This window comes from Eutrigla gurnardus, assembly GCF_963514095.1.
Source record: "Eutrigla gurnardus genome assembly, chromosome: 8".
NCBI lineage: Eukaryota > Metazoa > Chordata > Actinopteri > Perciformes > Triglidae > Eutrigla > Eutrigla gurnardus.
The window spans coordinates 24,156,996-24,226,333 of record NC_139922.1 but is presented as its reverse complement, the minus strand read 5'-3'; the positions used below and the strand labels follow the sequence as shown (position 1 = coordinate 24,226,333).

At 44.6% G+C, this 69,338-nt stretch overlaps 7 protein-coding genes across 18 annotated transcripts in view; all 7 read left to right on the top strand.

The window, feature by feature from the left end:
* Positions 1–6,866, top strand: part of plxnb3 (plexin B3) — a 46,511-nt gene extending 39,645 nt beyond the window's left edge. Inside the window, exons 35-41 of the mRNA XM_084014899.1 lie at positions 5–165; positions 247–394; positions 507–571; positions 1,540–1,615; positions 1,768–1,842; positions 2,312–2,510; positions 2,581–6,866. Of these exons, the coding sequence (XP_083871025.1) occupies positions 5–165; positions 247–394; positions 507–571; positions 1,540–1,615; positions 1,768–1,842; positions 2,312–2,416 (630 nt within the window). The 3' untranslated portion in view covers positions 2,417–2,510; positions 2,581–6,866. The remainder of the gene's footprint in view (positions 1–4; positions 166–246; positions 395–506; positions 572–1,539; positions 1,616–1,767; positions 1,843–2,311; positions 2,511–2,580) is intronic.
* A 1,962-nt stretch (positions 6,867–8,828) lies between these two features.
* Positions 8,829–21,036, top strand: srpk3 (SRSF protein kinase 3). Of its 6 annotated transcripts, none has more exons than XR_014597563.1 (18): positions 8,829–9,381; positions 9,945–10,038; positions 10,550–11,676; positions 12,150–12,258; positions 12,340–12,427; positions 12,567–12,654; positions 12,823–12,929; positions 13,174–13,339; positions 16,259–16,287; positions 16,670–16,762; positions 16,931–16,976; positions 17,143–17,361; positions 17,487–17,584; positions 17,696–17,803; positions 17,913–17,982; positions 18,933–19,025; positions 19,266–20,409; positions 20,458–21,036. XR_014597563.1 is itself a non-coding variant. In XM_084014913.1 (17 exons), exons 1-17 carry the CDS (start codon positions 9,372–9,374, stop codon positions 19,448–19,450), a joined length of 2,730 nt encoding a protein of 909 aa, XP_083871039.1. In that variant the 5' UTR covers positions 8,829–9,371; the 3' UTR covers positions 19,451–21,031. The 6 variants fall into 6 exon arrangements, 4 of the variants coding, with proteins under 4 accessions (XP_083871039.1, XP_083871041.1, XP_083871042.1 ...); XR_014597564.1 differs by having other exon boundaries at positions 19,266–20,026; positions 20,088–21,030; XM_084014913.1 differs by having other exon boundaries at positions 19,266–21,031.
* Positions 21,037–22,264: 1,228 nt separating this feature from the next.
* Positions 22,265–25,010, top strand: abt1 (activator of basal transcription 1). 2 transcript variants are annotated; one of them, XM_084014962.1, is made up of 5 exons: positions 22,265–22,708; positions 23,289–23,464; positions 23,719–23,904; positions 24,271–24,488; positions 24,534–25,010. In XM_084014962.1, exons 1-4 carry the CDS (start codon positions 22,276–22,278, stop codon positions 24,445–24,447), a joined length of 972 nt encoding a protein of 323 aa, XP_083871088.1. In that variant the 5' UTR covers positions 22,265–22,275; the 3' UTR covers positions 24,448–24,488; positions 24,534–25,010. The 2 variants fall into 2 exon arrangements, with proteins under 2 accessions (XP_083871088.1, XP_083871087.1); XM_084014961.1 differs by having other exon boundaries at positions 24,271–25,010.
* A 1,387-nt stretch (positions 25,011–26,397) lies between these two features.
* grm6a (glutamate receptor, metabotropic 6a) lies at positions 26,398–46,863 on the top strand. 5 transcript variants are annotated; one of them, XM_084015893.1, is made up of 16 exons: positions 26,398–26,547; positions 29,761–30,393; positions 32,655–32,871; positions 34,185–34,320; positions 34,494–34,648; positions 34,772–34,912; positions 34,978–35,178; positions 36,843–36,982; positions 37,205–37,327; positions 38,198–38,462; positions 39,901–40,136; positions 40,224–40,385; positions 41,166–41,315; positions 43,918–44,058; positions 44,765–44,900; positions 46,474–46,860. In XM_084015893.1, the coding sequence occupies exons 2-15, from the start codon at positions 29,806–29,808 to the stop codon at positions 44,852–44,854; spliced, it is 2,745 nt and encodes a 914-aa protein (XP_083872019.1). In that variant the 5' UTR covers positions 26,398–26,547; positions 29,761–29,805; the 3' UTR covers positions 44,855–44,900; positions 46,474–46,860. The 5 variants fall into 5 exon arrangements, with proteins under 5 accessions (XP_083872019.1, XP_083872018.1, XP_083872020.1 ...); XM_084015892.1 differs by having other exon boundaries at positions 39,901–40,385; positions 46,474–46,863; XM_084015894.1 differs by lacking the exon at positions 37,205–37,327 and having other exon boundaries at positions 46,474–46,861.
* A 1,886-nt stretch (positions 46,864–48,749) lies between these two features.
* Positions 48,750–51,423, top strand: tsr2 (TSR2 ribosome maturation factor). The gene is made up of 5 exons (XM_084015338.1): positions 48,750–48,884; positions 49,421–49,511; positions 49,973–50,064; positions 50,766–50,924; positions 51,150–51,423. Exons 1-5 carry the CDS (start codon positions 48,807–48,809, stop codon positions 51,252–51,254), a joined length of 525 nt encoding a protein of 174 aa, XP_083871464.1. The 5' UTR covers positions 48,750–48,806; the 3' UTR covers positions 51,255–51,423.
* A 753-nt stretch (positions 51,424–52,176) lies between these two features.
* rad51c (RAD51 paralog C) lies at positions 52,177–55,057 on the top strand. The gene is made up of 4 exons (XM_084015197.1): positions 52,177–52,313; positions 53,246–53,510; positions 53,822–54,038; positions 54,111–55,057. Exons 1-4 carry the CDS (start codon positions 52,196–52,198, stop codon positions 54,594–54,596), a joined length of 1,086 nt encoding a protein of 361 aa, XP_083871323.1. The 5' UTR covers positions 52,177–52,195; the 3' UTR covers positions 54,597–55,057.
* Positions 55,058–55,173: 116 nt separating this feature from the next.
* cdk16 (cyclin dependent kinase 16) lies at positions 55,174–67,070 on the top strand. 2 transcript variants are annotated; one of them, XR_014597569.1, is made up of 18 exons: positions 55,174–55,308; positions 56,695–56,884; positions 57,218–57,373; positions 58,071–58,189; positions 58,460–58,588; positions 58,802–58,858; positions 59,168–59,282; positions 59,382–59,476; positions 59,610–59,672; positions 61,173–61,296; positions 61,768–61,888; positions 62,541–62,638; positions 62,719–62,824; positions 64,328–64,370; positions 64,553–64,643; positions 64,734–64,808; positions 64,968–65,064; positions 65,206–67,070. XR_014597569.1 is itself a non-coding variant. In XM_084014941.1 (17 exons), exons 2-17 carry the CDS (start codon positions 56,767–56,769, stop codon positions 65,003–65,005), a joined length of 1,548 nt encoding a protein of 515 aa, XP_083871067.1. In that variant the 5' UTR covers positions 55,174–55,308; positions 56,695–56,766; the 3' UTR covers positions 65,006–67,070. The 2 variants fall into 2 exon arrangements, 1 of the variants encoding a protein (XP_083871067.1); XM_084014941.1 differs by having other exon boundaries at positions 64,968–67,070.
* The last annotated feature ends 2,268 nt before the right edge of the window (positions 67,071–69,338 follow it).

The window sequence follows — 69,338 nt, the reverse complement described above, 5'->3', positions numbered from 1 at the left end:
GTAGGGGACGCTGCAGAAATTTGTGGATGATGTGTTCGTGGCCATCCTCAATACGAAGCGTTCTCCTCCGATCGCAGTAAGATTTTTCTTTGACTTCCTGGACGACATGGCAGAGAAACATGGCATCGACGACCCTGAGACTGTCCACATTTGGAAAACCAACAGGTGAGAGACGCACCTGGACACCTGTCTGTCTGCCTGTCTGTCTGACATGTCTGCCTCTCTGACATGTCTGTCTCTCTGCAGTCTTCCTCTCAGGTTCTGGGTGAACATCCTGAAGAATCCTCAGTTTGTTTTGGACGTTCAGATAACCGACAGCATCGACGCCGTTCTGTCCGTCATTGCACAGACCTTCATCGACTCCTGCACCACCTCGGAGCACAAAGTTGGACGGGTACAACCTGTCTGTCTGTCTATATGTATCTTTACTGTCAGGTATATGGCTGTAGACGCTGTGTTGTTTAGTCATTAGACAGTGACCACATGGTAACTTTCTGTCCAATCAGGACTCTCCTGTCAACAAGCTGTTGTACGCCAGAGAGATCCCCAGATACAAACAGCTAGTGGAAAGGTGAGACAGCTTCCTGCCACAACCATAGAAACACACTCACTGAAGTACAGTCATCATAGAAACACTGATGTACAGTCACCATAGAAACACACTCACTGAAGTACAGTCATCATAGAAACACTGAAGTACAGTCACCATAGAAACACACTCACTGAAGTACAGTCACCATAGAAACACTGAAGTACAGTCACCATAGAAACACACTCACTGAAGTACAGTCACCATAGAAACACACTCACTGAAGTACAGTCATCATAGAAACACTGAAGTACAGTCACCATAGAAACACACTCACTGAAGTACAGTCATCATAGAAACACTGAAGTACAGTCACCATAGAAACACACTCACTGAAGTACAGTCACCATAGAAACACTGAAGTACAGTCACCATAGAAACACACTCACTGAAGTACAGTCACCATAGAAACACACTCACTGAAGTACAGTCACCATAGAAACACACTAACTGATGTACAGTCACCATAGAAACACACTCACTGAAGTACAGTCACCATAGAAACACTCACTGAAGTACAGTCATCATAGAAACACTGAAGTACAGTCACCATAGAAACACACTCACTGAAGTACAGTCACCATAGAAACACAGTCACTGAAGTACAGTCACCATAGAAACACACTCACTGAAGTACAGTCACCATAGAAACACACTCACTGAAGTACAGTCTCCATAGAAACACTGAAGTACAGTCACCATAGAAACTCATTTCACTCCAGACATAAACTTTTCCAACTTTACTATGAATAAAGAAATAATTATTGATTTTGTAAACTAATTACACTGTGTGTGTGTGTGTGTGTGTGTGTGTGTGTGTGTGTGTGTGTGTGTGTGTGTGTGTGTGTGTGTGTATGTGTATGTGTGTGTATGTGTGTGTATGTGTGTGTGTGTGTGTGTGTGTGTGTGTGTGTGTGTGTGTGTGTGTGTGTGTGTGTGTGTGTGTGTAGGTATTACAGTGATATCCACAGCGCTGCATCAGGCTGTTATCAGGAGATGAACTCCACTCTGACTGAACTGTCCGGGGTCAGTAAACATTTTGTGATATATATTGACAATGTTCACTTAAATTTCTTCAAAGGGACCAGAACGTATCGTTTCATATCAATAATAGTATTAAAACACAAAGTGATATATGAGAAGAAGTGAACATCAAGTAACTGTGTATTCTCCTGCAGAGCTTTGCCTCAGAGATGAACAGTCTCGTTGCACTTCATGAACTCTACAAGTACATCAACAAATATTACGACCAGGTAACACACACACACACACACACACACACACACACACACACACACACACACACACACACACACACACACACACACACACACACACAATGTACTTCCTGTTTGTTTCACAATGAAAACAAATATACAGTCTTGATCCTGATTGGTTCACACATACATACATCTCCTGTCTACCTGTCTGTCTCTCTCTCATCCTCTGCCTCTCTCTCTCTCTCTCTCTCTACCTCTACCTGTCTTTCTGTCTTTACCTGTCTGTCTCTCATCTGTCTGTCTTTGTCTGTACCTGTCTGTCTCTCACCTGTCTCTCTCTACCTGTTCGTCTCTCTCTACCTGTCTCTCACTCACCTGTCTGTCTCTCTCTACCTGTCTGTATCTCACCTGTCTGTCTCTCACTTGTCTGTCTCTCACTTGTCTGTCTCTCTACCTATCTGCCCCTGCCTCTGACCTGTCTGTCTCTCTCTATCTGTCTCAGATCATCATGTCTCTGGAGGAGGACAGCTCTGGTCAAAAGATGCAGTTGGCCTATCGGCTGCAGCAGGTCGCCGCCCTGGTGGAGAACAAGGTCACTGACCTCTGATGACCTCTGACCCCCTAAAGAAGACTGAATCTCCTGTGAACACTGTCTTCCTGTGTGTGTGTGTGTGTGTGTGTGTGTGTGTGTGTGTGTGTGTGTGTGTGTGTGTGTGTGTGTGTGGGGAAGGGGGGGGGGGGATAAGTGGTTTTTATAGTCAGACTCAGGAGATCCTGGTTCTTGAGATTCTGGTTCTTTAGATACTTCGGCAGCAGTCAAACCAAACCTGAACCTGACAATCTACCCAATCAGACAACACCATCATCACCTGCTACCTTGCACTACGTTTCCAGAGTTCCCTGTTCTGGAGACAGAAAGCACAATTTTAATGATTGACCTGCTGATCTCAGACCTGCCGTATATTTTTATGGACAGTATTCGTATCTTTTTCTACTGAAACCAGCACAGTTCTGATCTAGGATCTTTAAGAGCCAACATGTAGAGGTTTACTGACAGAACAGAATCAGGGAGAGTTTCAGTGTGACTCCAGTTTCTGGGCTTAATCTCTTCAGGTAACCACTGGACCCGACCCACACTGGTTCCCGGTCTTTCCAGTCTCAGTTCCAGGTTGAGTCCAGATCGAATCTCCAGGGTTCAGGTTTGCCAACAAGCACACAGTTGAGCCGTGACTGGAAACAGGTTGAAGGACCCAGTCAACCTTGATACTATGGAAACTATAGTGTTGCCATAGTGCTGTAGAGATGACCTCCATCTTCTGATAATTAAGAAGAATTAAGAAGTATTAATAAGTGTGGAACCGAAAGGGATCATATCATGTGTCTCCTGGTTTCTAAAACGCAAATAATGCGATAAATAACTACTTACTAGTAGTCATTATATTAAATAATGACTTCTATCTGAGATAGCTGGAAAAGAAACGAGAATCACACTGGAAATAAAGTGGAATTGAAACATTGAAGTTTATAGAAAAACAGTCTAAAATCTGGGGGGAGGAGTTTAAACTGTGCGTGTAGGTGTGTTTGCTTGCTAGTTACTAACTTATTACATGTACATACTGTAAGTCCTATTTATACTTATTTATCCCAGCTGTGCCTTCACTCTTGCAGCTAGGTGGAGTTGCCTGTTCTTACAGCAGCAGGAAGATTCATTCATTTTAATGTTGAAGTCTTATTGAACCAACTGAACCTTCATATTCCCAAACAGTCGTATCACTGGGGAAAGAACTAGCATATCATTATGCTAGGTTGACAAACACAACTCACTCTTTTACTGGAATTAGTTGAGATTGTTTGTTTGTTGTCAAGTTAAGAATACTGCTGTAGCTACGATTATTAAGCTAGCTAGAAACAGCTAGCACTCCAAGAAATAGAATAGTAGCAGAACGGACATTGGTCAGGTGACTAGATGATTGTTGATGATTGATCATCAGGAGGATAAAACTGTGTATTAAGAACAAAAACAACTGTTTGGTGATAACTGACACCTGCAGCCTCTACAAACAGACGGTGAATGTGTTCTGAGGAGCATCAAGATGCTACCAGTGGGTTGCCCTTCATGAAGATGCTGTTTTTAGCTAGCTCATGCTACAGTAGCATTGAGATGCTACCAGGGTGTGTTGCCCTTTATGAAGATGCTGTTTTTAGCTAGCTCATGCTACAGTAGCATCAAACCTTTGGCTACCAACGTTGACCACTTCCCTCAACTACCTTCATTACATGTTCTATTAGATCAATCCCTTGTCCTGTCATACAGGCTGAATCCAGACTCCTGCACCTCTCAGACCCTCAGACTCAGACCCTCGGTCTCTTGGACTCCACATGTTGTGATGTAAAAGAAAGCAATAAAAACACCAGAACTCACCACAACCTTTAAGGTTTCAGGGTCAATAAATGTAGTTTATTGATGTGATGCATCCACAACGACTTTGGCTGCAGGTCCAGAGGATGGTGATCTGGATTCAGCCTTGAGATGTGCAGCTGTGTCTCAACAGCAACATTTTGTTGCTTTAGCTGTTGTTGTGTTTTCTCTGCATGGAATTGGGATGACCAGAGTCCAGAGTCATGTCTGCTGAACTAGATAATTCCTGGACTCTGCTGAACTCTTGACAGGATAGAGTCTGGACTGTCCTGGCCTCTTGGCAGTATACTTCCTTGATTCTCATCAGGATTCTTCCTGCACCCTTTGGGACTCTCCTGACTGGATACTTCCTGGACTGTCCTGAACTCTCATCAGGATACTTCCTGGACTCTCCTCAAAGGAGACGTTCTGGACTCTCCTGCCAGGACACTTCCTGAACTCTGCTGGATTCTTGACAGGGTACTTCTGGGACTTTTTGACCATATACTTCCAATACTCGCCTGGCCTCTCAACTTTATACCTATGGACTCACCTGGCAGGATACTTCTGGATTCACCTGACAGGATACTTCCTGGACTCTCCTAGACTCTTGGCAGGATACTTCTGGACTCACCTGGCAGGATACTTCTGGACTCACCTGACAGGATACTTCCTGGACTCTCCTAGACTCTTGGCAGGATACTTCTGGACTCATCTGACAGGATACTTCAGGACTCTCCTAGACTCTTGGCAGGATACTTCTGGACTCACCTGACAGGATACTTCCTGGACTCTCCTAGACTCTTGGCAGGATACTTCTGGACTCACCTCACAGGATACTTCTGGACTCACCTGACAGGATACTTCCTGGACTCTCCTAGACTCTTGGCAGGATACTTCTGGACTCACCTGACAGGATACTTCCTGGACTCTCCTAGACTCTTGGCAGGATACTTCTGGACTCACCTGACAGGATACTTCCTGGACTCTCATAGACTCTTGGCAGGATTCTTCTGGACTCATCTGACAGAATACTTCAGGACTCTCCTAGACTCTTGACAGGATACCTCTGGACTCATCTGACAGGATACTTCAGGACTCTCCTAGACTCCTGACAGGATACTTTTGGACTTACCTGACAGGATACTTCTCGACCCACCCGACAGGCTACTTCCTGGACGGTCCTAGTCTCTTGACAGGATACTGTCTCGATTATTGATAGGATACTTCTGGACTCACCTGACAGGATACAGGACTCTCTTAGGCCAAATCCCAATCTCCCCTCTCACGGACTCACAGACTTTGATGTGCGTTTATTATTGTTATATTACACACCTGGTTTATTTTTATTATTATATTACACACCTGGTTTTATCATCAACCAGTTATTTTAATTTAGGTTATTGAAGCATTTTTAACTAAAACAAGTAAGTACTTTATTTGACAGGTACGTCTGGTCTGGGATGATATGAGCCTGGATGACATTCAGATCAGGCTGTAGATTGTTTTAAATAAAAACCAACACTTTTAGATAGTATATTTTGTGTCATCAAAGTAAAGTGACATGCTGAGTGCTGTCCCATTTGTATTTCTACCATTTCAAGTGCTCACAGCCCCTCACACTCAACCACTTACAGGTGACGCCAGTTAAGTCCATGAGGGTTCAGGGCTTAGACCTTAGAGAGACATCGGGATTTGGCGTTAGACTCTTGAGAGGATACTTCTGGACTCACCCGACAAGGTACTTCCTGCACTGTCCTAGTCTCTTGACAGTATACCTTCTAGACTATTGAAAGAATACTTCTGGACTCACCTGACAGGTTACTTCGGGACTCACCTACTCTTGACAGGATACCTCCTAGACTATTGACAGACTACTTCCTGGACGTGTTTTTCAGTGTAAATGAACCCATCAGGCAATAACTAAACAGTCTCTTACCGTCTGCGGTTGTTTTCGGCAGCTGAACTAAAATAGCAATCTGACAAATTTTGTTATAAAATTAGACGTTTGTTAAATGATCTTCCTTCTCTACTTTCTTCTCCTAATATTATCTTTGTTTAATCTGAACATCTGTGTTTTTGCCTTGCGCGTTTTTGAGCTTGTGTTTGACCTGTAGTTGTAGTTCTCTGATCAGATTAGAATTATGCATGTGTGTGATGATGATGATGACGATGATGATGATGATAATGATGATTTATAGTGCTTCTTTTAAGCTCATCTCTTTTAAAATAAAGACAGAAATAGAGGCTGAAACTCTGCTGTGTCACTGATGATGTATGTAAATAGAAGAAGTTGGTCACACTTTGACCTTTGACCTCCTGATCTCTGTACAGTTTTTTTAATCTTCTGGGACACAATGAAACAGATCCTCAGCTCTGGTTGGTCGAGCTCTTTGTTACTGAAACATTTTTTTCTACAAGGGACTAAAAGTTTAAAGGGTTTGTATGAACTGAATCAGGATCAGATGTAATGAAGCACAGACTGCTTTTCTACTGACTGTACAGTTTGCTTATATTGTGTAAATGTGCCTGTAAATACCTGTCTAAGGATGAGGATAATGGAAAGTCTTTCTGCAATGGAAATGTGTCTTATTGTGAAGAGGCAGAAGGCCAAACACAATTTGTATCATGTAAAAATAAAGTTATAATTTTAACAGTTTGCTTTGTTGTACCATTTCTTTGTGTTTTAATACTATTATTGATATGAAACGATACATTCTGGTCCCTTTGAAGAAATATAAGTCAACATTGTCAAATGTTGTGATGTCTAAACCTACAGAAAGGATTTTGTAAATAAAGAACAACAAGACTAAATCTGACATCTGATGTCAACTTTTAGTGTTTGATATCCATTAGTCATTATTATCTTCAGTATAAAACAATTACATTTTATTTATAGTGTCATATCACAACAGAAGTTATCTCAGGACACTTTACACATTGAGCAGGACTAGATCATCATTTTCAGAGTCAATACATTTTCAGAGTCCCAACATCACCAGGAGCAAGCATTACAGCGCCACCTAGTGGCAGCGTTGTAATGCCTTAATAGGCTTTTAGGCAGAAATCTTATGCAGACCAGGGGCCTCATTTATAAAGCTTGCGTAAGCACAAAACGGGGCTGGAAACGTGCATATGCCACATTCCACGCAGGTTGTGATCTCTTGAAATCAAACTTGATGGGAAAAAAGTGCGTAGCTGTAAGCAAACTCGGAGCCATGCGTACATTCTGGAGACTGGAGGGGAATCTGTGCTGACCTGAAGTCAGATTGTAGAACGTAAACGTGAGAAGAACTATTATAGTTTTGATGACTCGCACACATTTCATTTCACTCCATATCATACGTAAGATCCCGTTATCATGAAGATGAACTCCAGCAGGGTTATTTGTACGGAGTGATGCTTTTGTTTCAGAAACACAAGCCGACTCGTATCTTAAATCAAAATTATTTCTAGATATTGAATCAGCCCTGTGTCGCCGCAGGAGGAGGAGATGTGCCGAGTTCCTCCACTGTCCACCCATGTTGGTCCACCCATGTTGGTCCACTCATGTTGGTTTATGTTGGTCCACTCATGTTGATCCACGCATTGCTCCATGTTGGTCCCCAGGCCTCATTGAATTTAATTGAATTCTACAAAAGCAGATATTTCAACATAGAAATGTCCTTAAACATTTCAGAAAACTCCCGTTTGCAAAAAAAAATCTAAAGAGCTCTTCAAAGAACCTGGTCAGGGATTATGTTGCAATATGACATGTTGAAAATGTGAGTCAGAGAATATTGTTAAGATGTGTGATCAGTCGAAAAAACGGAAATTAATCTAAATCCTCTCCCGACGTAAAGCTGCTAGAATCACTTTTCATATCGATGTTGATGAGAAAACCACGGCACATTTCTCCAGAGTTGGTTTAGATTCAGGAAAAAGGATGAGACAGACAGACAGACAGACAGACAGACAGACAAGGAGACAGACAGACAGGGAGGAGACAGAGAGACACACAGACAGACAGACAGACAGACAAGGAGGAGACAGACAGACAGGGATGGAGACAGACAGACAGACACAGACAGACACAGACAGACAGACAAGGAGGAGACAGACAGAGACAGACAGACAGGGAGGAGACAGACAGACAGACAGACAGACAGGGAGGAGACAGAGAGACAGTGAGGAGACAGACAGGGAGGAGACAGACAGACAGACACAGACAGACAGACAAGGAGGAGACAGACAGACAGGGAGGAGACAGACAGACACAGACAGACAAGGAGGAGACAGACAGAGACAGACAGACAGGGAGGAGACAGACACAGACAGACAGACAGACAGACAGGGAGGAGACAGACAGACAGGGAGGAGACAGAGAGACAGACAGACAGACAGACAGACTGATCTGGAGAAACTCAGGGTTTGTTGAAGAAAACCTGCCAGCGAGCAGCAGTCAGTTACCATGATTAGATGAGGAAACTTCGTGTAACATCCTGGAGAAGAAGACCTCCATGTTTTTAGGACTGTTATGTATGTTCACGTATGCCCCCCCCCCCCCAGTTTAACATCTACATCCGCCACTGGTCCCAGTTTGGCTCCGGGTTTAGAGTGGTTGTTAACTGCGCATGCGCAGAGACCGGTGTCCGATGTCCGATTGACAGCAGCTGTTGAGACCATGAACGGTAAACGGCCCGAGACGCCGAGGAAAACACCCGGAATAACCGAGTAGACCTGGTGTCGACCCGCTACAGACCCGATACTGACCCGCTACGTACACGGTACAGAGCCACACTGTCCCGGCTCTGTCTGCAGGGTGAGCCGCTGGTCTGCAGCTGGAGCTAACGGGGCTAACAGGCTAACTGACGGCAGACGGTCAGCTGTTATCTGACAGGCTAGCGGACTAACGGGCTAGCGGGCTAGCGGACTATAACGGGCTAGCGGACAGGCCACCCTCTCGTGTTCACTACACCGCACGGACCCGTTATGGCCCGGGTTAGTTCCTGGACGGTCTGAACCACCTCCGGTCGGACCGTCTCTGTGCTTCACTGCCGGTGTCTAGTGAAGTTCAGCTGCCTAAAAGTGAAAGGTGATTGAGCTAACTAGTTAGCTGCCCGATTGCCGTGATCCCAGCCGGGATAGAGCAAGACCCGGTTCGGCGTGAGTACCGGGATCCAGGATGCTGATAGGTAAAGTCCTCACTTGTGTCAGTGACCGCTGAACCCACACGGGGAACTCCAGAGAGCAGGCTAGCACGCTATGGCTAGCTCACGTTAGCTCACGGTCCAGCCTGTGACTTCTGCTGTCACAAACTCGTTCAGCCAGACTCCATTAAAAATCGGGCATGTAATGTTGACTTCCCAGCAGATGGTGGGAGTTTAGTTTCTTCATTGACCATCGCTGCGGGATATTAATAGTATCAGGTTAGCAGGGACAGATGACGGCTGTGTTTGTGTGCCGAATTAAATACAGTAGAAACGTGAGGTTGGCATTATCTGTCAGTACAGAGGAGCGGGTTATGTTTGTTTTTAGGATGTTCTGTTGTGTTTTGAGAGATAGGCTGGATTACAGTTTCATTAATGATGTTTCTGAACAGATATATAAGGAAAAAACATGTAAATGGAGTTTGGTTGATTGTGCTTATGCCAAAATAAAGCGACTCTTCGTCACGTTCCTGGAGTTCTATGCTTTCTAAGAAGGTACAAATCACCATTTTCCATCGTTTTAAATGGAGTTGTTGCTGTCTCAACAGCCATCGCTGCAGGAACAGGAAATGCTGCCGCCAGCGGCAAGAAACACCGGCGGAGAGGAAAGAAACACCGCAGAGTCCGACCAGACGAGAACCGGTAACACTCGGATATCTCTCGCTCCCTCTACTCTTTGTCCTCTCTGTCTGTCTGTCTGTCTCTGGTTCTGATCATGGTTATGGGGCGGTTTGCAGTCGAGATTGCATGTTTTCCAATTAACGTAATTGATGTGAAACAAAGGTGTTAGTGTAGTGATTTGCTTCACATAGTGCTTTGTAATATAATATAAATAACTATTGAATATGATTATAAATGATAGCAGTAGGAAAAAAACTGTAGAATTGAACAAAAAAAAAGGAATAAACAATTATTTCGCATTAATATTAATAACATGTCGGTATCCAAAGGGGACTCTTGAGAAACGTGTGCATTTGAATGTGTAGAATTTGTTCTTACCTAAAAACAAAGAAGAACATTCTTCGTGAGAATGGTTGGTGAATGAGACCCATTGCTTGAAAGTAACAAAGTGCTGTTATACAATCTGCCAAGATCTTGTCTGAGGTCCTTCCTTCAGGGTCCTGGTGTAAAAACCCCTGTTACTCTGTTTCAGGCCTGATGACATTGATGAACTTGAGATCAACCCCGCCGCACCATCACAGCAGAGTTACTCCCAAACCTCCCAGTCGCCCCCCCAACATATGCCAGAAACAACCACATCCCCACCAAATAAGAATCAGACCACCCCACCCGGTCTAGATACAGTAGATACCCCTGTAGCACACCTGGGACCTCCTGAAAGTACCCTCCACACCACCCCAACTGGTACAGATACAGTAGATACCCCTGTAGCACACCTGGGACCTCCTGAAAGTACCCTCCACACCACCCCAACTGGTCTAGATACAGTAGATACCCCTGTAGCACACCTGGGACGTCCTGAAAGTACCCTCGACACCACCCCAACTGGTCTAGATACAGTAGATACCCCTGTAGCACACCTGGGACCTCCTGAAAGTACCCTCGACACCACCCCAACTGGTACAGATACAGTAGATACCCCTGTAGCACACCTGGGACCTCCTGAAAGTACCCTCCACACCACCCCAACTGGTACAGATACAGTAGATACCCCTGTAGCACACCTGGGACTTCCTGAAAGTACCCTCCAGACCATCCTGCTGCCCCATCTAAATACCTCCCTGACGGTGCCACTGACGTGCCAATCACCTGCTGCATCGTCTCAAAGTCTCACTCATTGTCCCAGCCAATCACCGCCAACTGTTAACCAAAATATTACCCAGAATTCCTCCAGACAGCCTCATAGAACTCTTCGAAATGCCGATCAGTCTCTCCCTGAAGGACAAATGGATCCCTCCAAATCACCTCCAACCTTATCGCACAATATTACACACAATGCCTCTGACTTACAGTCGGTTCCTGCCAAAGCTCCTCCCACCCCTCCATTAAGCCCCGCCCACCTGGACCCCTTCTTGCTGACATCAGTGACATTCACCTCCAGCGTCTCCTCCCATCTTTACTCCCCCGCCTGCTCGTCTGGCTCCTTCCTTCACTCCCTAGACTCTCTCAGCCCAGACAACAGTCTGACTCCCATGATGCCACCAGCCACGTCCCAGCCATTTACTCTGGACCCGCCCCCTCCAGAGTTAACCCCGCCCCCCATACAGCTGCTGGGCTCTGACGACGAGGAGCAGGAAGATCCTTCAGATTATTGCAAAGGTGAGAGTTAATTATCTGAATCGACTGACGAGGGACGCAGGTTGATTGCTTGCTTCACATTAACGATAATTCATAAACAAATTATGTGAATAATCAATACTTGTCCTAACTCCGGCTGAGATATAGCCAGGACTTGCATTTATATAGTGCCTTTCTAGTTTTTGGGGCCGACCTTGGCGAGATGCGTCACTAGAAACCCTTAGCCTTCCTGTGGTGTGGTGTGCCTGTTTTCATGTTAGTTAAAATATAGAGACCTGTCATGATATCAGCCACATTTATTTATAAAGTCTGTTGTCACCAAACCAAAGACTTCTATCAGATATACCGCCTAATGATCTGGAGACAGCAAAAATCAAAAATTTCAGGAAAAGTACTCCAATAATTCCCTGTCCAACAGGGAAGTGCTCTGGTCCAGCTCGTTGGTCCCGCCCGCTCTCCACAGTGGTCTACAGTGTGTTGTGTATGTGTTGCAGGTGGTTACTACCCAGTGAAGATCGGTGATCTGTTTAACGGGAGGTACCACGTGGTCCGGAAACTGGGCTGGGGACACTTCTCTACAGTCTGGCTCTGCTGGGACCTTCAGTACGACCCACAACACACACCTGGTTTTAGTTCAGACAGGTTCTGTTGGCGTCTGGTCCCTGACTCTGTGTCTGTCTTCAGGAGGAAGCGTTTCGTGGCGTTGAAGGTGGTGAAGAGCGCTCCACATTACACCGAGACGGCTCTGGACGAGATCAAACTGCTCAGATGTGTGAGTATCGAGATTATTTGACTTTGATATAATCAGCTGAATGATGATCTTAAACCTCATTAGGCTGTTATTGTTGAACTCCTCCTCTTGAGTTAGACCAGGACCCCAGTTCACAGGTGACCAGGGTGTTTGTATACAGGTGAGAGACAGTGACCCCTCGGACCCCTACAGAGAAACTATCGTCCAGCTGATAGATGACTTCAAGATTTCTGGAGTCAACGGAGTCCGTATCCTTCGCCATCGCCTGTCTGTGTATCCGTCTGCCTGTCTCTCTGTATGCCTGTCTGCCTGTTTGTATACCTGTTTGCCTTTCTACCTGTCTGCCTGTATACCTGTCTGCCTGTATGCTTGTATACCTGTCTGTCTTCATCAGCGTTTTCCTCAGCCTCTCTCAGATGTCTGTATGGTTCTGGAGGTTTTGGGTCACCAGCTGTTAAAATGGATCATTAAGTCAAACTACATGGGACTTCCTCTGGTCTGCGTCAAGACCATCATCAGACAGGTAGCCTACACATACTGGACCCAGTGACCCGGGACGTGACCTCTGTGACTCTGTACGTGACCTCTGGAACTCTGTTTGTGACCTCTGTACGTGACCTCTTTGACTGTGTGTGACCTCTGTGACTCTGTATGTGACCTCTGGGACTGTACGTGACCTCTGTGACTGTACATGACAATGTGGGACTCTGTACGTGACCTCTGTGACTGTACATAACCTCTGGGACGCCGTGTCGTGGCGGTTGCAGGTTCTGCAGGGTCTGGACTACCTCCACACCAAGTGTAAGATCATCCACACGGACATCAAACCAGAGAACATCTTGTTGGACGTCGATGAGGTCTACATCAGGAGGTTGGCAGCCGAGGCAACTGTCTGGCAGAGAACTGGAGCTCCGCCCCCTTCAGGGTCATCAGGTGAGGAGCAGCAGCCATGTGATTGGTCAGAATAGTCGATCCAGAAACCTGAATCTGAGTCTGAGTCTGAGTCTGAGTCTGATTTTAAGGGTTTGTATGTTTGTAGTGTTTTTAGTGATCCTGGTTGAGTTTGACAGGTTGTTTCTCTGCTGGAGTCGGCTCTAGAGCTGTCCCAAACGATTTATCTAGCTATTAATTTTGCATTACTTGATCAATATAACTATTCACACAATGTGGATATTGTCCTGAGAGCGGAACACAGAGACTTTAAAAACGTCTTTGCTGGTCAGACATGATGAGTCTCTCACAGAGGGGAGAAGGGAGGCTGTCCCGGGCCGCGGTCGCCCCCGACCGCTGTCACTCAGCCCCGCAGGAGCTGCTGCTTACAGACGGGCAGAGACGGTTACGGGACGGAGTCGGTTGGATTTAATGATCGCTTGTTAGCGCCGCTCACGTCTATGATTGCCTGTTCATATTACTTAAAAACAAAAACTCAGGCCAGCGGCGGGAAACTTACCGCCACCACTGGACTGGAGTGTGGGAGTTAATCTAGTTGTTTGGGAGGACGCGTTGTCGGTAATTATTCGTGTCGATGTATTTATGCCGTCCCAGCCCTGTTATTGGAGTCAGATCCCAGTGTTATTGGAGTCAGATCCCAGTGTTATTGGAGTCAGATCCCAGTGTTACTGGAGTCAGGTCCCAGTGTTATTGGAGTCAGATCCCAGTGTTATTGGAGTCAGATCCCAGTGTTATTGGAGTCAGATCCCAGTGTTATTGGAGTCAGATCCCAGTGTTACTGGAGTCAGATCCCAGTGTTATTGGAGTCAGATCCCAGTGTTATTGGAGTCAGATCCCAGTGTTATTGGAGTCAGATCCCAGTGTTACTGGAGTCAGATCCCAGTGTTATTGGAGTCAGATCCCAGTGTTATTGGAGTCAGATCCCAGTGTTATTGGAGTCAGATCCCAGTGTTATTGGAGTCAGATCCCAGTGTTACTGGAGTCAGGTCCCAGTGTTATTGGAGTCAGATCCCAGTGTTATTGGAGTCATATCCCAGTGTTATTGGAGTCAGATCCCAGTGTTATTGGAGTCAGATCCCAGTGTTACTGGAGTCAGATCCCAGTGTTATTGGAGTCAGATCCCAGTGTTATTGGAGTCAGATCCCAGTGTTACTGGAGTCAGATCCCAGTGTTATTGGAGTCAGATCCCAGTGTTATTGGAGTCAGATCCCAGTGTTAACTGGAGTCAGATCCCAGTGTTACTAGAGTCAGATCCCAGTGTTATTGGAGTCAGATCCCAGTGTTACTGGGAGTCAGATCCCAGTGTTACTGGAGTCAGATCCCAGTGTTACTGGGAGTCAGATCCCAGTGTTACTGGAGTCAGATCCCAGTGTTATTGGAGTCAGATCCCAGTGTTATCTGGAGTCAGATCCCAGTGTTATCTGGAGTCAGATCCCAGTGTTATTGGAGTCAGATCCCAGTGTTATTGGAGTCAGATCCCAGTGTTATTGGAGTCAGATCCCAGTGTTATTGGAGTCAGATCCCAGTGTTATTGGAGTCAGATCCCAGTGTTAACTGGAGTCAGATCCCAGTGTTAACTGGAGTCAGATCCCAGTGTTATTGGAGTCAGATCCCAGTGTTAACTGGAGTCAGATCCCAGTGTTACTGGAGTCAGATCCCAGTGTTATTGGAGTCAGATCCCAGTGTTATTGGAGTCAGATCCCAGTGTTAACTGGAGTCAGATCCCAGTGTTAACTGGAGTCAGATCCCAGTGTTATTGGAGTCAGATCCCAGTGTTAACTGGAGTCAGATCCCAGTGTTAACTGGAGTCAGATCCCAGTGTTAACTGGAGTCAGATCCCAGTGTTATTGGAGTCAGATCCCAGTGTTAACTGGAGTCAGATCCCAGTGTTAACTGGAGTCAGATCCCAGTGTTAACTGGAGTCAGATCCCAGTGTTACTGGAGTCAGATCCCAGTGTTACTGGAGTCAGATCCCAGTGTTACTGGAGTCAGATCCCAGTGTTACTGGAGTCAGATCCCAGTGTTATTGGAGTCAGATCCCAGTGTTAACTGGAGTCAGATCCCAGTGTTACTGGAGTCAGATCCCAGTGTTACTGGAGTCAGATCCCAGTGTTATTGGAGTCAGATCCCAGTGTTATTGGAGTCAGATCCCAGTGTTAACTGGAGTCAGATCCCAGTGTTAACTGGAGTCAGATCCCAGTGTTACTGGAGTCAGATCCCAGTGTTATTGGAGTCAGATCCCAGTGTTACTGGAGTCAGATCCCAGTGTTACTGGAGTCAGGTCCCAGTGTTATTGGAGTCAGGTCCCAGTGTTATTGGAGTCAGATCCCAGTGTTACTGGAGTCAGATCCCAGTGTTATTGGAGTCAGATCCCAGTGTTACTGGAGTCAGATCCCAGTGTTACTGGGAGTCAGATCCCAGTGTTACTGGAGTCAGATCCCAGTGTTAACTGGAGTCAGATCCCAGTGTTAACTGGAGTCAGATCCCAGTGTTAACTGGAGTCAGATCCCAGTGTTACCGGGAGTCAGATCCCAGTGTTACTGGAGTCAGATCCCAGTGTTATTGGAGTCAGATCCCAGTGTTATTGGAGTCAGATCCCAGTGTTAACTGGAGTCAGATCCCAGTGTTATTGGAGTCAGATCCCAGTGTTACCGGGAGTCAGATCCCAGTGTTACTGGGAGCTGTGGTTTCCAGTTTCTGTTCACATCGTCTGCTTTTACTGTCGTCTTCTCGTTTCTGCTTCTCTCTTTCTTTTAGTGGTCCTAACCTGTCTATCTGTCTATCTGTCTGTCTCCCTGTCGGTCTATCCGTCTGTTTCCACTCTTTGATCTTCACCTCCTGTTTCTGATGTTCTCTTCCTGTCTCTCTCCCTGTCTGTCCTCTACATGTTTCTCTCTCTAGTTAGCATGGCTCCCAGGGACACACTTCAGGTAAGTGTCCAGGTGTGGTGCCTGCTGTGTTCTCATTGGTTACTGCCATTTCAGATTGAGAACTTGTTTCAGCTTCATGCTGATTAGATCAAAGGCAGTAGAACAAACCAGCTTGTTGTCGCTGGTGGTTTGATCCCAGTACAACACATGATGTCACTGGTTTGATCCCAGTACAACACATGATGTCACTGGTTTGAACCTCTGAGCACGAAGTGTGTGTTCAATAGTGTGTAGTGTCAGTAACGTTTGTGTGTGTGTGTGTGTGTGTGTGTGTGTGTTCATGTAGGAACTTCACTGTTCTGTTCTCATCCTGTTTTTGTATTTGTGTGTACATGTGTGTAAATGTGTGTGTACATGTGTGTAAATGTGTGTGTGTGTGTAGGTAAGTAAGCTATCGAAGAACAAGAAGAAGAAGTTGAAGAGAAAAGCGAAGCGTCAACATAAGCTGTTGGAGGAGAGACTGGTGCATATACAGGTACTGTTACAGTACTGTAATATCACAGTAACACTACCTTTATTCTGCAGTAACACTACTGTAATATCACAGTAATACTACCTTTATTCTGCAGTAACACTACTGTAATATCACAGTAATACTACCTTTATTCTGGCCAGATGTAATGTTTCTGTTTCCTGTTTCCAGAGGATGGACGAGGAGGAGTTACAACCGGACACCACCGACACCAGCTGTGAGTTAAAGTGTGTGTGTGTGTGTGTGTGTGTGTGTGTGTGTGTGTGTGTGTGTGTGTGTGTGTCTGTGTGTGTGTCTGTGTGTCTGTGTGTCTGTGTGTGTCTGTGTGTGTCTGTGTGTGTCTGTGTGTGAGTGATGGAGAGACAATCCTCCATTGGTCTCAGGCTCTCTGGTCGTCAACGGCAACACTTCCTGCTCCACAGCAAACGGCAAGGCGGGGTCAGACTCTACCTGCTCCTGGCTGGAGGAGAGTTGTAACGGCCACGCCCCCGGACGCTTCTCCAGCCCCGCCTCCGGCCTATCAGGCTTCTCCAGCTCTGTGACCTCAGCAACATCTGAGTCGGCGCTTTCTACGCAGTCGGGATGCTCGAGTGGACGAGATGGTGAATAAATACTTCACATATGTATATACAGTACATATAGTCTACGGAGTACTACAGTATCATTTTATATATGTATTCTATTTCTATGGAGCAGTGTACATTTATGTGTGTGTGTGTGTTTTCAGGGTTCAGTGCCTCAGACTTCGTCCTCAGTCCTCTGGATCCTCAGAACGCCCACAGACTGCGAGTGAAGATTGCTGATCTGGGCAATGCATGCTGGGTGGTGAGTGGCCTTCATCAACTCCTCTGCCTCTCTGTTGTGTCAGTATGAACCAATCAGACAGCTCCTCTCTCGCTCTCTCTCTCCCCCTGTGTGTCTCCGTCTCTCGTCCAGCACAAACACTTCACAGAGGACATCCAGACCAGACAGTACCGGGCTCTGGAGGTTCTGATTGGAGCCGAGTACGGCCCCCCCGCTGACATCTGGAGCACCGCCTGCATGGTACTGATGGATGATGTCATCATCCATGTTCCGTAGGAATCATCGATGTGTCATCGCTGTGTCATCGATGTGTCATTGATGTGTCATCGCTGTGTCATTGCTGTTTCAGGCGTTTGAGTTGGCGACCGGAGATTACCTGTTCGAACCACATTCAGGAGAAGACTACACCAGAGACGAAGGTAGTATACATCATACTACCACTAGGACTACAGTAGTACTAGTATTACAGTAGTACTAGTACAACAGTAGTACCAGGACTACAGTAGTACCAGGACTATAGTAGTATTAGTATAACAGTAGTACCAGGACTACAGTAGTATTAGTATTACAGTAGTACTAGTATTACAGTAGTACTAGTATAACAGCAGTACTAGGACTACAGTAGTACCAGGACTACAGTAGTACTAGTATTACAGTAGTACTAGTATTACAGTAGTATTAGTATAACAGTAGTACCAGGACTACAGTAGTACCAGGACTACAGTAGTACTAGTATTACAGTAGTACTAGTATAACAGCAGTACTAGGACTACAGTAGTACCAGGACTACAGTAGTATTAGTATAACAGTATTATTAGGACTACAGTAGTACTTGTATTACAGCAGTACTAGGATTACAGTAGTACTCGTATTACAGTAGTACTAGTATAAAAGCAGTACTAGGACTACAGTAGTACTAGTATTAAAGTAGTACTAGTATAACAGCAGTACTAGGACTACAGTAGTACCAGGACTACAGTAGTATTAGTATAACAGTAGTACCAGGACTACAGTAGTATTAGTATAACAGTATTATTAGGACTACAGTAGTACTTGTATTACAGCAGTGCTAGGATTACAGTAGTACTCGTATAACAGTAGTACTATAATAACAGTAGTACTAGGACTTCAGTAGTACTCGTATTACAGTAGTACTAGCATAACAGTAGTACTAGGTTGACAGTAGTAATAGTATAACAGTAGTACTAGTATTACAGTAGTATTAGTATAACAGTAGTACCAGGACTACAGTAGTACTAGTATTACAGTAGTACTAGTATTACAGTAGTATTAGTATAACAGTAGTACCAGGACTACAGTAGTACCAGGACTACAGTAGTACTAGTATAACAGTGTACTTTCCCTTCAGATCACATTGCTCATGTCATCGAGCTCCTCGGTCCGATTCCTCTGCCCTTCGCCTTGTCTGGCAGGTACTCCAGAGAGTACTTCAACAGAAGAGGTGAGACAGTCTGTCATCCTGTCTGTCTCTCTGACAGTCTCATTTCAAACATTTCCTCCTGTCTCTAAATACTACAATACCCATGAGCCTCAGCTGCTGTTGCCATGGAGACTTACCCAGTCAGAAGTGGGTAGCGAGCAGAAGCTACCTTTTTTTTTTACCCTTTTAAAAACAGCATAAAGTGAAATGCACCTTGGGAGACCTGTGTTCTCCTGTCTCACCTATGGTTACCTGTCTCAGGTGAGCTGCGTCACATCTCCAGCCTGAAGCCGTGGGGTCTGTTTGAGGTGCTGCTGGAGAAGTACGAGTGGCCTCTGGACCAGGCGGCTCAGTTCAGCGACTTCCTGTCCACCATGTTGGACCTGCAGCCGGAACGCAGGGCGACAGCTGCTCAGTGTCTGCAGCACGCATGGCTGCACACATAGACACACACACACAGGGACACACACACACACACACACACGTACAGGGACACACACACACACGTACAGGGACACACACACACACACACACACACACACACACACACACACACACACACACACACACACACACACACACACACACACACACACACAGGGCCACACACACGTACAGGGACACACACACACACACACACAGGGCCACACACATACAGGGACACACACACACACACACACACACACACACACACACACACACACACACACACACACAGGGACACACACACACAGGGACACACACACACACACACACACAGGGACACACACACACACACACACACAGGGACACACACACACACACACACAGGGACACACACACACACACAGGGACACACACTGATGGTGTTCTAAATGTGTTGGTTTCCTGTGATGAGGGAACGTATCACCTCGACTGTCTGACACTTCTGATCTATGGAGACATTGATTGATTGATTGATCAGTTTATCTTTGGGATCACTTTCTGAATGATTTGATAGAAACACTGACAACCAATCAAAGTCCATCTGACAGGTCTAACAGGTCCCACCAGAACCCTTCTGGTTCCCGTCTCTGCTACATACATCAGTAACAGGTCTAACAGGTCCCACCAGAACCCTTCTAGGACTATGGCCCCTGGTCCCACTGCAGTAGGACCATGGTCCCACTACGGTCTGGCATCTGGTCCGGGTCCTGAACAGTCGAGATGGTCTTTCCCTCCAACAGAAACCCTTTTCTGAAAGTTTGTTTTTGATGATTTCTTTCGTCTGTTTGTTTCTTTTTTCTTGTTTCCGTGATTTCACTGATTTTTACTGATTTCCTGCTGAATTCTGTCAGTTTGTTTATTATTACTGAGTTTGTATTTGATGGACTAACTTATTGATCACTGAATATTGATCAGAGACTTATAAGACTCCTAAACCCCCGTGATGATGGTGGTGATGGCGATGATGAAGATGATGGTGGTGATGAAGATGATGATGATGATGATGATGATGGTGATGATGATGATGATGATTTTGGTTTAGACGAGCACACTGGAGCTTCCTGACAGCAGTCCACCTCTTCACTGGTTCTGATGACATAATTGATCGACAGTATTGATCTTTGTAGCTCAAAGTGAAAGGGAGTTGTCCTCACATGACCTCTGACCTGTTCACCTGCTCTCCCCCGTTTATATGTCCATATGATAAATAGTGCCTTGAAATGACCTCTGACCCAGCCCCGTCCTCCCTGTCTTAGTGACATCACCAGTGACATCGCCAGACAGTTTTTTTACATGTCAGCTTGTGTGGAATGTTTCTTCTGTGAATATAAAGGTGAAAGCTGAAACAGAAGCTTGTCTGACACGTTTGCTTTGACCTTTAACTTTTGTCCTGTGCTGCTGGATGTCTACCTGTGTCACATGGTGTTATTGGCTGCTTCCTGTTTGGAAGGAAACTCGCACTCACGGCAGGCTAAGACAGACTAGAATAAACAGTATTTATGACCAATCTGACGAGCTCCATCAGGGACCTGGTGACCTACTGGGACCTGCTTTCTTTAAAATGTGATGAGAATTGAATGAAACTTTATTCATGTGCTATGTGAACAGTGTTTCTTCTCTCCATGCTGACGGAGGGGGTGTCTGTCTGTCTGCAGGGTCCAGACAGCGTCACTGGTCAACATGTAACTCGGTCACTGGTTAACCCAGGGACGTCTACATGACCACATGCTCACTAATACAAAGTCTCTTTGTTTATGTTAATGCTAAAGTATGTCGTCATGGTTACTCACTTACAAACACCTCAGCATGCTGCACTGACTTTTGTGCCTTTTTTTAGTATTAAGAAAGTCAGTGAAGCATGTCGAAAATAACTAAATTGGCTTTTTCGACATGCCGTATGCATGCAGGAAGACTAGTTTATTTAACAGCTTTTATTTTGAACGCACAACCGGAAGATGTATAGCAGCTGATTTAACGTCATCAAGACGCGCCGGAGGCTCCGCACGTGTGAGCGAGCAGCGGCTGTGTTATAAGGTGAGATTCTGTCATTAATTCATACGCGAAGAAGAAAATCTGATCCACGAAAAGCCGATAATCTCACAGAGGATTTATTGATTAGCGCGCTCGTCTGTGGAGGTCCCGGTCGTCCTTTTATCAGAGGCAGCTGGACCAGGTTTAGGTTTCTGAAGAGGTTTCAGGGAGTTCAGGTGTTTGGGCTCCGGTCGGCTCGCAACAGTATTCTACATTTATGGAGTCATTTATGTGTGTGTGGGTGTGGGTGCGTGCGCGCGTGTGTATGTGTGTGCACGCGCACACACCGAGGGTTATGGAGGGCGCCTACACGTTATAGAAATATAAAATAACACGGAGGTTCCAAAGTGCGACACAGTTAACAACAGCGCATTACAGACGGAGCACTTCCTGTGTATACCCTTTCAAAATAAGAGTCGCGGATATTCCATTATATCGTGCACTAAAGCAAAACAAACATTCACCCAGACCATATAGTGTGTACACACACAATTTCCCTCAGAAGCTGCTCATCCTGGTTAAGTCGCTCCTCTTCATCCTGACTTAGTGACTCCTCTTCATCCTGGTTTAGTTGCTCTTCTTCATCCTGGTTTAGTCGCTCTTGGAGCGCATGTTGAAAACGCGGAGCCAATCAGCTCTTGGTTGAGGCGTCAGCTGGGCGTTTCCCATCATGCATTGTGGTTTCAGTTACTCAGCCGCCTTGATCTTGTGATGTATTCGCTGTTTGTCTGTTATTGATAAAGATCAATATATCTATGAAACAGATCTAGAGGAGATGAGGAGGAAGACCACATCACTAGAGGAGGAGGAGGGGGGGAAGACCACGTCACTAGAGGAGGAGGAGGCGGAGGGGAGGAAGACCACGTCACTAGAGGAGGAGGAGGGGAGGGAGACCACGGCACTAGAGGAGGAGGAGGAGGCGGAGGGGAGGAAAACCACGTCACTAGAGGAGGAGGAGGGGAGGGAGACCACGGCACTAGAGGAGGATGATGATAAACACTCAAGCAGTGATGAAGAGCAGAAAGATGATGGTGATGGTGATGATGGTGTGGAGATGAAGAAGAAGAGAGAGACTTCCTGTCCAGACAGGAAGTGTGTTCCAGGTATCATCTACCTGGGTCACATTCCTCCGAGGCTCCGCCCCAAACACGTGAGAAACATGCTGTCAGTGTACGGAGAGATCGGACGCGTCTTCCTCCAGCCTGAAGGTACTTCATGTACAAATACACACATATACATGTAGAGTTTACTATTACTGTATAATATTACTGTACAAATCAGAGATGGGGGAATCACATGTTCACATCACAAAAGCAGTAAAAAATAATACAGATGACTCTGTCCTCTCCTCTGTCCTCTCCTCCTCTGTCCTACTCTGTCCTCTCCTCTCCTCCCCTGTCCTCTCCTCTCCTCCTCTCTCCTGTTCTCTCCTCCGTCCTCTCCTCTGTCCTACTCTGTCCTCTCCTCTCCTCTCCTCTCCTCCCCTGTCCTCTCCTCCTCTGTCCTCTCCTCTCCTCCTCTGTCCTGTTCTCTCCTCCGTCCTCTCCTCTGTCTTCCTCTGTCCTCTCCTCCTCTGTCGTCTCCTCCTCTGTTGTCCTCTCCTCCTCTGTTGTCCTCTGTCCTCCTCTCCTCTGTCCTCTCCTCTGTCCTCTCCTTTGTCCTCTCCTCCTCTGCCCTCTCCTCCCCTGTCCTCTGCTCCACTGTCCCCTCCTCTCATCTGTCCCCAGACGTTAAGATGATAAATTATTGTCTCATCACTGAATTATTGATTATGTATGTTGATGGTAGATGGGGAGGTGAGGAGGAGGAAGAGGAGGTCCGGGTTGAAGAGGGGTGACTTCACTGAAGGATGGGTTGAGTTCAGAGACAAACGGGTGGCCAAGAGAGTGGCGTCGTCTCTCCACAACACGCCGATGGGAACCAGGAAACGCCAACGATTCTCCTCCGACCTCTGGTCCATCAAGGTACGTTGACATCACAGGTACACTCTGACATCACAGGAAAGCTCTGACATCATCAGGTGATGTCAGAGCATACCTGTGATGTCAGAGAAACAGGATATATATACCCAGGTTCTACTGCGAGAGACGTTCAGACCCAGGTTATACCGTCGGAGATGTTCAGATCCTGCCGTAGGGGACGTTCAAAAGTCTTTGTCCTGGGGTTCTCCTGTCTGTCTGTCTGCCTGCCTGTCTCACCTGTCTCTCTACCCGTCTAGTACCTACACCGGTTCCAGTGGACTCACCTGAGCGAGCGCCTGGCGTACGAGCAGACTGTCCTCCAGCAGAGACTAAGGACTGAAGTGTCTCAGGCCAAGAGAGAGACCAACTTCTACCTGAACAACGTGGACAAGAGTGCTCACCTTGACAAGTTGAGGAAGAAGAGACAGAGAGATGGACAACAGGTAAACAAGCTGAATCTACCTGTATTTCCAGTCTCCAGTCCAGCTGCCAGGTCACAGTCGTGGTTTGTCAAACTGGGCTCTGTTTGATAGTATCTCAGCGACCCTGTCAAACAGGAAACTAATGCTTAGGAAGAGAAACAGAAGGGGGCCCTTCTAGAGGACAGGTCTGCACAGAATACCAGAAGAAAATGAATACATAGACAAAAAGGATAGGTAGAATGTAAACAAGAGGATGTCAAGCAGCTTCAAGTGTCTCTAAATTGAGTCATATGACCTCCTGTAACCATGGAGTCATATGACCTCCTGTAACTATGGAGACAGACTGACGTCTCTCGTTTGATGTAAAACTGTATTTGTCGTTGTCAGGTGGAGGAGAGAACATGGGACTTCACTCAGCGTCAGACGGAGGAAGAGATCCAGAAGAAAAAGATGAAGAAGAAAGACTCTGTTACCCAGAAGCACCTGGACAAGGCCCACCTGATACAGCAGAAGAGCCAATCAAATGTCTCACTGCTCGCTAAGATTTTCAACTCCAACCAATGAGTGACCGCATAGAGACAGCTGATTGGCGGCGGGACTTGACTGTTTCGATGGAAACAGGAAGCAGATTTGAATAAACAGGTACCCAGAATAAATATAGCGATCACTTCGACAGATATTGATTTATTTATGGATTTATCGTTTTGCTGTTGGCCCCGCCCACATCCTGTCTGCGTCGCATTAAGCTGGTGCCATGAAGATGAGGAGGAGGAGGGAATTATTAAGCGGCTTGACATTAAAGGAAAACTCCAATGATTCCTGTTTTCTATGAGAATCCTGTCCAGTCTACGTAGACCTGTATATTCGAGAAACGGAGGTCTGGATTCAGAGTCGCAACCTGCCAGCTCTAGTCGGTCGCTGTGGAAAGGTTCGGCGTGAAGGAGGCTGCTGCTCTGATTGGAACAGCGCTCGCTGTGCAGAGGGGCGTGGCTTCCGGCAAGACTGTCGCCAGGCCAGACTTTCTCAGTGTGAGGTCTGCGGCCATAGTGACCCATCAAACCCGTCTTTGTGGGTCACCAACATTATCTAAACTACCATTGTGTTCATGATTAAATTGTTTACTAGAATTGCTTATCCTCATTATTGCTCTCAAAGTGAATTTAACTTCAAATGTAGGGTCAGAATTCCTGTATTTTTTATATCACAATACATATTGTAAAATAATATTGCAATGTCAGTTTTGTTCCAGTATTGTGCAGCACTACTATTTACAGTAACCATGTGGTCACATGACCAACTGGCTGCTTTCGCCTCCAGAAGTCCATCATTTAGTTTTTAGATTCCTCTGAACAATTTCAGTGCTTCATTGACTCAAAGAAATAATCATGGTACTTGTACATTGCAACTCATAATTAATATAAATGGTAAATAAAACAGGAACCAGTAAAGAGCCTTGTGGGGCACCATTTATTCAATTTAAAATGCTAGAATGCACCATTTTGGATGGATTGATTTTAGAGTAAATTCTGCTGTTGATCAAATTAATCAGATTTGTGATAAATTGTCATTTCTATCAAACCTAAAAACATCAAATCAAAAACGAAAAACAAATTAATAACAAATGGTTTGATCATGACTGTAAAAATAAAAGGAAAGCCTTAAGAAAATGATCAAAAGAGAAACAGACCAAAATATACAGACCCATTATCACGAGACACTAAATCAATACTTATTGATCCCAGGCTGGGAAATTAAATGTAGCAGCAGCATTACACACACTGACAACACAGTAAGTAAAGATAAAGAACACAAGAAGTAAAGAAACAACATATAAAAAGAGCAATATAAAATGTATAAATAGCAGTAGAATTAAAGTTAAAATTGAAAAGTGAAAAAATCAGGTGCAGTGAACAGATAAACATAGGCTAAGGGGCTTGAAGACTATATTATGAACAGAGTTTTAGCTGTTATTGTACAGTGTGATGGCATGTGGCAGGAGAGATTTCCTGGAAAAACCTTCTGTGATATCCTGAAGAGGACTCTGAGTTTTACCACCTCCCCAACAAGTGTCTCCATCTCATTTTCCAGGAGTTTTCTTGCTCTTTTCTGGCCTGTCGCCATGATTCACCGCGCCGAGAACGGCTGCATGCCGGCTGATTGATATACGGATCAGCGTTCATGAGGTGCTGTTCGGGTAAAAATGGGCGTGTACGGAATAAGAGGCGGATTCATGTGCGCACACCTGTAGGGAACATTGCTTACAGTTGTGTCTATGCACGGTTCTATAAATACGATTTTTTTTGTTTTGGTTTACGCAAACTTTGGCTTTTGGTCATACGTACACTTTTAGTAAGGATCCTACGCACAGTTTTAAAGACAGAAATTACAGTTATGACCCACGGTCACCAGCAGAGGTCACTGTCTGATAAAACACACATACACACGCAGCAACTTGCCCACATGCATGTTTTAATTAGACACAGGCAGAGAGACAGACAGGTCTTCAGTCCTCCACCGACTCCAGCTGCAGCAGGACTGAACGTTGAACCGGAGTCTCACTGGGACATGAGGACAGTTGACCGGATCAGACCAGCAGCTGTGAGGAGCTGAGAGGGTTCAGGACTGAGACCAGACCAGGACCAGGAGGAGACGGACTCCGTTTCGGTAAGTTCTGGTCTGAATCTGTATGAGTCTAATCACAGCAGTTGATTAAAATAAAACCACCAAACTGTCAGAAAACCAGAAACATTCAATCTCATTTGATCAAAATGTAAAAGTTGTTATGTGCTATTTAGTTATGTGGTCTAAATGCACTAAATGTAAATTATTATTAATGTGTTAAGTGTTATTTATTTATTTATTATTATTATTATAACCTCCGAAAGATAAATAATCAATAAACCAAATCTGTTTACATTTCTTATTTGAATCAGTGAATGAATTGATCCATAGATGGACAGAAAACTGTTTTACATGATTAATTGAAGTTAATCCTCCTGTCATGTTTCCTGTCACAGTTTCATTTCAGTAAACCAAATTCACTTTGTTTTATACATTAAATAATTAGAGAATAAAAACCTATATGTCATTTATGACATCAACCAGTTTCTTTCAGACATGTTTCAGGGTTGTCACTTATAAAATATAGATATAAAATAATAAAATAAAAACTTCGATGAATCGATTGATTGATTGTCAGTCCTATAGATTCTACTGAATCGATCTGCTAAAATAAATAAATAGAATGAATCGTTTTGGCTTTGACAATAATCGATATAAATGCATTTAATCGGATGAATCGTGATTCTTACTTATGATTAATGTTTTAATACGTTTAAGACACTCTCTCCCCTGCCAGCATGTAGTCTACTGAATAATGTTCAAAATAACTGAACGATGTTTAATTACATTTTTGTATTCAGCACAAAATATTATGCAGGACTACTTTTTTCTAGAATAAATATGTTATTTTTTCACTTTTCAGAAGAATACCGATAGTCTCACTCGCATTATTGCATGTTTATTTCATGGATATAGCATTTTGGTTACAAGTTACTGAATCGAATCGTGGTTTACTGAATCGAATCTAATCGAATCGTTCAAAAAAAAAAAATCGTCCTTGAATCGAATCGCCAACTACTGTATCGTTAATCGAATCGAATCGCTGTGAAGCCAAAGATTCACACCCCTAATAAAGAGTCATATGAGTGTTAAGGAAGAGTGATACGAGTGTTAATGAAGAGTTATACGAGTGTTAATGAAGAGTGATAGGAGTGTTAATGAAGAGTGGTACGAGTGTTATACGAGTGAAGAGTGATACAAGTGTTAGTGAAGAGTTATACGAGTGTTAATGAAGAGTGATAGGAGTGTTAATGAAGAGTGGTACAAGTGTTATACGAGTGAAGAGTGATACAAGTGTTAGTGAAGAGTTATACAAGTGTTAATGAAGAGTTATACGAGTGTTAATGAAGAGTGATAGGAGTGTTGATGAAGAGTGATACAAGTGTTAGTGAAGAGTTATACGAGTGTTAATGAAGAGTTATACGAGTGTTAATGAAGAGTGATAGGAGTGTTAATGAAGAGTGGTACAAGTGTTATATGAGTGAAGAGTGATACAAGTGTTAGTGAAGAGTTATATGAGTGTTAATGAAGAGTTATACGAGTGTTAATGAAGAGTTATACGAGTGTTAATGAAGAGTGATAGGAGTGTTAATGAAGAGTGGTACAAGTGTTATACGAGGGAAGAGTGATACAAGTGTTAATGAAGAGTGATACAAGTGTTAGTGAAGAGTGATACAAGTGTTAATGAAGAGTGATAATAGTGTTAATGAAGAGTGATACAAGTGTTAATTAAGAGTGATATGATTGTTAATCAAGAGTCACACGAGTGTTAATGAAGAGTGATATGAGTGTTAATAAAGAGTAGAGGTGTAACGATTCATTCGATGAATCGATGAATCGATTGTCAGTCCTATAGATTCTACTAAATCGATCTGCTAAAATAAATAAATAGAATGAATCGTTTTGGCTTTAACAATAATCGATATAAATGCATTTAATCGGATGAATTCTTACTTATGATTAATGTTTTAATACGTTTAAGACACTCTCTCCCCTGCCAGCATGTAGTCTACTGAATAATGTTCAAAATAACTGAGCGATGTTTAATTACATTTTTGTATTCAGCACTAAATATTATGCAGGACTACTTTTTTTATTTTTTCACTTTTCAGAAGAATACCGATAGTCTCACTCGCATTATTGCATGTTTATTTCATGGATATAGCATTTTGGTTACAAGTTACTGAATCGAATCGTGGTTTACTGAATCGATCTAATCGAATCGTTCCAAAAAAAAAAAACGTCCTTGAATCGAATCGCCAACTACTGTATCGTTAATCGAATCGAATCGCTGTGAAGCCAAAGATTCACACCCCTAATAAAGAGTCATATGAGTGTTAAGGAAGAGTGATACGAGTGTTAATGAAGAGTTATACGAGTGTTAATGAAGAGTGATAGGAGTGTTAATGAAGAGTGGTACGAGTGTTATACGAGTGAAGAGTGATACAAGTGTTAGTGAAGAGTTATACGAGTGTTAATGAAGAGTTATACGAGTGTTAATGAAGAGTGATAGGAGTGTTGATGAAGAGTGATACAAGTGTTAGTGAAGAGTTATACAAGTGTTAATGAAGAGTTATACGAGTGTTAATGAAGAGTGATAGGAGTGTTAATGAAGAGTGGTACAAGTGTTATACGAGTGAAGAGTGATACAAGTGTTAGTGAAGAGTTATATGAGTGTTAATGAAGAGTTATACGAGTGTTAATGAAGAGTGATAGGAGTGTTAATGAAGAGTGATACAAGTGTTAGTGAAGAGTTATACGAGTGTTAATGAAGAGTTATACGAGTGTTAATGAAGAGTGATAGGAGTGTTAATGAAGAGTGGTACAAGTGTTATACGAGGGAAGAGTGATACAAGTGTTAATGAAGAGTTATACGTGTGTTAATGAAGAGTGATAGGAGTGTTAATGAAGAGTGGTACAAGTGTTATACGAGGGAAGAGTTATACAAGTGTTAATGAAGAGTGATAGGAGTGTTAGTGAAGAGTGATACAAGTGTTAATGAAGAGTGATAATAGTGTTAATGAAGAGTGATACAAGTGTTAATAAAGAGTGATAGGAGTGTTAATGAAGAGTGGTACAAGTGTTATACGAGGGAAGAGTGATACAAGTGTTAATGAAGAGTGATACAAGTGTTAGTGAAGAGTGATACACGTGTTAATGAAGAGTGATAATAGTGTTAATGAAGAGTTATACAAGTATTATTGAAGAGTGATAACAGCTTTCATCATGTTGATTGATTGATTAATGTCTCCTCAGGTGTCCACAGCAGGATGAACTGTCTCCCCTGAACATCACCTCAGTATGACATCATTAGGCCCCTCCCCTTCCTTTCTCTCCCTCCACCAATATCATCATCATCACCATGTTTTGTTCGGGATTGGATGGACACTCTGTCAGTCCTCCCTGTTGCCCCGCCTCCTGCTGTCTCTCTGGCTGTGGATTGGTGGACAGGTAGTCCCTGTGAGCACCTCCCATCAGCACTTCCACCCCCACTCCATAAAGATATCTGGTGACATCACTCTGGGGGGGCTGTTCCCCATCCACTCTCGTGGCCCTCACGGTCTGCCCTGTGGAGAGCTAAAGAAGGAGAAGGGGATCCACCGTATGGAGGCCATGTTGTACGCTCTGGACCAGATCAACAGCGACCCAGACCTGCTGCCCAACATCACACTAGGGGCCCGCATCCTGGACACCTGCTCCAGAGACACCTACGCCTTGGAACAGTCCCTCACCTTCGTCCAGGCTCTGATCCAGAAAGATACATCTGATATCCGCTGCTCCAACGGAGAGCCGCCGCTCGTTCGCAAACCAGAGAGGGTGGTGGGAGTGATCGGAGCGTCGGCCAGCTCTGTGTCCATCATGGTGGCCAACATCCTGAGACTGTTTGAGGTAATTATGAGGTAATATACTGGTAACACATACAGGTAATACATGCAAGATGTGCAACATGTCAACAAGACAATAGGTGTTCCACAGAGACACAGAGATTCCACCATAATCATGGAAAGAAGACCCCCGATATGCCGCGATCGCACCGTTTATAAAGAACTTTAGTTTGCAGCGTAACGCCACAACGGCGTCTCCTTTAACAGAGTCGTCCCAGATTTGAGGAACCAGAGGGGCCGCAACCTGCAACACAACGCTGTCGGCGGTAGTTTGATGTATTAAATAAGCATTCCAAATATGATTCCCCCTGGCAACCACAACAACAACGGAAGGTGAGAGTTAAATTCACTCTCCCCTTTCACATTGAGGTGGTGTCTCCTGGTCTCTCCTGGTTCCTCCTCTGAGACGACCTTCATTGCTGCTCAGAGGAGGAACTACTTTGACCCCCCCATTCTGTCTCCGGACCTTTTACACTGACGACCATGAGGAACAAAGCAGGGATAAACCCACAACGAAAAGGCAGCATAAAAGGGGCTACAGAGAGACAGACAGGTAAAGACAGTGAGCCAGGCTAGTGGATGAACTAGTCTGCTTTGTGGATTAATGTTTAAACAGAGACTTTGTGTCCTGATGACTGACTGTCTCGAATGAAAGCCGTTAATGACTGTGTGTGTGTGTGTGTGTGTTTCATCACATTATTACATTACTATCACTCAAACACTCGACTGCACAGATGCATCATGGGAATATTTTACCAACAACTGATAATCAATAATGTCTGCTCAAATGTTCCAGAGTCCTGGACCAGATGTGTCTGGTTGGAACTAGCCAGTTTAAATATTTCTAGTCTGTTTCCAGGCAGACAGGCTGTGTCTGCTTTACACTACATGTCAACATTCACACACACACACACACACACACACACACACACACACACACACACACACACACACACACACACACACACACACACACACACACTCGGTTCAATTCTACTTTATTTATATCACCCAAATGATGGTTCAGCCTTCGGGGTAATTCAGGGTTCAATATCTTGTCCAAGGACACCTTGACATGTGGACTGGAGGAGCCAGGGATTGAACCGCCAATCTTCAGACTGGAGGATGGACTGCTGTACCGCTGAGGTGGACCAGATTTACCTCTGAGGATGACTCGCTCTACCTGTGAAGACGAATCGCTGTACACTAACTCTCTCTGTTCCATTATTCACTCACATGGCTTTCCAGCTGCTCAGAAGACACCCGACTTATTCTCTCTCTTCCCCAAACACAGGTAGCAGGCCGCCGCATGCTAATAACACATCTCTTCAGACTGAACCTCGGCTAAGAAGATGTTTTTCATAGTGAAAAAACTGCACTTACATGCTGCACTTATATGTAGCACTCTGTATCTTGGCTTATTTGAAGCTAATGTACTTACATGATTCTTGCTGTTCTGGGTTGAATGCACTTAGTCGCTTTGGATAAAAGCGTCAGCTAAATGAAATGTAATGAAATGAAGGCGACTTGATGTACTTGATTTACTCTGAGGAAGACTCGCTGCGATGCTGAAGACGCCTTGCTTTGCCTCCGAGCCCCGACGTTGTCACAAGAAGTAAACGGAGACCTTTTTATCTCCTCACCTCCACACTGACCAATCACAGATTGGGGAGGCTGTGATGTCACAGATCATGTTCGCTCCATTGAAGCATCTCCTGATGATGATGATGATGATGATGATGATGAAGATGAGTCTAACGAGGTCTGCTCGTTAATGTAAAGTCCTTCATTAACCTGCACACACACACACACACACACACACACACACACACACACACACACACACACACACACACACACACACACACACACACACACACACACACAGTGTTGTGTGTTAATGTGATTGTTCTTCTGACACACATTCAGCTACTGTTATACAACACTAATCCTCTGTGTGTGTGTGTGTGTGTGTGTGTGTGGGAGGGGGGGCAATAAATAATAGAAACAGCTCTCTGTGTAACACTCTAACTGTTGTATGATGCTGCTGGGTGTACCTAATAAACTGGACACTCGCCATCCATCCATCCATCATCATCCATGTTGGATGATGTTTGTATCTTGGCAACATTAAACAATACTACTGTAATGAATTGATTGATTATTGGTGTGTTGATCAGTGATTCATCAGGTTGTTTGGATTTTGGCAGCATGAAACTGTGAATCAATATGAATGAATGAATTGCTTATTGATGTGTTGATCAGATCCCTCAGGTGAGCTATGCGTCGACGGCTCCAGAGCTCAGTGACAATAATCGCTACGACTTCTTCTCTCGGGTGGTTCCTCCGGACTCCTACCAGGCTCAGGCCATGCTGGACATCGTCAAAGCTCTGGGATGGAACTACGTGTCCACACTGGCATCTGAAGGGAACTACGGCGAGAGCGGTGTCGACGCCTTCATGCAGATCTCCAGAGAGGCCGGTATGTCACGCTTCTACTTTATTGTATTCTCTGTAGACGACTGTGTTTATTCTTGAAGGTTTTCTCTGGGTTAGAACTTCAGGAGATCCAGAAGAAAAGTCTCACTGTTTTCCCAGAACTTCTGTGGTTATAGATCATAAACGTTGTTCAGTGGTTTGGGTGACATTATTCTTCAGATAACGACGTCCCTCCTGTTGTTTGTTTGTTTCATTCATGTTGTGTTCAAAGTCCATTACAGCTGATTATAAATCCATATTATCATGTTGCACCTTTTTATAGACTTGGTCTTAGCTCTTAGCAATTGTCTGTGATTTATAGAACAGTATATTTCATGGTGGAGATGACTCCACCCTCATTGGGCTGGTTTCTGATGGAGATGACACCACCCTCATTGGGCTGGTCTCTGATGGAGATGACACCACCTTCATTGGGCTGGTCTCTGGTGGAGATAACACCGTCCTCATTGGGCTGGTCTCTGATGGAGATGACACCGTCCTCATTGGGCTGGTCTCTGGTGGAGATGACACCACCCTCATTGGGCTGGTCTCTGGTGGAGATGACTCCACCCTCATTGGGCTGGTCTCTGGTGGAGATAACACCGTCCTCATTGGGCTGGTCTCTGATGGAGATGACACCGTCCTCATTGGGCTGGTCTCTGGTGGAGATGACACCACCCTCATTGGGCTGGTCTCTGGTGGAGATGACACCGTCCTCATTGGGCTGGTCTCTGGTGGAGATGACACCACCCTCATTGGGCTGGTCTCTGGTGGAGATGACATCACCCTCATTGGGCTGGTCTCTGATGGAGATGACACCGTCCTCATTGGGCTGGTCTCTGGTGGAGATGACACCACCCTCATTCGGCTAGTTTCTGATGGAGATGACACCACCCTCATTGGGCTGGTCTCTGGTGGAGATGACACCGTCCTCATTGGGCTGGTCTCTGGTGGAGATGACACCACCCTCATTCGGCTAGTTTCTGATGGAGATGACACCACCCTCATTGGGCTGGTCTCTGGTGGAGATGACACCACCCTCATTGGGCTGGTCTCTGGTGGAGATGACACCACCCTCATTGGGCTGGTCTCTGGTGGAGATGAGACTGCCTACAGGTGGGAGATTGACCACCTGGTGACTTGGTGAGACCGAAACAACTTAGAGCTCAATGCTCTAAAGATAGTGGAGATGGTTGTGGACTTCAGCAGGAAGGAACCCAATGTCTTTCTGTCGCTCTCACTGTCTATCCATTGCTCCCTGTCTCTCTGTCCCTGTTTCTGTCTGTCTCTCTGCCTCTGTCTTTGTCTGTCTATCAGGTGGGGTCTGTATCGCTCAGTCAGTGAAGATTCCTCGTGAGGCGACGGCTGGAGAGTTTGACAAGATCATCAAACGTCTGATGGAGACGAGTAACGCCAGAGGAGTGATCATCTTCGCCAATGAGGATGACATCAAGTAAAAACACAAACAACATTGCTTCATGTAAACAACAACAAAACACAACAAACCAAGTTCCTCAGCTCCCCCAACAGTCTTCACGTTCAGTCCAAACCAGGTTTTACTACCCAGACTCCCTCCAGTTTCCTCTTTTTAATTCTATGGTCACGTGACTCCTCTTTTCCTGGTAGATGTGTCCTTGAGGCAGCAGAGCGTGCTAACCTGACAGGTCAATTCCTGTTTGTGGGGTCGGACAGCTGGGGAGCAAAAAGTTCACCAATCGCAGAGCTGGAGGATGTCGCTGAGGGTGCGGTGACCATCCTGCCCAAACGGGCTTCAATAGACGGTAAAAATAAATGTTTCGAAACACCATGGACTGAGAGAGACGGAAACACTGAGTGTCTCTGTGTGTGTGTGTGTGTGTGTGTGTGTGTGTGTGTGTTTGTCTGTGTGTGTGTGTGTTCTATAGGCTTTGATCAGTACTTCATGTCTCGTTCTCTGGAGAACAATCGCCGGAATATCTGGTTCAATGAATTCTGGGAGGACGACTTCAGGTGTAAACTGACACGACCTGGAATCAAACTGGACCCTGACAAGAAGAAATGTACAGGTAGGCAGATCTGAGGGGGCGGGGTCTGGGCATTGCTGTCATGTGACATGTGTCTGTCCCTGCAGGCGAGGAGAGAATCGGACAGGACTCCTCCTACGAGCAGGAGGGGAAGGTCCAGTTTGTGATTGATGCGGTTTATGCCGTTGCTTATGCTCTACACAGCATGCACCTGGATCTGTGTCCCAGCAGCCCCGGAGTTTGCAGCAACATGGACCCTGTGGAGGGACGTCTGCTGCTTGACTACATTAGAGCTGTCAATTTCAATGGTAAGAAAACAAAGGAAATATAAATCTGAGCATCATGGGAACAGCAGAACCTCCTGGGACAGGGAGGAGAGCTGATCACACAAGGAGTTAGGCCCTGATCACGATCACACTGAGATGAGTTAGACCCTGATCACACAAGGACGAGTTAGACCCTGATCACACAAGGACTAGTTAGACCCTGATCACACCAGGACGAGTTAGACCCTGATCACACCAGGACGAGTTAGACCCTGATCACACCAGGATAAGTTAGACCCTGATCACACAAGGATGAGTTAGACCCTGATCACACCAGGACGAGTTAGACCCTGATCACACTGGGATGAGTTAGACCCTGATCACACAAGGATGAGTTAGACCCTGATCACACCAGGATAAGTTAGACCCTGATCACACAAGGACGAGTTAGACCCTGATCACACCAGGACGAGTTAGACCCTGATCACACAAGGATAAGTTAGACCCTGATCACACCAGGATAAGTTAGACCCTGATCACACCAGGACGAGTTAGGCCCCTGATCACACCAGCACGAGTTAGTCACCGATCAAATATTTTTACAAATTTGTTGACTTTAACACGATGGAAACTCGGTACACAGCTTCTCCTTAAGACAAACACCATGAAGCACAGCACCAACAGCTCCACCTTATGGACATGAATAAAACATGACCACATTTTTTATTTAGTTACTACCAACAGTGGGGGATCTTTTCAGATTTGGATCACAAACTCTTCCTGCTGAGACTCTCTCCAGATGTAGCAGACTTACCAATCACATTATGCATTATCTGAAAGATAAATATTCTAGTTTGACATGAATGTCCTCCTTCATTTTACTGTCCAATTTATGAACACAGAGTCACCTGTCCTTCACACCTCGGTGACCTGGATTAGTGGAGGACCGACTCACCTGATGACTGAGTCTTCAGACATGTTCATTCAGATTAAACCGCGGATAGAAACTGTCTGCAAAGACGTTTCCAGAGCAGCAGCTTCGTTCTGTTGGACATCAGATTCATATTTTATAAATACCAGAAGCTGCACCAGACTGAGATGATTTATCCAAGAGACCTGTCTGCCTGACAACCTGTCTCTCTCTGCATCTGAATATTTCACACTTCAGCAGAAGTGTGCTCCTATTAAGGATGTTGAAGTATTTGAGGAGTTTACCTTGAACCCGATGTTTGGTTTCAGGGAGATCAGCCAGACACCTGGACAGGTACTCAAGGAGACCCCAGAGATAACAGCTTGGTGGTTTTAAGCTCTGCTTCAGATAAAGGACTCATCAAATCATGATGATGAAGTCCACTGTCCCTCACTTTATATTTGCCACCAGGATCAGGGACATTTTTTCCTGGGTCCTGTGTGGTTCTTCCTCTGGTCTGAGCATGTTCTTCTTCATTCAGAGATATGCTGAAATAACTCATAATGACGGTGATCAGTAAAAAGTGTCAATGGTTTGTTAGGTCTGTCTGCAAGACCACAAGCTAACTACTTGTATGTACCTTTAGTGTGTCTCACAATGTCTCACTATTTGTTAGTGTGTCTCACTGTGTCTCACTGTGTCTCATTGTGTGCTAGTGTGTCTCACTGCATGTCTCACTGTGTGTCAGTTTGTCTCACAGAGACGTGACATCTCCGTCTCTCTTTGTGTCCTACAGGAAGTGCAGGTACCAGTGTCTTGTTCAATGAGAATGGTGATGCTCCTGGCCGTTACGACATCTTCCAGTTCCAGATGACCAATCACAGCCATCCTGGTTACCATGTGATCGGCCAGTGGACCAATAACCTAAAACTCAACGTAATTGATTGGATCAAACACAAAGATGAAAACACAAGAGAGCGTCTTACTCTGTTTCTGTCCACCTGTCTATCTCTATCCGTCTGTCTCTGGCTACTTGTCCCTCTTGCTATCTCTCTCTCTCTCTCTGTACCTGTTGGTCTATGTACCTGTCTGACCCTGTCTACCTTTCCCTCTCTCTACCTTACTGTCTCTTTCCCTGTCCCTCTGCCTGTCTGTCAGCTGGAGGACATGCAGTGGTCTGGAGGACATAAATCAGTTCCAGATTCCATCTGTAGTTTTCCTTGTAAACCAGGAGAGAGAAAGAAAATGGTGAAAGGAGTTCCCTGCTGCTGGCACTGTGAGGTAAAACCACTATATATATATATATAGCATACAGTATGATCTTAAATGAATGATTAACAGCATTAAAACTGTATTAATCAGATGACAATAAAGAGGGGACAACCAGCGACCTTGTGTCCCAAACCCTGGACCACTAGATCACACTTATAACACAATGACGGATCAAAAACACATTACGGCGGATGAAATCCAAATCTGGACGGGTGGGACTGAGGTGGCTTCGGGAATAGTCCAGGGCTGGAGCTAGCAGTGGTTTGAACTAGTATTGGATGGAGCTGACAGTGGTTGATGCTAGCAGTGGTTGGAGCTAGCAGTGGTTGATGCTAGCAGGATTTGGAGCTAGCAGGAAATGGAACTTACAGTAGTTGATGCTAGCAGTGGTTGGAGCTCATAGTGGTATGACCTGGCAGTTGTTGGAGCAAGCATTTCCACCGATGGGGCAGCGGTTAATGAAGGAGAGGTGAGGAAGGAGAGGGGGTAGTGAGTCTGTAAAGAGGAAAACTATTGTACCTGGCCTATCAAGTGAGAGCAGAGCAGGCTAAGCATCTGCTTGATATCTATCAGCTCGTAGTGTGATGGTTTCAGGGACAAAGACTCTCAGCACTCTCTTCACTGGTGATCAGCACTCAGTGGGCCGGGGTATACTCCCATTAGTGGGGCTAGGTCGGGGCCTCGGGGGGCAGGAGTGGCTCTGGTCTGGCCTGGTGGGATCTTAGTGTGGCATGGTGTGGAGGAAAACTATCTAGGATCCATTACTTTTTTCTCTGGTGTGTCCCTCTTTCACTTAAATAAAAAAATGTTTTATTGTCACACCAAGTTTGGTAAAAAAAAACAAAAATGTTCAAACTAACTGTCTCTGACTATCCACAGCTTTGTGATGGGTATCAGTACCAGCTTGATGAGTTTACCTGTGAGACCTGTCCGCCAGACATGCGTCCTGCCCCCAACAGAACTACCTGTCGTGAGACTCCAATCATCAAACTGGAGTGGAACTCCCCCTGGGCCCTAGTGCCTGCCTCCATTGCCATGCTCGGTATCCTAGCAACCAGCACTGTGGTGATCACCTTCATCCGGTTCAATGACACACCCATCGTCAGGGCATCAGGGAGGGAGCTCAGCTACGTACTTCTGACAGGTGGGTTCTACTACCGACAGGTACTACAGACAGTAAGGTGCTACTACTGACAGGTACGACCCACACTACTTCTGGGAACATGTTTGACTTTGTGTTGAGTATACAGACACAGCTCTCACTTTGGTTAAACAAGGATCAGATGGCGTTAGCACGGCCGTGGTACTACATAATCTCACAGTACTCCCCACAATGGACATGGTCATAAGCCTTCTCCAAGTCCACAAAACACCTGCATACTGGATGGGCAAACTCCCATGACCCCTCCAACAGACCTGCAAGGGTATAGAGCTGGTCAACTGGTCCACGGCCAGGACAGATTCTGCATTGATCCTTCTGGATCAAGGTTCAACAATCGGTCCGACCCTCCTTTTAAGCACCGTGGAATAAACTTTCCAGTGAGGCTGAGCTGTGTGATCCCCCCATAATTGGAGCACACTCTCCAGTACTTTTTTCTAAAAATGGGAACCACCACCCTGGTCTGCAACTCTACAGACACTGCCCCCAACCTCCGAAAGACAATGAAGATGCATGTCAGCCAAGACCGCCCAACAATATACAAGCCTTCAGCATCTCAAGGTGAATTTCATCCACCCCTGGCACCTTGCCACAAGGAGCTTTTTGACTACCTCAGCCCTCTGCCATGGATATAAGTGGGTCTTCCCCTTAGTCTTCAATCTTTTATTCCTCTATCTCTAGTCCATATCTACAGTTCTCTTCCCCTGCTGAACGCAGCCTGAGACAAGCCCTGCTTTCCCTTTTATGAGTTGTTCGTTTTCCAGAACATCCTTGAGGCCAACTGAAAATCCTTCTCTAGTCTCTCCGAACTCCTCCCACACTTTGGTTTTTGCTTTCAACCGCTGCAGTCCTTCTGGGCACATGGTACCTGTTTTTAGTTCCCAGAGACCGCTGGGCCAACCAAGCCCAAAGGCCTCCTTCACCGCTGGTGTCCACCAGCAGGTTCTTAGGTTGCTGCCACGATATGCACAATATGACTTTCCACCCAAAACTCATAGCAGCCACTTCTACAATGCTGTGCTGAACTTGGCCCACTCGGATTCCATCCCAAGCCTCTCTCGGGATGCATGACAAATTCTTCCAGAGGTGGTAGATGAAGAGTTGAGGGAGCTGTCTCAGACAGTGGTCAGCTACCGGGCCGCAAACTCATCCTTGATAAATCAGTAATACAGGAAACCATTGTTTTGTTATTTCTTTTCACTGTTAAATTACAATGCAAAGGTTTTCTGAAGGTATGTAGCAGTTGACTACAGCAGGTTCAACAGTCGATATAGGACCAAAACAAACTCACCCCATGATAAAAAGCAGGGAGGATGAAGGTCATCAGCAGTGAGGAAGACGTCACCTGTCTCTCTCTCTCTCTCTCTCTCTCTCTCTCTCTCTCTCTCTCTCTCTCTCTCTCTCTCTCTCTCTCTCTTTGCAGGTATCTTCCTGATCTACTTGATTACCTTCCTGATGATCGCCGAGCCAGGTGTGGTGGCTTGTGCATTCCGTCGCCTCCTGCTGGGCCTCGGCATGGCCATCACCTACTCTGCCATGTTGACCAAAACCAACCGCATCTACCGCATTTTTGAACAGGGCAAGAGGTCTGTGACCCCTCCCAAATTCATAAGCCCCACCTCCCAGCTCATCATCACCTTCATCCTAATCTCCATCCAGGTGAGAACACAGGTATCTGATAATTTCCTGTTCCTGTTTCAGCAGCTCATCACATGTTTCAGGCTTATCCCTGATTGTTTGTTTCAGGTGCTCGGAGTGTTTGTGTGGTTCGGTGTCCTCCCTCCTCACACCATCATCGATTATGATGAGCTCCGCCCACCCAACCCCGACCAGGCGCGAGGCATCCTGAAGTGTGACATGTCTGACCTGTCAATTATCTGCTGCCTCAGCTACAGCATCGTACTCATGGTGATTATTGATGCAGTATTGATTGATCCTTCATTGATCTGTGATTGATCTGTTATTGATACCTCTACTTACAGTATGTCACATTGATCTTTGACAGAGAATATTGAAGTGTTCCTGGGTAACCTAGGTTGTGGTCAAGTAGTTTTCTCTGAGGAAGGTTCCTAACTGAAGAAATGACCCGGAGGACACAAGTAGCAGCCATGATACGAGCTGTTTGAATCCTCTAAATGTGAAGGAAAGGAGCTTCAATTCTTCCTTTTAAATCTCCTGTAGGATACAACAGACCTCCCTTTACCAAAGGAAAGGAGATTACACTGCCCAACAATTCCTTGCGAGAGCAACATTTAAAGTGACGCACAATAGCCGTTCATGAAAAACAAACAAAATGCCTATTTGAATATTATAAAAAATGACTTTAATGCAGACTTATACTAATTGGAATTGTGTTGATAAATGTGTGTTGACAGTGAAACTTATTTAATTTAATTTGTATTTATTTATTTCAGTCATGTTAGAAATGTTTAAAAAAAAAAAAAAAACAGATTTGGATTCTCTGAGCACAGCGGCCGTCTTTTTCTGAATCCTGATGCGTTCTCCTTCCACCTTTCCTTCACCTCGTGACGTTTTCCTCCAAGGTCAAGGAAAAGGCATTAGGACCTAATCTTTTGACTATTCGACTGCAAACCTATAGTATTCTTGTTGGTAACCTGTAGTAGTCCTGTTGCTAGGTAACCTGGGTTATTTTTCTTACTAAGTAATATGTTTTATTCTTGTTGCTAGGTAACCTGTACAGTGTACGCCGTGAAGAGTCGAGGTGTTCCGGAGACGTTTAACGAAGCAAAGCCGATTGGATTCACTATGTACACCACCTGCATCATCTGGCTCGCCTTCGTACCGATCTTCTTTGGTACTGCCAAGTCCACGGAGAAGGTAGGACCAGAAGCATACTAGGACAAGCTAAAACCAGGACCAATTCATCCAAGATACCATCAGATAACGTTAAAGAACTGCCAAACAGAACCAATAGATTCCATTAATATCTTTGGATACTGTGTTTAAATCACCAAATATTATTTAAGTTTCCATATAAGAATAAACCTGAAGTCTTCCACACAGTCTTGTTCAGGGTGGTGGGTTGCTGTGTCTCAGAGACACTGGGTCGTCCTCTAATTGGGAGTCTGGCTGTGCTTACTTTACTATTAGTGTCAGCCGTGGTCCTTCCTGACGTCAACCGCTACCTGGCCTGATTTGGCCCCTGGACCTCCACCTGCCCCGTTGTAATTCTGCTTAATTGGTATTTAGACTACGGCGACATGTTGGAAATCAACCAAATGAACCATCTTAACGTGGCTGCGCCTGCCACCATGCACTACTGTTAATATTACTACTTCTGTTAATATAACTACTACTGCTTATATTACTACTACTACTACTGTTAATAATACTACTAATACTACTACCAACACCAAATCCAGATCAACCCAAGATCCTGGTCTGCTTCAGATTTCTGCCTGAAGTCTGTAAAGACAGTGTTTGGTCTCCACTCCATGTATGCAGGTCCATGTAGATCCAGGTTGTGAATGTGGTCAGCCATGTACCTGAGGTTGGAAATAAACACTGACCAGAATGAATGCGATGAATAAAATAGTTTCTAAGTGAGGCTGCATGTTTTCTTCACCACGTCCGTACACTAACCTCCGTTCACTCGGAAGCAGATCCCCTTGTTTTCCCTGGTAGCTCTAACACATCGTCGGGATATGTCGAAATGTCCTCGCCAGGTTTCAGTGAAGCAGAAGTCTGCGTTTGTTCTGTTGAGAAGCAGCAGCTGGTCCACGTCATTGGCCAGAGAGCAGATGTTCTCCTCATTGGAGGTGAAGTTCAAGATCCTGAATGTCTCAGTTTAAGGATCTCTCCTTCTCGACTAAAACATCCTGGTTCAATGAGAAATGGAGAAAAAGATTGAGAGGTTATTGTCAGGTGTTCAAAGGTTCCTTCCTGGCGAATGTAAACACAGAAGAGGGGAAAATCTGAGATCCAAATAATGTCAGGTCACAGGTGATGAGTGGGGAACACCGTGGATCATTATGGAAGTAATCCGTCTGGTTGCTGTAAACATGATCCCTCTCAAAAGGCCTTTAGTTCGTTTCTCTTAATCTGATGAGTTCTGAGGACGTCATACGTTGCACAGATTGTAGGCAGATTTGTGATTTTGGGCTGTTGGTTGTTGTTACATCTGCTTTCTTTCATGTTGTTTCCTGTTTTATTTTGTAGTCACTTACTTCCTTGTCTCGTCAGCCTTGGCTCTCGTTCTCCCCGCTCACCTGCCTTTGTGTTTTCTCACCAGTCCCTCGTTGTGTTAATTCATCCTGGGATGTATATCGTCTGTGTGTTTGTCTCCTTGTCGGTTGATTGTTTCGTCACCCTGTTTCGGCATCTCGATGTCGTGTTACTCGCGTTCCTGCTTCCAGCCTTCCCGTGTCCTTTTTTGCTTTTTGCCTGCAGTGATGCCCGTTGTAGGCTCTGTTTGAATTATCCTGTTCCTTCTTTGGATGCCGTTTTTTGCCCTCGTGGGATCTTATGTTTGTACTCTTTTGTACTCATTTACCTTTTTGCCTGTTTGAGTCGTGTACCATTTTACCCTGCTAAAACCGTGACATCCTCCATGTGTCAGTCTGCAAATTCTTATCCTACTCTCTCTGACTAACTAACAGATGGTTTCTATATATTAACATAGAAACACAGACATAACATAGAAAGGGGCTTTCTGGCAGCCGTATGAAAGCTTTTAGAAATCAGAATATTGTCTGGTGTTTCCTCATTAAATGAATGAATGGCTCCTGTTTTATGAATGAGATCTGAAACACTGAACCACCAACATTCAAACCCTGCAGAGAGTTTGAATGAGACTCAGTTACTAAGTTAAACATCTTAAAGCTACTGACGGATAAGAAATGAATTCTTTGTTACAGTTCAGTTTTTGGGAGGATAAACAACAACACAGAAAGCAGCTGAAGCTGTTTTTAGTGGCTCAGACAGAGTTCACAGAGAAACAACTGTTTCCAGGAACAGCTGGATTATAGAGATTATAAACCAACAGGGGAATAATAAATTCATTACAAAGCGCCTCAACTAACGGACAAACAGACAATAAAAGTCCTTGTTAGGACTAAATCCTGCATGTTTCTCCTCTTCATGTCTCAAAGAAATTAATTAATTAATAATAACAACAATTGAGACACAAAATTGCTATAGGGGGCGGGACCCAACGATGCTACAGACCTATTGCAGATCAGTGATGGGACCTCACTTCAGACTCGGGTGTGAGCGGAACTGGATCAGTCCTTTTATAACAAAAATGGCGTCCGCTCCAGTTGCCGCGCTGCCGGCCCCTGCACTCGCCTAGCTTAGATCTTTTGGGGGGCTAACGCTAGCCACCGTACCAACGCACACATCGAGTTACCGTCAAAGTTTCATAAAATTGTCCCTCTGACTGTCTTTGTCTCTCAATAAATGTCTCTTTCTGTCTCTCCAGATGTTTATCCAGACGGCCACTCTGACCGTCTCCATGTCTCTCAGTGCGTTCGTGTCTCTCGGGATGCTCTACATGCCGAAGGTTTACGTCATCATCTGTCACCCGGAACAGAATGTCCAGAAGAGGAAGAGAAGCTTGAAGGTCAGATGTAACTTTGCTGTGTTTTCTGATCATTTCAATTCAATGTTATTTATAGTGTCGTATTACAACGGTGTGTGTTCTGATGGTTGCTGTGTTGCTGTGGTCTGATAGTTGCTGTGTTGCTGTGGTCTGATAGTTGCTGTGTGGTCTGATGGTTGCTGTGTTTCTGTGTGTTCTGATGGTTGCTGTGTTGCTGTGGTCTGATAGTTGCTGTGTGGTCTGATGGTTGCTGTGTTTCTGTGGGGTCTGATAGTTGCTGTGTGGTCTCATGGTTGCTGTGTTTCTGTGGGGTTTGATGGTTGCTGTGTAATCTGATGGTTGCTGTGTGATCTGATGGTTGCTGTGTGGTCTGATGGTTGCTGTGTGATCTCATGGTTGCTGTGTTTCTGTGTGGTCTGATGGTTGCTGTGTGGTCTGATGGTTGCTGTGTGATCTGATGGTTGCTGTGTTTCTGTGTGTTCTGATGGTTGCTGTGTAATCTGATGGTTGCTGTGCGGTCTGATGGTTGCTGTGTGGTCTAATGGTTGCTGTGTGATCTCATGGTTGCTGTGTTTCTGTGTGGTCTGATGGTTGCTGTGTGATCTGATGGTTGCTGTGTGATCTGATGGTTGCTGTGTGATCTGATGGTTGCTGTGTGATCTCATGGTTGCTGTGTTTCTGTGTGGTCTGATGGTTGCTGTGTGGTCTGATGGTTGCTGTGTTGCAGGCTGTTGTCCAAGCTGCCAGAGTGTCCCAAAAGTCTCCAAATGAGAAACAGAATGGCGAGACGAAGATTGAACCTGACAGATCGCAGTAATACTACAGTAATACTGCAGTGCTACTACAGTAATACTACAAATCAGGTATTAAACACTACAGGAAACGGATGTACAGTCACTTCATCTACACAAACCATTATTAGCACCCACACCGTCGGCCAGCCTGGGCCCTGTTGAAACTGAATGACTTGCCTTTTTGAAGCCTTATCACTTATAGAAGTTGAGCAAAATTGGTGTGGGCATGGGGACTGGTGAAAAAATTTAGATTTTAGACGGTTGATCCTAGTCCTATCAAATTTAGTGAGCCTGTTTGAAAGGATCCATCCTGGTTAGAGGATCCTCCTCAGAGTCTCTCTGATGGTTCTTCCCAATGGTGTAGTGGAGGGTATACGCAGGTATACGGGGTATACCCACTTCTTTTTCTGGTGGTTTACAGTATACCCACCTATCAGCCAGAAAGCCATTGGAATATATGGGAGAGTATACCCACTTCCTCCTCTGTAACCTACCCATCTACCTAGCAGTACACCCACCTCATCAACTACCACCTGGTTCTTCCTCTTGGAAGTTTTTTTAGGTCGTTTTCCCTGATTGGATGGAGGATCCAGGACAGAGGAGGTCTCTGTACAGATTGTAAGGCCTCTGAGGCTTATTTGAGATTTGGGCTATATAAATAATGTAGAATTGAGTTTGTTAGGTTCAAGTAAACCACATAGTTATTTTACAAAAAATCATCATGGTCTGGATTAAAGTGACTATGAAATCAAAAAAACAAAAAAACAACAACCTCGGTCTCCTGCTTAAAGTCCTGTCTTGTCTGACCCGGGCCACCATCCAGACCTCCTCTCTACGTGGACTCTGCGTTACGAAACCTAATTCACAATGTAGTTTAGTTGTGTGTCAACTTAGTGTTTCACAGTCTGATCCAGGATGAAGATATATTCTGACTTTTGCAGATATTTGCGGTGGAGCTGCTGAATATTTCAGTTGCTTTGTTAAATATTCATATTGATGTTAACAGCTGAGAGCTCAGGAGCAAGGCACTAACTCTGCTGGGTCACAGCCTCGGAGAATAATTCTACTTCCTGTCTGCCTTGTTCCTCAGAATAGATCCATCAATCACATTAGCGTGTATACCTGAGACTGAACCAATAGATTCCAATCAATACTTCCTGTCAGAGGTCAATCGGAGTATGTCTCACATGACCTGTCTCATTTATCAGATGAAGGTCGTCGGTTTTGTCCCAGGATCCTGGTCCTTTAGGTTATCTGAGTCTCTGCAGAGGATCCAGAACGGATCTTTTAGGTTCTCTGAGTTCCTGAACAGGATCCAGACTGGTACTTTGGGTTCTCAGAGTCCTTGAAGAGGATCCACACTGGTCCTTTGGGTTCTCAGAGTCCTTGAAGAGGATCCACACTGGTCCTTTATGATCTCCATCAGTGAGTCCGTAAGTCCTTCATCAGAGGACAACCCTCCTACAGCTCAACATTAATGTGATCAGCCTGAAACCAGATTAAAGCAGGGATTCAAACCCTCCTCCTCACAGAAACAGACAGGATGACCTCAAAATACCTCGTCCAATCACATCACAGATGACTGACTGATGGGGGCGGGGTCAATAACAGCCCTGATCAGCTTTGTATTCTCTCCCCTCAGGTATCTACTGATCAACCCCTGTTCAGTCTGATGACATCATCATCATCATGAAGAGTTCATGGTCTCTCTCTAACACACAGACACACACACACACACACACACACACACACATGCTCACACACACACACGCACGACAGGAAGTCCTCAGCAGGTCATTTTTGTTGTGATGACAGCAGGGCATTGTCATGGTGACAGGAAACAAAGAGACAGAAGAATGAGTTACCACTGAGGGACACGAGGACACTTTCCTCTTTATTTTTATTTTTGTACTATGTATGTATGTATTATTATTATAATTAATATTATTAGCGGTAGTAGTAGTAGTATAAATATTGGTATTAAAATGTGTATTGATTAAATTATTAATATTAGTATTAATATTGGTATTAATCGTTGGACGATGGAAGTACATGTTATATCAAGTTAATTATTCATATTTTTAAATTCTTCCTGTTCTGAATGTTTTCTGAACTAATTAAAATAATTAACACTAATAACATGTGAAGACTCGTTCCGTTATGTTATATGGTGTACAGGTCCTGGATGGTGTACAGGTCCTGGATGTTGTACAGGTATTGAATGGTGGGCAGGTCCTGGATGGTGTACAGGTCCTGGATGGTGTACAGGTATTGAATGTTGGGCAGGTCCTGGATGGTGTACAGGTCCTGGATGGTGGGCAGGTCCTGGATGGTGTACAGGTCCTGGATGGTGGGCAGGTCAGCATCGATGATCCTTTCTGCAGACCTGATTGTTCGTTGTGGTCCGACCCTGTCCTGTTTGGTGGCCAATCCAGACTCCCACTTCAGGTCCCGGGAGGTTGAAGATCCCAGGAACCTGGAGTTCACAACAGTCACAGTGCTGTTAAGTATGGTGAGGGGGGGCTCCTCCTTTAAGTCCACTGGCCAGCTGATGATATGATACAAGAAGTAAAACGTTAAACATCTCTGAATATCGATGGACCTGATCTCCTGACTCATTATCATTGTTATTATTATCATTATCATTGTTATTATTAATATAATTATTATTTATTTCTGTCTAATATTGTTCTTTGGTCTGTTAATGGTGTCACTTGCTTGGTTACTTGTTTTTTTGTCATTTGTATTCTCTTGAATATGATTTATGTTTTTGTGATTGGGTCTGTTTTAGGATCAGTAGAAGAAGACTCAGGTACTGAACTAGATTGATGTAACTGATTTAATGTCAGCTGCTGCCTCCTGCTGGAGAGTCCAAACATCACACATGAAGTTTGGAATAATAATAATGATGATGATGATCCGGATTGGCTGTTTCTGTCTGATCCTGCCTTCTGGATCGACTGTTTACGTCTGATCCTTCCGTTAGGGGTTGACTGTTTCTGTCTGGTCCTTCCCTTCTGGATCGACTGTTTACGTCTGATCCTTCCGTTCTGGATTGACTGTTTGGGTGCAGTCGAATAGTCAAAAAATAAGGTCCTAACTCCTATTCCTATCTCCTATTCCTTGACCTCTGGGGAAAACGTCACGGGGTCAAGGAAAGGCGATAGGAGAACTCAAAAGGATTTAGGAATAGTCGACCGCGGTGTTCAGAGAATCCGACCGGACTTTCACTAAGCTACGTCATTATATCGCGGCCGCTGATGATTGACAGCTGATGATCGGCACCGGCGATTGACGTGCGTCTGCACTGGAGAAACTACAATAATGGACTACAAAAAGCGCATCTTCCACTTCTCCACATGTTGGTTTTATCAACAGCTGGTTCACTGACCGGCTTCAGGTCCAGCAGCTCCTCCTTTCTGTTTGACCGTTGTTTTATTTACTTTTCATTTGTGGTTTTAGTTTCGTTTTTGTCAAACATTTGTAACATGATTGAAATAAATAAAAAAAAAACATTAAATTATTATCACTGTCCACACATTTATCATCACTATTCCAATTACTCTGTCTGCATGAAAGTCATTGTTAAATATGTAAATGCACCTATCGTTTGTTTTCATGAACGGCCGAGGTGTGCGGCACTTTAAATGTTGCTCTCGCAAAGAATTGTGGGTCGGCGTAATCTCCTTTCCTATGGCATAGGAAGGTCCGTTGCATCCTATGCTAAAGGAGCTCTGAAAGGAAGCATTGGAGCTCCTTTCCTATGCATTTAGAGAATTTGAACAGCTCTTATCATGGCGGCCACTTGTTTACTTCCGGGTCACTTCTTCAGTTAGGAACCTTCCTAAGCAAAAAAGACTATTCGACTGCACCCTTTCTGTCTTGTCCTTCCCTTCTGGATCGAATGTTTCTGGCTGGTCCTTCCCTTCTGGGTTTTGTTTCTGCACTCGACTGCTTCCGTCTGTCAGATCCAACATGGCGACCTCTGCAGCTTCACGTGAGCTCTTCACGGAGGGAGTGAGAGCCGTTCTTCACACGTGGCCGGTTCTACAGGTATATATGATCCATGACTAGACCCGAGAGACTGTAGACCCCGGTCCACAGAGGACCTAGTGAGGACGCTTCCTGCCTCAGTCTCTGCAGAGCGGACGGGACGATGCTAACAGGCTAATGCTAACAGCGCTCTGTCAACAACACGCATCGGACGGAAGTGTTTTCTCCTTTCAAAGTAAAATCTAGTGTGAAATAACGGTCTTCTTCTAAACAACAATAGTCAACACATACTGACAGTAATTATTATAATAGTCAAACTATTATATTACTAATTATAATCCGAGGTTTACGATCAAATCCGAGGTTTACGAGCAAATCAGATGTTCGTGAATTCAGAAGAGGTTTTCGGTTCTGAGGTGATTTATGTGCAAATCTACTCACAGATTTACTCGCATTTCATGAATGAGACCCACTTTGTCTGTTGTCGAGCTTTACAGACTTTGATTTAAATTAATATTTGGGGTTTCATTGTTTCTGAAAGAAAAACATTGTCAGACTGAAGAGGTCAAAGGTCACCCCTGAGTTTATGTCCTCAGATTGCAGTGGATAACGGGTTTGGTGGCGTCTATGGGCAGCAGAAAGCTGATTGGATGGTGGATGTAGTCGAGCAGTATTTCCATGACAATGGTAGGTAACCATGGTAACTGGTAAGCCTCTGTTTGTTGTATGTGTTTATACTGGGATAGTTTGTTATTAATCGATTCATCTATTACAGTACCACCCTACTTGCTGGTACTTTGTAGAAGTACTCTGTTCCCTACCTGCTGGTATTTTGTAGAAGTACTCTGTTCCCCTACCTGCTGGTACTTTGTACAAGTACTCTGTTCCCTACCTACTCAGGTACTTGCAGCTGGGCGGCTCCATGGTGAGAGGTTAACATCACGTTGCTGCAGCGATGTCGGAGCAGTTGGATTGGAGTATTATGAGTACCTGAGTACCCAGTATCGGTGCATTCCTAATATTTGGATCCATAGGGATGGAGCACCACCGTTCCTGTAACATTGTCGGGGAAACACTGTACAAGTATCAGGCTTAAGAATATTCTGTACGTGTCATGTGACTGCTGGATTCTGTAATTGTGTGTTCAGCTGACCTGCAGCAGTGTGAGGTGGAGGACTTCATCTCTGAACTGATGGATCGGGAGTTTGCCACAGTGGTGGATGATGGGAGTTTACCTCAGGTACACTTTCTCTCTCTCACACACACACACACACACACACACACACACACACTTATATAATGTTTGTATGAAAAAACATGCATATTTCACATGTGCTGGTGCTGCATCCCCCCCAAAAAATGTGTCTCCATCCAAAATCACTCGCGCTCACGTGTACTGATGCAGGTCGAGTGTTTACTACAAATATGTGCAGACGGCACTGCTCAGTACAGTTTCAGTCATGTTCTCTGTGTTGTTCTCTCTTGTGATGACTTGAGACGGCACTCCTTGAAAACAACATCAAGCCATGCACGTGTCGTATTTTGACGTGATGATATATGTACAACAGGCAATCAGGCCAAAGCCCGTTTGTGCTGGAGCAGTATGAGTGCAAGCCGGCTGGGGAGGGGGGGGCAATCGTGCCGAGGCACGGTCCGGATCGAATAGCCCTGGTGTGAGTGTTCCCTCAGTGGACCATAATGTACTAAATGAACATCATGCTGGATTGAAGAAGACTTGAAACTAGAGATTGAGACCATAAACTCAACTCATGTTTACTGAGATAATACATCAAGAGAGAAGTAGGACCATTTTCTCATAGACTTCTATACAACCAGAGAGCAATCGCCCCCTGGTGGCCAGCAGAGAGAATGCAGGTTGATTAGCAGATCTAATGAAGAACTGACAGGTGCTCATATATGATGTAAACCCTGTATTTTCAGCTGTGTGGCAGTCTGATGCAGATGTTCACTCAGTGGCAGCAGGGGGCGCTACAGCAGCTCAAACACACCGTCAGCACTCTGACACAGAAGACGAGTCAGAGGGCAAAGGTCACAGCTCTACCCACAGAGTCTGATGAAGACAGTGATGATGAAACACAGGTAAATCTCACCTGACACACAAACACACACACTTGCACATTTATCAATAAAGCTGTTGTACTTTATTAATACACAATCATTGTATGGTATAATATGTCATAGTATGTAATAAGTCATAGTATCTCGTGATGTAATAGTATAGTGATATTACTTGATTCTACCACTCTAGTAGTTGATCTCCGCTGATGATTATATTGCTGGTTTCTATTGTCTCACTGTGCTCAGGTGATGGAGTGTGAATCGTCCAGTTCATCAGTCAGCAGGACAGATCCTCCTCCCCCACCTCCTGTTGAAGAGGATGGATGGACGGTGGTACGGAAGAAGAAGTGATGAGGAAGATGACGAGCAGGATGAACTGATGGAAGTTTTATGTTGGGACTTTGAGATTCTGAAACGGCTGTTTAATGGAGGTTAACATTAACACTTCTTTTGTCTGCAGCTGATAACATGTGGACCTGATGGTTCCTGTGATTGTTTTATATTAAACTTGTTGAATCCACTGCTATGTGTCCTGTTCATCGCTATATAGACCCTTCAATAGTCCGGAAATAATGATGGCAGACACTAGTGTGTAACCAATGATTACGTATGATAGTATAGTGTGATATGTCATATAGTCAGATATTTAATAGTTTAGTGATGTGTAATAGTATAATGTGATATATCATAGTATAGTGTGATATTTCATAGTGAGGGTTAGGGTAAGTATAATGATATGGAATAGTATAGTATGTCCATAATTTGTTTGGGTTACCAAGACAAAGTAATGACTTTTATAAAGTTTAGTTGTTTTCAGTTCATCAGCTGATTTAAAAAAAAGTGAATGAAAGTGAATGGGAAAAAAATGAATTAATTCCCTTTTCAGGGCGTCTAAAATAAAGCATCGCCTGGTTTAATGAACTCATCTGCTACAGCTGATTTGATCTGTTTTGACAATGAAGAGAAAAGCATTATTGTTAATATATTTAACTAAACGTCCTGTGTTATGAACTACATTTCTACAGATAATAAATAATAAAAGTAAATAAAAGAAGACGCGTGTTTTGTCACATTTTAACAGACTGAAATATATATATATATATATATTTACGTTTATATATTTATGTTCATTGGGATTGGGCATACATTTTTAATCTTCTTAAATTTTTAATCTGCTTTATTTTGAAAAGCCAAACCTGAAGTGTAGCCACGTGTGTGACAAAGGCATGCTGGGATGCCTGTCAGGCGGGATGTTTTGAAGTGGAAGCTAACGTTAGCAGTTAGCAGTGACGATGCAGAGGTCAATATCCAGTTTGTTTCTGAGTCCCAGTGTGAAGACGAAACTGGTCAACGCTGGCTTCCAGTTCACCGCAGACCTGCTGAACATCAAGCCGCTACAACTCACCAACGGTAACGTTATACTCACCGCCACCGTCACCAGACTCCGGTCAAAAAACACCGATTTAGCGGCCGGGATGGTGGTGATGTTTAGTGATGTTTACTCTTTAGTGATGTTGGCTCTTGTTTAGTGACGTTTACTGTTGTTTAGTGATGTTTGCTATTTAGTGACGTTTACTGTTGTTTAGTGACGTTTACTGTTGTTTAGTGATGTTTGCTATTTAGGGATGTTTACTGTTGTTTAGTGACGTTTACTGTTGTTTAGTGATGTTTGCTATTTAGTGAAGTTTACTGTTGTTTAGTGATGTTTGCTATTTAGTGACGTTTACTGTTGTTTAGTGACGTTTACTGTTGTTTAGTGATGTTTGCTATTTAGTGACGTTTACTGTTGTTTAGTGACGTTTACTGTTGTTTAGTGATGTTTGCTATTTAGTGACGTTGGCTCTTGTTTAGTACGTTTACTGTTGTTTAGTGATGTTTGCTATTTAGTGATGTTGGCTCTTGTTTAGTGACGTTTACTGTTGTTTAGTGATGTTTGCTATTTAGTGACGTTTACTGTTGTTTAGTGACGTTTACTGTTGTTTAGTGATGTTTGCTATTTAGTGACGTTTACTGTTGTTTAGTGACGTTTACTGTTGTTTAGTGATGTTTGCTATTTAGTGATGTTGGCTCTTGTTTAGTGACGTTTACTGTTGTTTAGTGATGTTGGCTCTTGTTTAGTGACGTTTACTGTTGTTTAGTGATGTTTGCTATTTAGTGACGTTTACTGTTGTTTAGTGATGTTTGCTATTTAGTGACGTTTACTGTTGTTTAGTGATGTTTGCTATTTAGTGACGTTTACTGTTGTTTAGTGATGTTTGCTGTTATTTCATGATGTTTACTGTTATTTAGTGTTGTTTACTCTTTAGTGATGCTTACTGTTGTGTTGTTTATGTTGCTTTCAGAGACCAGACTATCGCAGCAGGAGGCCTTGGAGGTGCTGCAGGCTGTGAGGAGAGGAAGCGGAGGAGGTGATGAAGGCCCCTCCGCCTCCTCCACCTCCTCCTCCTCCATGTCTCTAACAGCTCTGGAGCTCCTAAAGAAGGAGGAGGATCTCAGGAGCATCGTGACATTCTCCTCTCAGCTGGACTCGGCTCTGGGAGGTGGACTTCCCATTGGAAAGACAACAGAAATCTGTGGAGCTCCAGGAGTTGGGAAGACACAACTGTGGTGAGACAGTTAATACTGATACATACTTGATATGGTGATCGATTGATCAGATAAATAGATAAGAAACCGTGAGAACATAAGAGCAGGAAGTAGTCTTTGGTCTGCACTGGTCCGGTGGTGAGTCTTTGGTCTGTACTGGCCCAATGGTGAGTCTTTGGTCTGTACTGTTCCGGTGGTGAGTCATTGGTCTGTACTGGTCCAGTCTTTGGTCTGAACTGGTCCGGTGGTGAGTCTTTGGTCTGTACTGGTCCAGTCTTTGGTCTGAACTGGTCTGGTGGTGACTGATAAATAAAGTTGCATCATCGTCTCAGCCTGCAGCTGGCGGTGGACGTTCAGGTGCCCCCGTGTTTCGGGGGCCTCGGGGGTCAGGTGGTCTACATCGACACCGAGGGCAGCTTCATGCTTCAGAGAGTCGTCGACATTGCAGCTGCTGTCGTCCAACACTGCTCCTTATTGGTGGAAGATGATGAGCAGGGAGTCGCCATGACAACCTTCACCGTGGAAACCATCCTGTCCAACATATTCCTGGTAATAATGATGCTCGTCATGGTAACGGACTGTTGCTGTAGTGGCTCTGATTCTCTTTGTCACCTCTGTCAGGTGCGTTGCCATGACTACGTGGAGCTGCTGGCAGAGATCCATCTGCTGCCTGACTTCCTGTCTGAGCACCCGAAGGTCCGCCTCCTGGTGATTGACAGTGTGGCGTTTCCATTCCGACAGCCTTTTGATGACCTGTCACAGAGGACACGCCTCCTCAATGGCCTAGCCCAGCAGCTCATTGCCATGGCAACCAGTCACGACATTGCCGTGTTGATGACCAACCAGATGACCACCCGGCTGCAGGAGGGCCAATCACAAATGGTGCCTGCCCTCGGGGAGAGCTGGGGCCACGCCCCCACCATCCGGCTCCTCCTCCACTGGGCAGGGACACAGCGACTAGCAGCCATCTTTAAATCGCCAGACCACAGGGGGGCCACCGTCCAATACCAGATCACCTCTGAGGGATTCAGAGACGTCGTCCAATTAGAAGAGCGAGCCAGCAAACGACCCCGGACACACACCGTCCAATCGTCTGCCAGCTGCTGATCCTCAGAGTGACCTTGATAGTATTTAGTTAAAGAGAAACTCTTTATGAATAAAGTTTAGTCTAATATTGTTTATTCTAATATATCTGTGACTGGATGACATCACAGCGACGGAGCAATGATCACATCATCATAATATCTGTTGATCTTTACCCTCGCCACTTCTTGTCTGCTGGGCCGAAGGCAACCTGTGAAGTCCTGCCGTCACTTCCTGTCTCTGATACTCCATCCTGGACTCTGGTGGACTCTGGAATAACCTGGTGGACTCTGGAATAACCTGCTGGACTTAAATCTCCATTCAGTGCTCACAGCAGACAACATGACAATATTTAATGTTAATCAATCAACATGGAAATAAAGTTTGGATAGAGGAAGTCAAAATAATCAATAATGAAATCAGTTGCTCGTCTTTAACTTTAATACTTATTTCCTTTTTTTTTGTTTATACAAAATTAAAATCTTCAACAAACTGAAATTATTATGAACGTTTATGTTATTTAATTTGTTTAAAATAAACGTCTTTCATTTATGCATCGTGTTTTCCCGACGCGCTGTGACGTCACTGACGGTGCGCTGAGTGTCTCCGTCAGGAAGCACCGGCGGAGCGGAGCAGCAACATGGCTGCAGATTTCTGGGAGCCAGAAAGACCCGAGAATCTTTCAGACTGAACCGAGCCAAAGACAACCCGGGACAGACCGAGACAGACCCTCCCAGTGAGTAAAGAGCCCGCCGTGTTACCGGAACCGTTTCATTATAAACTGACGGAGCTGTTAACGGAACCGGAGCTAAACCTGCTCCGAGGACATTTACTGCAGGTCGTAGACGGGACCCGTCTTCACTGATACAGACAGCACACAGGATGTAGACGCATCCCCCAATGATGCAGAGAGCATACAGGACGTAGACGGGTCCCCCAGTGATGCAGCGAGCACACAGGACGTAGACGGGTCCCCCAGTGATGCAGCGAGCACACAGGACGTAGACGGGTCCCCCAGTGATACAGAGAGCACACAGGACGTAGACGGGTCCCCCAGTGATACAGAGAGCACACAGGAAAAATAAGTCCCGTTCAGTTCTTACTCTGGGAGCTCTAAACCAATCACAGGGAGTCTGATCCCACAGCTGTGATATCACCATGGAGTACTACTGCTAATACTACTACTACTGCTAATATTACTACTACTGCTAATACTGCTACTACTGCTAATATTACTACTACTGCTAATACTGCTACTACTAGTGCTACTACTACTGCTAATACTGCTACTACTGCTAATATTACTACTACTGCTAATACTGCTACTACTGCTAATATTACTACTACTGCTAATACTGCTACTACTAGTGCTACTACTACTGCTAATACTGCTACTACTAGTGCTAATACTGCTACTACTAGTGCTACTGCTACTACTTTTTAATTCTACTACTGCTAATACTACTACTGCAAATACTACTATGACTGCTAATACTACTACTGCAAATACTACTACTATGACTGCTAATACTACTACTGCAAATACTACTACTATGACTGCTAATACTACTATTGCTAATACTACTACATCTGCTAATACTGTTAATTCTACTACTGCTAATACTACTACTACTGCTAAAACTACTACTACTACTAAAACTGTTGGTATTGATACTGCTACTGCTAATACTACTACTACTGTTAGTATTGATACTGATCCAGCAGCACTGGACTCTATTCCCATGAGGACTTATTTTATTAGGAGATGGAGGGTCTGCCCTGGACCCCTGGTTGATGAAATCGTCACCAACCGTCAGACTCACCTGCAGGTGTCGTCCAATCAGCGGTACGCTCCTACTCGCTCCAGAGAGGAAACCTGCTGCATGATCCAAGACCAGAGGAACCCTCCTTCAGTTTGGAAGCATCTTGGTTTCTCTCCACCGTCCACTGAGTGTCTTCATGGAGTTTACAGATATCTCTAGGTTTTGTCTGATCACGTCTGCAGGCGCTTCATGGAACTCGGCTCATAACTTTATCAACAACCTGATTCCTGACACTGAAAGGATGCATGATGATGATGATGATGATGATATTAAAACTTGTATTTTGTTTACCTGTCCAGGTGTGGTCTCCAGGCTGGCTGCGCCGCCCCTCTCAACCCCCCGCCCCCCCCCTGCCCCCTCACCCACCCCTCATGGAGAGGATGAGGAAGATCAAACGGCAGCTGTCACTCACATTGGGGAGGGGAGGGGGGAGGGACAGGACACTGAGTGACACGATCAACCAGGAAGTTACATCACACAGTGACTCGGGTAACACACACACACACACACACACACACACACACACACACACACACACACACACACACACACTCTGCTGTCAGTGAAATCATAGTGACATCACAATGCTGTTGGAACAAATATGCTTGACTCCCCCCTCTGCTCTGATTGTTTGGTTGGATAAATTATTTGAATTGTTTGTCTGTTGGTACTTTCTATCAACCAATCAATCAATCAATCAATCTATCTGCTGCTCTGATCTTATGACACATTTTTATTTTCTTATTCTTCACATTATTCCTCTTAATCAACCAATCACCCCCCCTCCATCATCACCCCCCTTCATCATCATCCCTCCATCAGAGGTTGCATCTCTTCGTGGTTCTTCTGGAGGTTTGAAGGTTCGAGGTTCTTCTTCTTCGGTTCAGTCTCTTCTTCAGTCGTACAGCAGCTCACTGAGGAAACCTCGAGGCCTCGGACGCAGCCTGAGCTCCTACCTGAACCATACGGCTCGACTGGGTACTAGAACTGCAAATACACGTATAAATACTGCACTATTCTTGAACTATACAGCTCGACTGGGTACTAGAACTGCAAAGACACGTATAAATACTGCACTATTCTTGAACTATACAGCTCGACTGGGTACTAGAACTGCAAATACACATATAAATACTGAACTATTCCTGAACTATATGGCTCGACTGGGTACTAGTACTGCAAATACACGTATAAATACTGCACTATTCTTGAACTATACAGCTCGACTGGGTACTAGAACTGCAAATACACATATAAATACTGAACTATTCCTGAACTATATGGCTCGACTGGGTACTAGTACTGCAAAAACACATATAAATACTGCACTATTCCTGAACCATATGGCTCGACTGGGTACTTGTACTACAAATACACGTATAAATACTGCGCTATACCTGAACTGTACAGCTCGACTGGGTACTAGTATTGCAAATGTACGTATAAATACTGCGCTATACCTGAACTGTACAGCTCGACTGGGTACTAGTATTGCAAATGTACGTATAAATACTGCACAATATCTGAACCGTACGGCTCGACTGGGTACTACTACTGCAAATACACGTATAAATACTGCACTATTCTTGAACTATACGGCCCGACTGGGTACTAGTACTGCCAATCTGTTGTCATGTTACATGTTGTCTGTGTGTATTTCTTGGCGTATTCTCAGAGATCGTCCACGAGGACGTCAAGATGAGTTCAGATGGAGAAAGTGATCCAGTTTCTTCTTCAGACGATGTTCAGAGTCCAGTTAGAGTGAGACTGAGACCCAAGAAGATCTTGACAGAGGTACACACACAGTATCATACATTCATACAGTTACACACACTAATACATACACAGTAACACACACTAACGCAGATATTGACACAGGCTACTGGCCAGTCCGGCTGGTCGGGGACCATGTCTGGTACTTCACAGTACCCCCTTATGTGTTTTAAAGATAAACAGTCACCTGCTGTAACGAAACAGCTTCTAAATTGACGTAGTCAGAGGGATGGTCTTCATGTGTCTCCTGTCTGTGTCTGTCCCTGTCTGTCCTCCTGTCTTGTCTTTCAGGACATTAACAAACGTCTCTCATTACCGGCCGACATTCGTCTTCCGGACGGTTACCTGGAGAAGTTTAATGTGATTGGTCCAGCTCTGTTTGAGCAGCCAATCAGCAGACGGCTGCGCAGAGTGTCTCTGGTCTGTTTCTACTCTACCAGCTTCTACTCTACCCATTTCTATTGTACCTGTTTCTACTCTACCTGGTTCTATTGTACCTGTTTCACATTGAAGTCAATTATTCTCTTATTTTTTTGTATTGATTTTTATTATGATATATCTACCTGTCTCTCTGACTGCCTGTCTGACTGACGGTCTGTCTCTCTGACGGCCTGTCTCTCTCGCTGTCTGCAGTCAGAGATTGGTTTTGGGAAACTGGAGACCTACATCAAACTGGACAAACTGGGGGAGGTAAGGACTCACCTGATTGTTTGTGTTGATGTAAACAGACAAACCTCTCTCATCTCTAGCTGTCTGTTTCACTTATCTCCCTCTCTAGCTGTCTCCCTGCCCACCTGTCTCTCATCTGTCTACCAGTCTCACCTGTCTCTCTGTAACCTGTGTCTCCATGCAGGTCTGTCTTTCACCTGTCTCTTCACCTGTCCCTGTCTACCTGCCTCTATCCATCTGTCTCTCACCGGTCTCTCTCCAGCTGTATCACATGTCGCTTTCTACCCGTCTCTCTCTCACCTGTCTCTGTCTCTACCTGTCTTTCTGTAGGGGACCTACGCTACAGTGTATAAAGGCCGAAGCAAACTGACTGATAATCTGGTGGCTCTGAAGGAGATTCGACTGGAACATGAAGAGGGCGCTCCATGTACTGCTATCAGAGAAGGTACTACTACGGAACTAGTACATTGTACTACGGAAGTATTGTAGTAGATATTAATGTGTTGTGTGTTTGTGTATTAATGTGTTGTGTGTTCTTCCTCAGTGTCTCTGTTGAAGGATCTCAAACACGCCAACATCGTCACCCTCCATGACATCATTCACACACAGAAGTCCCTCACACTGGTGTTTGAGTATCTGGTAAGACACACACACACTCTCTCACACACACACACACACACACACACACACACACACACACACACACACACACACACACACACATTGCATTATTCTTTGTATTGATCCTCTCCTCATGCTCGTTGTGTTTCAGGACAAAGATCTGAAACAATATCTGGATGACTGTGGAAACATCATCAACGTTCACAATGTCAAGGTGAGAAAACGTTAATGTTTCTGTTGCTGCTACTGCTGTCTGCTGCTCTTCTGGACAGAGATCTGGGATGTTGATCCTGGACTCTGCTGGTTCCACTGTCCCAGTATTGGTGTTACAGCCCCCAGTGCTCCGATTGCCACTGATGTCTACCACTTTACTTTCCACATCTTTTCTAGCTCCTCTTTCTTGGTATTTTTAGAACTTCTTCCTGATGTTGCTCTCTCTTGAGAAACCTACATCTATCACTACTGCTGTCCTCTGGTGTTGGTCCACCTCCACTATGTCTGGTCGATTAGCCATCACCAGTTTATCAGTCTGGATCTGGAGGTCCCACAGGATCTTAGCTCGGTCATGCTCAACCACCTTTGGAGGTGTCCTAACTCGGGACTTCCAGCCCTTAATAGTCGGCACAGATGTTCCTGTACACTCTGCCAGCCACTTGGTTATGGTGCTCCATGTAGCTGTACCGTCCTGCATCTTACACCCTGCTGGGGTGTGCTGGACTGTCACAGGGGCAGTTCATCACTTGGGGCCATCTTCCCGATATACTCCTGGATCTTTGTTTCATCCTGGATAGTGGCTCTGATGCTCACTAGTCCTCGGCCTCCCTCCTTCCTCTTAGTGTCCGACAGAGTGCTTAGAATGCTGGACTTGGGGTGAAACCCTCCATTCCTGGTGAGGAGCTTTATTGTCTTGATATCAGTGGGCTGCTCTATCTCTTCTTACCATTCTGCTGACTTTTCAGGACTTGTCTTACTCTGTTCAGGTATTTGGCTGTGGCTGACTTTCTTGTAGCCTCTTCATGATTTCCATTTCCTTGCCGGGCTCCAAGATATCTGTATCTGTCCTGGACATCTGCTATGTTGCCTTCTGGTAATTCAACCCCTTCAGTGGGGATCATCTTGCCTCTGTCGGATACCATTGTGGAAGAAAACTCTTCAGGTCTAATTCTGTGGCGGGTTCAGATGAGGTTTAATCACTCTACATCAAGCAAAGTTGCTGTGCATCATAAACATGTCGATGCGTTTAATGGCGGCCTTGTACGAGCAACTACCGGCGTTTTTATCTTCTTCGGATCTACGCTTTGAGCTCGTTAAATCTGCCGGCGGACAACGATCCCCATCCCCAGGATCTACAGCAATGACATCAGAATGTCATTCAGGTTAGATAAGTGTGGTTGGTCAGGAAGTCCCTTTCTCTCGGAAGCAGACGTGTATTGAGTCAATGCAAATCCACTCATCACACCTCCTCCATGTTCTCTGTAAACTCTATATAAAACTCTGACTTGCCCCACACTCGTCAGAAAGGGTTTCATGGCAACGCTGTGAACTCCTTTTTCCACTGTCAGTGTGTAAATATGCACGATGAGGAAAAGTTGCGCCACAAGGCAAAGTTCTATTGAAACGGTCCGGTTCGCAGCATATTTTGACTCTGTCAGGGTTTCCACCAATACTATATTCCACTACGAAGTTGCTCAGTTGCTGGTTTGTGTCTCCTCAGCTGTTTCTGTACCAGTTGCTGCGAGGTTTGTCCTACTGTCACCGGAGGAAAGTTCTCCACCGAGACCTGAAACCTCAGAACCTTCTGATCAACGATCGAGGAGAACTCAAACTGGCAGACTTTGGTGAGTTCGCTGCATCTGTTAGCTCACTTGCTAACATGTAAATATATGTTATGTCCATTAAAAATGTAAAATTAAAACGATTTGAAGACATTTAAAAAAAAAAAAGAGTTGCAACAAAGCGGTACGCTAGAGAGCACTATTCGTCTGACTGCAAAATACAATTTCACCACTAGATGGGAGTAAATCCTACACACTGTCTCTTTAAAATGTGATTTTTTTTTAATGTTGACGTTGATAAAAAGAGTTTTGGTACACTGAGTGATGATATCCATCAGATCCCGGCAGTTAAATGAGCATTTAACCTTTTATTGTGATAATCACATCATCCCAGAGACTCGACAGTTCACTTTAACAGCTTTAACATCCTCACTTCAAATCGACTAATCTGTGGAGTTGATGGTGGATCTGAGGATGGCACCAGATCCACATGACTCCTGTTTCTGGTGTAAACACAGTGACGATGTGTTTCAGGTCTGGCTCGAGCCAAGTCCATCCCAACGAAGACGTACTCTAACGAGGTGGTGACGCTGTGGTACCGGCCGCCGGACATCCTGCTGGGCAGCACCGACTACTCCACTCACATCGACATGTGGTTAGTACTAGTACTACTACTTAGGGCCCTATCAAATCTGTTGGAATTTTTCCAGATTCCATTCAATTTTTCCCAAATTCCCTGTTTTCCGTTTTTAATTTTTCTAAATTATGTGTTTTACAATTGTTTAACTTTTTTTTTTTTCGTCAAATGGTGTCTAATAAATCAAAAGTAATACATTTACTGAAGAAACATTCTAGTAGTTCTAATTCCTTGTCATTCAGAGACCACACACTTTTTCATTTTCCACTTCCGCATCACGATGCATCGAAGAATACTTTCCCCCCCCCACCCCTACTACTACTACTACTACTAGTCAGCCTGAGGTGATGAAGTGTTCTCCTTCATCTCCTTGAGTAGTGTACGTACAGCATACATGGAGATGTTTGTACTACATGAAGGTCATTAGGAGTTTAACCTTTTATCACACAAATAACTCGTAATCCATCATAATGTTAAAACGCAGACAGAGAGAAACTATAACGTGAACTCATCATCAATGATATCAAAAGCTGCAGAAACATCCAGCTCTCTGTCTATATGTCTGTCTCTCACTCTGTCTGTCTCTCTCTCTGTCTGTCTCTCTGTCTATCTGCCTGTCTCTCACTCTGCCTGTCTCTCTCTGTCTCTCTGCCTGTCTGTCTGCCTCTAGGGGTGTTGGCTGTATCTTCTATGAGATGATGACAGGTCGACCTCTGTTTCCCGGTTCCACCGTGGAGGAGGAGCTTCACTTCATCTTCAAACTCCTGGGTAACGACCAATCAGCTGCTGTCTACACGTCCATGTGTTCTCATTGTGTTTGATATGTACTGAGTGTGTTTCTTATCCAGGTACTCCCACGGAGCAGAGCTGGCCTGGGATCAGTTCCAATGACGAGTTTGTGGCTCACAGCTATCCTCAGTACAGAGCAGAGAGACTGGGTAACCAGACCCCCAGGTACACACCTGTAGTACTCACAGTAACCAGACCCCCAGGTACACACCTGTAGTATTAACCAGACTCCCAGGTACACACCTGTAGTACTCACAGTAACCAGACCCCCAGGTACACACCTGTAGTACTAACCAGACCCCCAGGTACACACCTGTAGTACTCACAGAAACCAGACCCCCAGGTACATACCTGTAGTACTAACCAGACCCCTAGGTACACACCTGTAGTACTCACAGTAACCAGACCCCCAGGTACACACCTGTAGTATTAACCCGACCCCCAGGTACACACCTGTAGTACTCACAGAAACCAGACCCCCAGGTACACACCTGTAGTACTCACAGTAACCAGACCCCCAGGTACACACCTGTAGTACTCACAGAAACCAGACCCCCAGGTACATACCTGTAGTACTAACCAGACCCCTAGGTACACACCTGTAGTACTCGCAGTAACCAGACCCCCAGGTACACACCTGTAGTACTCACAGTAACCAGACCCCCAGGTACACACCTGTAGTACTCACAGTAACCAGACCCCCAGGTACACACCTGTAGTACTCACAGTAACCAGACCCCCAGGTACACACCTGTAGTACTCACAGAAACCAGACCCCCAGGTACACACCTGTAGTATTAACCAGACCCCCAGGTACACACCTGTAGTACTAACCAGACCCCCAGGTACACACCTGTAGTACTAACCAGACCCCTAGGTACACACCTGTAGTACTCGCAGTAACCAGACCCCCAGGTACACACCTGTAGTACTCACAGTAACCAGACCCCCAGGTACACACCTGTAGTACTCACAGTAACCAGACCCCCAGGTACACACCTGTAGTACTCACAGTAACCAGACCCCCAGGTACACACCTGTAGTACTCACAGTAACCAGACCCCCAGGTACACACCTGTAGTACTCACAGTAACCAGACCCCCAGGTACACACCTGTAGTACTCACAGTAACCAGACCCCCAGGTACACACCTGTAGTACTAACCAGACCCCCAGGTACACACCTGTAGTACTCACAGTAACCAGACCCCCAGGTACACACCTGTAGTACTCACAGTAACCAGACCCCCAGGTACACACCTGTAGTACTCACAGTAACCAGACCCCCAGGTACACACCTGTAGTACTCACAGTAACCAGACCCCCAGGTACACACCTGTAGTACTAACCAGACCCCCAGGTACACACCTGTAGTACTCACAGTAACCAGACCCCCAGGTACACACCTGTAGTACTCACAGTAACTAGACCCCCAGGTACACACCTGTAGTACTAACCAGACCCCCAGGTACACACCTGTAGTACTAACCAGACCCCCAGGTACACACCTGTAGTACGAGTCTGTGTAAAAATGCCATATAAACTTGGCTGAAGTCACATTTGACTGTGTGTGTGTGTGTGTGTGTGTGTGTGTGTGTGTGTGTGTGTGTGTGTGTGTGTGTGTGTGTGTGTGTGTGTGTGTGTGTGTGTGTGTGTGTGTGTTATTCAGGCTCAGCAGTGAAGGAGTGGACCTGTTGTCTAAATTCCTGCAGGTTAGTGAAATCAAATGTCATTTGAGAATATGAACCAAATTAGAAACATTAATACTACACTGGAGTAACTCTTAACGACGGTGATGATGATGATAATAATAGTAGTCATAATAATAAGAAAGATAATATATTGGGCATACATATGGTTTAACATTTTTTTCTCCAATCACGTCCAACTTTAGTTTGAAGGGAAGAAGAGGATCTCAGCAACCGAGTCGATGAGTCATGGTTACTTCAGTAACCTTGGAAACAGAGTGACGAAGCTCCCTGACAGTAAGTGTAAACATGACCTTTGGCCCCTGTTTGCAATTTGTAATGTCACTGTGTACCGTGACATCACAAGGTCACTGCATGTTGTTTCAGCGATGTCCATCTTCAGTCTGCCAGAGATTCACCTGGAGAGAGAGACGGCAAAACCAACACACGCACCTGATCCAGGTAACACACCTTAATGCCTCACCTGGTCTCACCTGAACTCACCTGGTCTCTTACCTGGATGATGTTTGAAGCTCAGAAATTAAATCTGACTTCACTAATATGAAGCATCATTCTTTTAAACGTCAGTTGAATCAAAAAAACAGTTTTGTTTCTGTCCAGTGAGCAGCCCGGCTAAGAGGCGGAGTTTGCTGTTCTGACATCATCACAGAGGCGGTGTGTGCTATTCTGACATCATCATGGAGGAGACAAAGGGAAGGTAAAAGAAATGGAAGTGGTGATGAGTAAAACTATGGAAGAAGATGATCGTTAATGAAGAAAAGAAAGCGGCAGCCTGTTTTTTAAAAAAAAATCTCAGTTATACAAACAGGAAGTTTGACCTTGAACTCATCCTCATCAGCTGCTGTGAAGCTCCAATGAGAGAAGGACACTTTTGACATCAGGAGCCGGGGATCAAACCGCCGACCTGGTGGTTCCAGGACGACCCGCTGGACCACTGAGCTCATCACACGGACACACAGATGCAATAATGGGGTCGCAAACAGCCAGCTGACCAGTCAGTGGACAGCATGTTGTTACTAGGGGCAACAGGTTCACCTCGGTACAAGAACGATGAGTTAAAGCACCGAGCAGAGTTCTGTCTTCCATTCTCAGAGTAAACACACGACTGTTGTCATGGAAACGTGAATACTGGGCGAACAGAGAAGAGCAGCGTTCCACGCAGACGCGTTGATTCCTGCTGTTTTATTATTTATTATAAACTATAAACTGTGACTGAAGTGATGACAAAGAGGTGAAGAATATCTAAAGTTTAAAATCTTAATAATAATCTACATTTACAGGAATATGAAGAGAACATTCAAAGTATTTTATTTCCACTTCAGTATTATTTCTCCTAAAAAAGTATTTTTTTTTTTTTAAATCAGCAGTAAACTAATTTTGAATATTATAATCTAAAAGTGTGAAGCTGGTTTCTGCATGTTTGTCTCGTCCACTCAGACTATAATACTGCTAATGTATGTATTTATACTTTTAAAATATGCTTCTACTGTAACGCTCTGCAGTAAACGGATCGTTTTCTAGGTTTTATTCTTCCTCGAGCCGGAGTCGGCAACCAGGAGACGATGTTTATCATCAGAGACGCCCAGCTGATGTTAGGGGCGTGGCTTATCTCATACTTGGGGCGGGGCTTATCTGATACGGGGGCGGGGCGTTGCCTGCAGTTTGTCACTTTCAGATAGTTTGTCTTGAGATTCTTGTGATTTTTTTTTTTAATTAGGAATTTTATGATGCTGGTATTTTTAAATAAATTGTTTGATGTTTTTGCTGATGTGAAGAAACTATCGATAGAGGAATAAGACAATAATGATTAATCTGAGTGTTGAAAACTAATCTTAAATCTCCTGTAGATGTGACACATTTGTATGTGAGAGGTTATAAATATACAGTGGCCATAAAGATAATGTTTTATTGATTATCAGTGAATGAATTAGTTGCTGATCAGTAGAACGGATACTGACGATGTAAATACATTCTAATCTATAATCCAGTAATTCAGGAGTGTTGAATTGTGATCAGAGACAATAGAATCAGTTCTCGAGTGTTTGACTTTAACATCTCTGTGTGTTCTCTTAGAATTATGCACAACTGAAGGAAGGACATGATGTCACAGGAAGTGATGATGAACATTGTTCATGGTAACAGAAACCCTGGCAAACAGAGAGCTGTTTACTGGGACCAGTAATCTGACTGGTCCCAGTTCTGGGACTGGTTTAAGGTCTTCCTCTGGTCAAGTTAAACTGGGACAGAAATCACTATACTTCACGTCTTCTATTGACTCTTCATCGTTGCTAAGGAAATGTCCAATGAGCAAATGGGAAATTGACAGCTGATCATTGTTGATGTTGAGCCTGACTTTGAACTTGTAAATGTTGTGGTGATAATTGATATTTTGATAATCTGATGCGTCGGCACTGATTCTAGAAGATGATGACGTCTCTGAATCCTGGTGGTTTTCATCGTTCACACTTTGGATCCGAATGTTTTCTCTGCTTTGTATTTGTTGACGGCAAACAACACCAAAGTTATCTACAACATACTGCACTGCATGATGGGAATCTTCCAGATAACTGATTATTCTTCCATCTACCGAGAAAGCACTGCAACATATCCAAATATGGAAGTACAGGATGTCCTGTTGTTGTGTACAAATCTGTTCACTATGTTCACAGGATATAAATCTACTTTAAAGCTCTTTATTTATTATCAGCGTTTGTTTCTTCTTATGTGTGTGCGTGAGTGCGTGCAAGTCGGGATCACAAAGCTACCCAGCATGCATTGTGTGGCGATCGCGGTTATCGATTCAGCTCAGGCCTGCCTCGTCTCCAACGAGCCTGTCATTGGCGTGCAGACGTGTTCAGGGTGGGACTATGATGAAGTTTGAAGCGGTGTCAGTTACCATGGCAACGCACTCTGTGAACCTAACCTGTTCGCTGGCCTTTTTCCCAGAATCTGAACCTCTGAAAAAAATTGCTGTCCTTTCCTCGTCAACCATCGATATGGAAACAAACGTGATTTTAGCAGCTTTATGTCGGGAGAGGATTTTGATTACTTGGTAGAAAATTACCGTTTTTCCTACTGATCACATATCTAAAGTTAAGGTATCCTTGCGACCTAATTCGACCCTTCTGAACGTGCCAGTCTTTAGCCATAGTCTCTACGACGTACTGTTCCAGAGATACAGCCAGAATAAAAAAAGGAAATCACCCTAATCCCAGCCCTAACCCTAATCCTAGTGCTAAACCTAACCCCTAAACTTTTTGCTTATATCTCGGGAAAGGAGGGTCGTAGAGTCTGACCTAATTAAACCCTTCTGAACATGCCAGTCTTTAGCCAAAGTCTCCATGACTTACCGTTACGGAGATACAGCCAAAATAAAAAAGGAAATAACCCTAACTCTGAACCTAACCCAACCCTAATTGGAGGCCAATAAAGTGTATCTAATCTTATGTTACTTTGTTTTGAAAAACTTACCAAGTAATTTTTGTGTGTGATATCTGTGTCCTAAATAGTTTGTAATACTTCAGTCAGAGGCAGAGATGCTCGTACCTGGAATATAAGATCCAGCTGTTACCAGTAAGCTAATGGTCACACCGCCTGTGTGTTTGAGTGGCAGCTCAGACTCTGAATCTCAACTCCAGATGATGAAGCTCTTTGAGGTTCGATTATTTGCCTCCAGTCTCCTCCTTCCTCTCATCTTTGTACGTTTATAGATCCATTAAGCCCTGGGATAAATTTTGGAAAAAGTTGAAACGTTTTGAACTTGACACGTCTTCACAGCGATTCACTCTGCCGTGGGCCGATCGACTTCTAATAATCTCTCTCCGTTTACTTCGTCTGCAGCGTTCTGTCTGAACGCACAAATATGTCCCAAAACACCTTCATCTAAATTTAAAAAAAATGGGGGAAACAACTTGACAAATATGCTCCAATTTATACTCTCTGACAAAAAGTAGATTCAGTTGAACTTTTCAAGCCAATGGCACACGTTCAGTACCTGTGAAAGGTAATAAAGACTCTCCATGAGAGGCATCATCAGCATGAGGAGGAGGCAGGAGGACATTCAGGGGATATGGTTTGAGTGATCTGTGGCGATGGCTGTCTGTTTTCCTATCTCACACAGGAGATGATGACTTTTGAAATTAATTAGGGTTACATTGTGTGTGTGTGTGTGTGTGTGTGTGTGTGTGTGTGTGTGTGTGTGTGTGTGGTGCTTTTAGGGGACCACATCAATAGTCCCCTCCAGCTCTTGTCAACATTTTCAGAGTTGGCGTGTCGTGCCGCGGCGATGAGATAACTGACAAAATGCACACAAAAGACCTCGACTGAACAAAGTGAAAGGAAAGCGTGGCAGTGAGCACGGAGTGTGTGAGTGTGTTATAGATGCTTGACTGTTGGAGCGGTTTGCATGTGTCACAGCGCCGCTGTTAAAAATACACAAAGCTAATGTTGCACGTCTTTTTCGACCCCGACGCAACCTTTTCATGTGATATAACGCGTTGCATCTTTAATCTAGGTTATCCTTTATTGAAGCACGCATCGGCTGATGATGCGCCCCCTTAACCTCAGCTCTGAGGTTGCAGCCGGCGGAGATTGGCAGGTTTTATAATGGCTTCCCGCTGATCCCAAATGAACACTGTCTGAGAGAGCGAAAGAGGATGTTTCATGCATATGAATCACCAAATGGGTGAGTGGAACGCATCAGGCATCGATTTAGCCATGAGAGTTTAACGTGATGTCGGTTCATCCTCGGTCCAGACTTCAGTAGCTCGGCAACTTGTTTGATGGATTCATTTCAACAATTCTCAATAGGTGCACGGCTGCCTCTTTTTTATGCAGTGGATTAAAAAGGATATGATGTGTCTATTATATATTTTTTTACATTTACAAAATGTAAAAAAATATATAATATAATTGGCTTGTCCTCCTTAACAAATTGAATTAAGATGTCACATTTTTACATCTTTCTATTGT

Coding starts and splice junctions, on each gene's coding strand:
- srpk3 (XM_084014913.1), top strand. Junction 12,428..12,566: donor AGATCAAACTGCTCAGATGT/GTGAGTATCGAG, acceptor GTTTGTATACAG/GTGAGAGACAGTGACCCCTC. Junction 13,340..16,258: donor GCCCCCTTCAGGGTCATCAG/GTGAGGAGCAGC, acceptor TTCTCTCTCTAG/TTAGCATGGCTCCCAGGGAC.
- abt1 (XM_084014962.1), top strand. CDS start 22,276: ATGAGGAGGAAGACCACATCACTAGAGGAGGAGGAGGGGGGGAAGACC. Junction 22,709..23,288: donor CGTCTTCCTCCAGCCTGAAG/GTACTTCATGTA, acceptor TGTTGATGGTAG/ATGGGGAGGTGAGGAGGAGG. Junction 23,465..23,718: donor CCGACCTCTGGTCCATCAAG/GTACGTTGACAT, acceptor CTACCCGTCTAG/TACCTACACCGGTTCCAGTG.
- grm6a (XM_084015890.1), top strand. CDS start 29,806: ATGACATCATTAGGCCCCTCCCCTTCCTTTCTCTCCCTCCACCAATAT. Junction 34,913..34,977: donor TGACAAGAAGAAATGTACAG/GTAGGCAGATCT, acceptor CTGTCCCTGCAG/GCGAGGAGAGAATCGGACAG. Junction 35,179..36,842: donor TAGAGCTGTCAATTTCAATG/GTAAGAAAACAA, acceptor TGTGTCCTACAG/GAAGTGCAGGTACCAGTGTC.
- tsr2 (XM_084015338.1), top strand. CDS start 48,807: ATGGCGACCTCTGCAGCTTCACGTGAGCTCTTCACGGAGGGAGTGAGA. Junction 48,885..49,420: donor ACACGTGGCCGGTTCTACAG/GTATATATGATC, acceptor TTATGTCCTCAG/ATTGCAGTGGATAACGGGTT. Junction 50,925..51,149: donor ACAGTGATGATGAAACACAG/GTAAATCTCACC, acceptor CACTGTGCTCAG/GTGATGGAGTGTGAATCGTC.
- rad51c (XM_084015197.1), top strand. CDS start 52,196: ATGCAGAGGTCAATATCCAGTTTGTTTCTGAGTCCCAGTGTGAAGACG. Junction 52,314..53,245: donor GCCGCTACAACTCACCAACG/GTAACGTTATAC, acceptor TGTTGCTTTCAG/AGACCAGACTATCGCAGCAG. Junction 54,039..54,110: donor TCCTGTCCAACATATTCCTG/GTAATAATGATG, acceptor CACCTCTGTCAG/GTGCGTTGCCATGACTACGT.
- cdk16 (XM_084014941.1), top strand. CDS start 56,767: ATGGAGAGGATGAGGAAGATCAAACGGCAGCTGTCACTCACATTGGGG. Junction 56,885..57,217: donor TACATCACACAGTGACTCGG/GTAACACACACA, acceptor TCCCTCCATCAG/AGGTTGCATCTCTTCGTGGT. Junction 58,589..58,801: donor GGCTGCGCAGAGTGTCTCTG/GTCTGTTTCTAC, acceptor CGCTGTCTGCAG/TCAGAGATTGGTTTTGGGAA.